Source organism: Diadema antillarum, unplaced genomic scaffold (genome assembly GCF_040938485.1).
Source record: "Diadema antillarum isolate AM-2024a unplaced genomic scaffold, OU_Dant_1.0 seq00000102_RagTag, whole genome shotgun sequence".
NCBI classification, from domain to species: Eukaryota; Metazoa; Echinodermata; class Echinoidea; order Diadematoida; family Diadematidae; genus Diadema; species Diadema antillarum.
Genome location: NW_027271189.1, coordinates 843,907 through 907,005, shown reverse-complemented (window position 1 = coordinate 907,005; position 63,099 = coordinate 843,907). Strand labels below are relative to the sequence as shown.

General features: G+C 38.8%; 1 protein-coding gene across 1 annotated transcript; it reads right to left on the bottom strand.

The window, feature by feature from the left end:
* Positions 1-26,066: 26,066 nt before the first annotated feature.
* LOC139726861 (U2 snRNP-associated SURP motif-containing protein-like) lies at positions 26,067-54,323 on the bottom strand. The gene is made up of 22 exons (XM_071637855.1): positions 54,284-54,323; positions 49,792-49,887; positions 49,297-49,411; positions 48,452-48,585; positions 46,484-46,563; positions 45,631-45,764; positions 44,390-44,475; positions 42,507-42,672; positions 41,708-41,934; positions 40,741-40,784; positions 38,660-38,764; positions 36,081-36,147; positions 34,181-34,365; positions 33,573-33,735; positions 32,696-32,863; positions 31,596-31,727; positions 30,911-31,046; positions 30,187-30,353; positions 29,302-29,429; positions 28,284-28,410; positions 27,260-27,370; positions 26,067-26,864 (listed from the first exon to the last, which is right to left on the bottom strand). The coding sequence occupies exons 1-22, from the start codon at positions 54,311-54,313 to the stop codon at positions 26,319-26,321; spliced, it is 3,147 nt and encodes a 1,048-aa protein (XP_071493956.1). The 5' UTR covers positions 54,314-54,323; the 3' UTR covers positions 26,067-26,318.
* Between the last annotated feature and the right edge of the window lie 8,776 nt (positions 54,324-63,099).

The window sequence follows — 63,099 nt, the reverse complement described above, 5'->3', positions numbered from 1 at the left end:
GAATAATTAACATTCCAGTATTCTTGGTTTTGACATAGACTGTCTCTAATGTATCGCATGTTGAATGGCCCAAACTTCTACACTGTTTGCTACTGAAACAACCATGCTGTTTGGTAAAATGTGTAACTTTGCATAACCACAGTACCCTCCAAATTTGATTAAAATTGAAGCCCTCAGTACAGATATTCCAGTTTTTGTAGCGTTACAGACAGACGACAGACGAGCGGATAAAGGAGGGACAGACACTGCACACAATCCCTTAGTCCCGCCCCTCACCTCCAATGGGCTCGACAAAAACCTACAATAGGCAATCACGTACAACTCAAATGAAGTCATTCAGTGCTCTGTTCCATCTCTCATGAACCCAAGGTAAAACTGCACTATTAGTCTATTGAAGATACTGGTATCCTCACAATAGACCACACAAGCCCGATTCGTGTCCAAAAAAAAAAAACTGCAATAACTTACCCCCCTAAAGTGAATAATTGTATAACCTTTAGTCACTACCAACAATACGCAGGTATGGTGGGATATACTAAGTACTATAGTGCAATGCCAGTTATCATAAACACCAATGGCAGACATATTCCCTCACAGGAATACTACATATTGTACAGTGTTACATCACATTATATTGCCTGTATTTTAAAGCTACCATGTAGACCTTACTGCAGTTTGGCACTAGGATGATGACTGATGAAATAACATCCAACTGCTGCACACAGATCGAAATCTGTACCCCTAATATGATGTCACTGTGTGCTTTATTCAGTCTTTTAACACATGTACCCCAGTCCAAAACTGCACTTGTGTCCTTCATACATTAGCCTCTTGAAGATGAGTCCCAAGTATACACAATCTGGGGTCTAAGGAAAAAGCATTTCACATCAAAATCAGATCATCATCTAAAAAAAAAAATACTGCTATCTCCACAGCAGACTACCAAATCCCAACTCTTTCCAAAAAACAACATTTGTACCTGAAGTGTTAAAGATAATTGGCATTGCACAGTAATTTAGCCCGCTAAAGTGAATTACCCAAACACTATACCAGGAAAATGACCACTTTGCTCCGTCCACAAAAAGAAAAACCAAATCCTCCACAGATCCAAATGATGATTAGGAATTCTGAAACAAAAAACAAAAATGTTATTATGCAATAAAATATATATCTTTTCTAATATAACATGCAAACATAAGTAATCTTTGAATATCATAACAATCATAAATAATTAACATTCCAGCATATTTGGTTTTGACAGACTGTCTCTAATGTATCGCATGATGAATGGCCCAAACTTCTACAATGTTTGCTACTGAAACACATGAAGTAACAGTATTGCAACTCATGCCTTTCTGACTTGACAATATTCGCATGAAACAATGAAAAATTACCTGAAAATTTGTGCAGTTTTGATAGGATACCTAACAAAAATACTAGTCCAAAACTCTTTAAATAATGTCAAACATTTTGAAGGATATTAGGACAGAAACAGAAAAGAATAAAACCTTGTTTCATAATTATTAATAATATTTAAATACTGTAAAACATGATATATTGGCGGCACGAATTTTTCGCGAATTGGAACCGACAGCCTTTTTCGTGGCATGAAATTTTCGCGAAGTGCCACTGGCGTTCAATGCATGTAGTGTAAACAAGGACTTTCGCGTGCATTTTAATTTCGCGATTCTTGGCGCTCGCGAAATTAAAGTGCACGCAAAAATTTGTTTTACAGTAAGAAAATTCGGGCAAATGATATCTATTTTCGGGCAAGTGTTTTGCAAGTATCAAAATTACCTAGCCTAATCAGGCAATTGCCCCCCCCCCCCCCCCAAAAAAAAAAAAAAAAAAAAAACCAAGAAATTGTGTACCACCCTGAAACTGCCCTAATTATCCATTAAAGGGGAAGTTCAAGACTGGAACGGAGTTTGCAAATTTCCTAAAGAATCTTAGGTACGGTAATTATCCCAATTCCAATAAAGATACATTTCTGACAATTAAGAACTCGTACCTAAGTACAATGTAGTCTCTTCCCCTGTATGCCCCCTAAAAAAAAGGAAAAATGAAAGGGAGAAATGTTGTTTTTCGTATTTTATTACCACTTTTAAATCATTCTGATTATCTGCGCCACGTCATCCTCTAACCCTAAGGAGTCCATGAAAGAGTCTATGACTGAGCTCATCATATTAGGTTGATCACGTCACGCTCACTCTGTTCTAGGTTTCTGCTTACGTGCCTACCTCTGTCAAGCAGAGCTACCAAGTCTCACGCATGCTGCGCGAGACTCTAGAATTTAGGGGCCATCTCACAATCTCATGCATGACACCCATTTTTCTCACGCATAGGGCGAAGTCTGCAACTTGGACCTATAATAATGAGCATAGCTCAAAAGATTTAAGTGATAGTTGCAATTGAGGGTATATTTCCCTTTTGTCTGTCAAAATAAGAAAAAAAATAATCACTGAAGTGTGCACCTGACCGCACCATTAAGAGCAAAAAATTGAAAAAGCTCCCTACCGTGGGAGGCCACAGGAAGGAAAAACCCTCCCACACCCTCACTCGCGCGCACATTCGCACGCCGAGATACCAAGTTATGAAAATCTCACTCATAAAAATTGTTTGAACTTGGCATCCCTTGTCAAGTGGCAGTGTACAAGATAAATTTCCCTCCACCATAATGGAGTGTGTGCAGTGCATCTATGTACAGAGCATCTATTCACAGGGATGCCAAGTTCAATTTTTAGCTCTTAGACCGTTCTAGTCTTAATGGCACGATCAGGTGCATAATAAAGCGACCATCTTTTCTTTTACTTATTTTGAAAGACAAAAGGAAAATATAGGCCTAGACCTTATGTCTACCTTCAATTGTAACTATCACTTTAATCCTTTGAACCATGCTCCTTATTATGGGCCCTAATTCCAGACTTTGCCCCATACGTGAGAAAAATGGGTGCCATGCGTGAGATCGTGAGACGACCCCTAAATGCTTGAGTCTCACTCACAATGCGTGAGACTTGGTAGCTCTGTATTCATATCATGCACAGAAATCACTGCTATTACACCACATAAATACGCCCTCTATCGATCTGTTAGCTAAGAAATGGCGTCCGTATTTCGCCCATGGACCTACTGACGTACGTTCTACTATTGACCGAAAGATCGGTCTGTATCTGTCCGTCGGGGAATGTTCCGCGGAGACTGCGTCTGGCTTCACGGATCCCCTCCGTATACAGACCGAAGTCAATGATTGCGGCTCCTGTGTGGAGCAGTCGCGCACAGATCAAACGTTACGATAAACCAAATTTCAGACAGCTTTTTTACATTCAAACAAGTATGACATGACATGACACATTATGCAGCAATATTTGGGATAAATTTCTCACATTGTGCAATCGAAATACTCACATAACCTCGGTTATAATGCAGAAATTTTATCGATATCGCAACATCGCCGTTCGCGAGCAGTAAGTCGCCATTTTGAATCTGTAACAATTGCTAAGCCAATCACATGCGAGGTACGTGTTTTAGTAAAACAAACACGTAGAAACTACCTCGCATGTGATTGGCTAATAGATTCATAGTGTATGTTTCTGCAGTTTGAATGTGACGACGCGACAGGCTGTGTTTTACGTTGAAAATTCTCCTAAAATGTTGGATTATTCATTAATCTGGTGAGTGTAACCTATTCATAAAAAAATAAATTCACCATACAAGCTTAAATTTGCCGACCTAGGGCCGTGAATTAGACGCAATCGAGAAGGGTGAGGTACCTCACCCAATTTTCCATAGAGACAGTGGTTAAGAACATCCACACAGCAATGGGTACTGCAACCTTCCGTCTGTCTACGGGGGACAGCGTTAATGGCAAAATATAAAAGAGTCCTCCGGACAGACGGATCTTTCTGTCTAGTTCTACTACTACCCCTAAATCACTATCTCTTTGGAATTGAATGGAACTTAGGCTTCTTACAAATCTCACCTTGCCCATAGATTCAGGTAACATGGTCTAACATTAAATTCTACGTAACTACGTTAGAAACCTTGCTTGCGACCAACAGCCTCATACGCACTACAACGTACATTCAGGGAGGTATCTCCCTTGATTTTACTTTAATAGCTGCGGGGGCCTGCATGTGGTGCATACGGTGGGGCCAGATACCAAGAATCGAGTAAGGGGGACAGTCTGTGTTTAGACATGCCTGTGCACCTACCTGGTATGGTACTCGAGCTGAAAACTCAGTGTCAAACAAAGGTCGTGTCTTAGGCTAGGAAGAAATTAGACGTAGAGTAGTCGTAGAAAGTTTACAGTTACCATCACACCATAGCTTTACGTACGTCGTGATTGCATACAAAGTACTGTAGCACATCGTACCACTGTAAACACGCGTACTGTATACACGTACACGGTATAGGGATCGGAGAACATGTGTGTACGTGTATAGAGCGCACGCAGTTTGGTAGGTACATAGGCGGAAGCACAGAACATCAGTCTTACAAGGAGTTCTGTGGGCTGAAGACGTTGTCACGCACAAACGCTCAAACTATGGCAAGCCGAGTGTATTTCCTAACCATTAACTACAGTTCAAATTTACGATCAGCTCGATATCCGAAAGTTCGTTATTCCGAGGGCTCTTTATTTTTCTTTCTTTCTTCCACTTTCTGTGCAATAAATCAACAACAACAATGGCTATCAACCACACATTCTCCACATGTTTAGTTCATGTCACGAACATAATTCCATGAAATAACAACTACTTGATCAGACACCATCTTGGGTAGGTAAATTATGGTCAAAGGTCAAAAATGTCTAATCGTGTATCTTGATAAATGCACGTCCTATCTTTCCCACATTTTGCACACGTAAGGAACATGTTGCAAGAATCATTTCATAAAATAACTTTTTGCTCAGATGCCATCTTGGCTGTGTAAAGTGGAATCAAAGGTCAAATGTAAATATTTTCCACACACACATGGACCTCGATAGATGTATCATCTCATAAAATAACGACGATTTGGTCTGACGCCATTTTGGTTGTGCAAATGAGGTATTATCTCTATGGGAGTACATTTTTTCTGGAAATTTTAGTACATGTCAAGCACATATATTTCTCATAAAGTAAGTGATTCATCAGACAATGTCTTTTCTCGGTAAATTAGGGTCAGTAGTCACAACATTTATTTCCGAATAAATCGGATCACCTAATTTGTCAGTGTTGACAAATTCTAAGTCTAGTGTTAAACTTCCCGTTGTCACAAAAAAAGTTCTTTCTCCTCAAAAGTTGTGTAGAGGTTAGCTCAGAAAGTCCTCATCCTATCAATGTCAAAATTATACCATATATGTATCATGTCCCAAAGACGACAGATCTAATAAAATCATAGTGATCAGTCGAAAGTGACGTCACTATGACGTCATTATATGAAAACACATTCTCATTCATATCTCATTAATGGAATGGAATTTTTCTATGAAATTTACCTCACATATAGTTCGAATCAAGTTGATTCTACTCATGTTCTCAAAATTCATCTGTACTCTTCGAACGTGCGCGTACGCGCGCGTTCAAATATTTGTATGCTCCAATCGAGCTCAAAATTTTTTTGCACACGTTTTAGACCATTTGGAGCATTTTTTGAAAAATTGAAAAAATCTGACGGACGCGTACGCGTGCGCGCATATACGCACGCACAGCTAATATGCAATAGAAATTTCCCGTTTTTTCACTCAGATCGGATATCTGAAATGTCAAGGAATATTTCTACCTAGTTTCAAATCAATCCAACTCAATATGACGTCATGCGGGCCCGTCAAAGTTGAAATTCCGCGCGCGCGTCAATGGGGATACACAGTGCAACTATGCCAAAAAACCGCCAATTTTAAATCGGATTGTACTCGTCAGAATGGACGGTGACCCGCCATTTTCTTTACATATTCTGAAAGGTGATGAGTTGTACATGTCATTTCATGGGCTGGCTATGCTGATAAAATGATTAAAAGATTTCAAATTTCTTAATAAAGTAAAAAAAGTAAATTTTCAAAATGACGTCATCAAATTTCAAGTTTACTCGAGCGTATCTCACTAATCCTTTGCCAATTTTCACCCAAATTTCAATATGTTGTAGCTTATGAAATACTCTTTCATAAATGTAATAAAACAATTTTGATTTGATGACGACATTACCTCGAAAAAATGGATTGAAGGTAACCTTGTCAAATTTGACCAGTTTACGTGTAATCTCTATGGGAGTGCAATTTTTATGGAAATGAAAATTGACATGACTATCTTTATCGAGCACTAGCTCACCTATGCTTCGGTGAATTTCTCTAAGATTTTAATATGTTGTAGCTGAGATGTAGGGCTATCGTAAGTGTGCCCTTCGTTTCTTCATACGTTGTCGGGATCACGTGAAAAAAACTTTGTTGAAATTGAAGTTTATCTTCGATGTATTGAAATATTTCTTTCTTTTTGCAACTTTCTTTGCAATAACTCAAGAAAAACAGCCCCTATCACCTTCATATTTTGCACATGTTTAGTTCATGTCACGAAAATTATTTCATAAAATAACAACTACTTCATCAGACGCCATCTTGGGTATGTAAATTAGGGTCAAAGGTCATAGATGTTTCATCCTGTATCTTGGTGAATACATGTCCTATCTTTCCCATATTTTGCACACGTAGAGACCATGTTACAGGGATCATTTCACAAAATAACCACTTTTTGCTCAGATGCCATCTTGTCTGTGCAAAGTGGGGTCAAAGGTCACATGTACTTCTTTTTCTATCTTCGCTATGACGTGTTATCTCTATGGGAGGGAATTTTTTTAGATGTGAAAATTGACAGGACTCTCTTTATCGAGCACTATCTTACTTATGCTTCGGTGAATTTCTCTCAGATTTTAATATGTTGTAGCTGAGACTTTGCAGTATCAGGACTCGAATCATTGATTAAAAAAAAAAGATCGGATCACCTTAATTTGTCAGTGATGACAAATTACAATCTCTAGTTCTTCTTCTTCTTCTTCTTCTTCTTCTTTATTTCTCCGCAAAAGTTGTGTAGAGATAAGCTCAGAAAGTGCATTGCCTATGAATGTCAAACTTATACCATATGTGTATCATGTCCCAAAGACGACATGTCAAGTAAAATCGTAGTGATCAGTCGACCGTGACGTCACTATGACGTCATTATATGAAAACACATTTTCAATCATATCTCATTAATGGAGTGGAATTTCTCAATGAAATTTACGTCACATAAATTTCAATTCAAGGGAATTCTACCCATATTTTCAGAATTCCTCGCATCGTAAAGACGTGCGCGTACGCGCGCGTTGAAATATTTGTATGCTCCAATCAAGCTCAAATTTTTTTGGAGCATTTTTTGAAAAATTGAAAAAATTGGACGGACGCGTACGCGCGCGCACATATACGCACGTACAGCTCATATGCAACAGAAATTTCCCGATTTTTTACATTTATCGGATGTCTGAAAAGTCAAGGAATATTTCTAGCAAGTTTCAAGTCAATCCGACTCAATATGACGTCATACGGGACTGTCAAAGTTGAAATTCCGCGCGCGCGTCAATGGCGATATACAGTACAACAATGCCCCAAAACCGCCAATTTTAAATCCGATTTTACTCGTCAGGATGGACGGTGACCCCCCATTTTCTTTACATATTCTGAAAGCTGATGAGTTGTACATGTCAGTTTATGGGTTGGCGATACTGAAAAAGTCATTCAAAGATATCAAATTTCTTAATAAAGTTAAAAAAGTAAATTTTCAAAATGACGTCATCAAATTTCAAGTTCATTCAAGCATATCTCACTTTTTCTTTAATTGATTTACGTCCAAATTTCAATATGTTGTAGCTTATTAAATGGTCTTTCAGATATATAATAACAACAATTTGATTGGATGACGGCATCACCTCGTAAAAATGGATTTAAAGTAATCTTGTCAAATTTGACCAGTTTACGTGTTATCTCTATGGGAGTGCAGTTTTTCTGGAAATGAAAACTGACATGACTATCTTTATCGAGCACTAGCTCACTTATGCTTCGGTGAATTTCTCCCATATTTTAGTATGTTGTAGCTGAGACTTTGGGCTATCGTTAATGTGCCCTTCGTTTTTTCATACGGAGTCGGCATCATGCCCAAAAACTTGGTTGAAATTAAAGCTTATCTTCCATGTATTTTCATATTCCTTTCTTTCTGCAACTTTCTTTGCAATAACTCAAGAAAAACAAGCTCTATCAGCCCAATATTTTGCACATGTTTAGTTTATGTCACGTACATTATTTCATAAAATAACAACTACTTGATCGGGCTCCTTCTTGGGTATGTAAATTAGGGTCAAAGGTCAAAAATGCCATCTTGCCATCTTGTCTGTGCAAAGTAGGGTCAAAGGTCATATGTACTTCTTTCTTTATCTTTATTATGACGTGTTATCTCTATGGGAGGGAATTTTTCTAGATGTGAAAATTGACATGATTGTCTTTATCGACGACTAGCTCAATTACCCTTCGGTGAATTTCTTCCAGATGTTAGTATGTTGTAGCCAATGTAATACTCTTTAAGTTTTGTTAATCAAAGTTTTAATCGGATGATGTCTTCACCACGTGAAAATGGATATAATGTAACCTTGTCAAATTTAACCAGTTTACGTGTTATCTCTATGGGAGGGAATTTTTCTGGAAATGAAAATTGACATGACTTTCTTTATCGAGCACTACCTCACTTACTCTTCTGTAAATTTCTCCCAGATTTTAATATGATGTAGCTGAGACTTTGGGCTATCATCAGTGATTCTTCATTTTTTCATACGATGCCGAGATCACGTAAAAACTTGGTTGACATCAAACTTATATTCGATGTATTGAGATATTTCTTTCTCTCTGCAACTTTCTTTGCAATAACTCAAGAAAAACAGCCCCTATCATCCCCATATTTGGCACATGTTTAGTTTATGTCACGTACATTATTTCATAAAATAACAACTACTTAATCAGACACCATCTTGGGTATGTAAATTAGGGTCAAAGGTCATAAATGTTTTAACCTGTATCTTGGTGAATACATGTCCTATCTTTCCCATATTTTACACACGCAAAGGCCATGTTACAAGAATCATTTCACAAAATAACCACTTTTTGGTCAGATGCCATCTTGGCTGTGCAAAGTTGGGTCAATGGTCAAATATACTTCATTCTGTATCTTCTTTATAGTGTATACCGAATTTGGTAACAGAGATAGCAGACCTAACTCTCTTTTCTAAATGAGAATCCAAATATCACACGTCCAATGTCTCTAAACACAGATGAAACCTATATGGTCATGCCTATTGCGATCAGGACTCGAATCATTGATTAAAAAAAATCGGATCACCTAACTTGTCAGTCTTGACAAATTCCAAGTCTAGTTTCTTTTTAGGTGATACGCTATCAGCGTATCACCTATTGTGATTGTCAAAATCTCTCTTTATTAGGTGATACGCTATCAGCGTATCACCTATTGTGATTGTCAAAATCTCTCTTTATTTCTTTTTATTCTTCTTTCTTTCTGGACAATTTTGTGTCATCAATATCTCAAGAATGACATTACGGAATAACATGACATTTTCAGGGAACATGTCTCATGACAATATCTAGCCACAATAAGGTTTTCATGACAGTAACATATCTATGACGTCGTCTAGGCGCCATTTTGTGATTTTTGGACCATGTTACATGATCGATCATAACTTCATAACTAAAGGTCATTTCTGTATCATTTTTTGTGGACATAAAGTTCAGGTCACGTTCTATCTTACTTCTTTTGATGCTAATTACCTAGGACATCATTAAGTGCGCGTAAGCGCGCGTCAAAATTTTAAAAGGCTCAAAACAACTTTCCAATGGGAAATCTCGAAGTTTCAGACAATTTTATGCGTTTCAAACAATTTTGCGCGTGCGCGTCCGTCCGCGCATTTTCGCGCGCACAGCGCGTCAGCAACATGAAAATACACTTTTTTTGACAGATTTGGATTCCTGATACTTTGAGCAACAATATCCATTGATTTCTAATCGATTCCTACAAATAACAAAGCAATGCACTTGCGTCAAAGTTCAAATTTCGCCTGCGCGTCTATGTGCAAATATAGTGAAAAAACATGTCTTTGTTTATTTCGCCATAGCTCTTTAAAACGTCAGGTGACCCTATGTTTTTATTGCATATTACAAAAGCATATAAATTGGACATGACGTTTCAAGTATCATTATTTCCATAATTACATTATGACGTCATCATATCGTCATCTGAAATCAAAAAAGTGGAATTAATTTTTTTGAGGTACTGTTTCTGACATTCATTTGCTCGTATCTCTGTTGTTTAAGCTCAATATTATCCCAAATTCAGATATGTTGTACTTTGAACATTTGCCTTTCAAGTCCATGTCATGGTTTTGAAATTTGATGACGTCATCATGCTTTAAATTGTGTTTAAAGGTAAAGACGCAAAATCGGACAAGTTTACGTGTTATGTCTATGGGAGGTGATTTTTTTAGAAACCATGCATTGACTTGACAACGTTTAAGCACCTTTATCTCAGCTGATTTTGCTTCATTTCCTCTGAAACTTATTTATGTTGTAGCTGTGACAATAAGCTGCAGTAATCATGCATTTTATTCTTTGAAATCTCCTCATGAGGTTGACAATTTTGCAATTTAAAACTGAAAATGAGAATGGAATGCGGACCAAACGATTCCTGATTCATCTTTCACGTACATAAGCTTACGTTCCTCTAATTTTCTCGTCGAGACGTATGGTCGAGTGGTTAGAGGCGTCGTCTTAGAAACGTGAGGTTGCACACGTACGGGTTCGATCCTCACAAGAGCACGAAAGAAAATAATATATTTTTTTTACTTTTTTTCTTCAATAGAGTACTACACCTTCGTCCATGTAGAAATCACGTTTGCATGTAAACACACCTATACGCACACACTCACACAGTATACCTTTGTTTTGCGTTGGAGACTGCATTACTTCGACTGCTGCAAAATTATAGTTTTGCAGGTTGGGCTTTTCAAACTGATATAGTATACTGTCACAACATGAAATTTGTTCATATTAATTCAGTAACACAATGTAGTCGTGGTTACTTTGTGCTGATTTATACATGTAACAAGCTATACATTGTAAAAAAGGTATTCAGTCTTCTGTATTGATGATTATTTGTCAATTAGTGGTTTTTGTGGAGTTTCAGATAGTGATAAAAAGTATGGATGATAAGTGCAGCGATAATTCCTATAGTTAGTTCAAAGCTGTGTTACAGATGTTTGATACATACATTTAGCATTGTGTGTGTGTATATACGTGTGTATACAGGTTGGCCATATGACACATGCTAGACAATTACTCTTAATTGATTAGCAAACGTGATCAGCTATGGAACTGAATATGGTACTAATGTATGATGTTAATGATTCTGATTAAACTGTGACGAGTTTAAAGGGATAGCGTAACTGTGTGTAAAAATAAGGCAATTATAAGGATATTTTAGGGCAATTTGATAACCATGCCTATAATAATTTCATACAGGTACTAATGCCTGCCTCATATTCAAATGATAGATCGTCATGTCAATAGCAAACTGACAACGTACGATGAATGTGTTATATATTGAACAACTGTCTTTCAAGTCCATAACGTTCCCCATATTTTCCCGTCGAGACGTGTCGCCGAGTGGTTAAAGGCGACGTCTCAGAGACGTGAGGTTGCGGGTTCGAACCCCACAAGATCACGAAACAAAATAATTAGCTACTTTACTGTTTTTTTTTCTTCAATTTTGTATTACATATTCGTCCATGTAGAAATCACGTTCGTATATAAACGCACCTATACACACACACAGACACACACACACGCCATATCCCTCTTTTTTGTGTGTTGGAGACCACATTGCTTCGACTGCAGCAACATTTTGCAGGTTGACTTTGTCAAACCGATCATAGTATGTAATGACGACGACTGAGGTGTTGTACTTTGAACAATTTTCTTTCAAGACCATGTCATTGTTTTGTAATTTGATGACGTCATTACACTGAAAATTGTGATTAAAGGCAAGGTATCAAAACCAGCCGATTATAGGTTTTATGTCTGCGGGACGTATTTTTCCCAAGTTGCCAGAAATGGCATAGCGACCTCAGTCGTTACAAGGCCGCTTTTCCGTCTAGCAATGCAATAGATGTTCACACGGCCACGTTAGTTGAGTGGGCATTGACTTTCCCCCCGTTATATCTATACATTGTTGTTGTTTTTTTGTCTTACCATTTCCGTGGATGACCCGTGGTCGAGTGGTTACAGATACGGTTTCGCATGCACGCTCAATATAACTTCAAGGTGCCTATATCACATTCTTTTCTTTGTCGATCACAGATGACTGTCATCTCATGACCACAAGCGTATCACCTAACTCGTCCTCAATGTGACGAGTTTTCATGTCTCGTTTCTTTTTATTCTTCTTTCTTTCTGGACAATTTTGTGTCATCAATATCTCAAGAATGACATTACGGAATAACATGACATTTTCAGGGAACATGTCTCATGACAATATCTAGCCACAATAAGGTTTTCATGACAGTAACATATCTATGACGTCGTCTAGGCGCCATTTTGTGATTTTTGGACCATGTTACATGATCGATCATAACTTCATAACTAAAGGTCATTTCTGTATCATTTTTTGTGGACATAAAGTTCAGGTCACGTTCTATCTTACTTCTTTTGATGCTAATTACCTAGGACATCATTAAGTGCGCGTAAGCGCGCGTCAAAATTTTAAAAGGCTCAAAACAACTTTCCAATGGGAAATCTCGAAGTTTCAGACAATTTTATGCGTTTCAAACAATTTTGCGCGTGCGCGTCCGTCCGCGCATTTTCGCGCGCACAGCGCGTCAGCAACATGAAAATACACTTTTTTTGACAGATTTGGATTCCTGATACTTTGAGCAACAATATCCATTGATTTCTAATCGATTCCTACAAATAACAAAGCAATGCACTTGCGTCAAAGTTCAAATTTCGCCTGCGCGTCTATGTGCAAATATAGTGAAAAAACATGTCTTTGTTTATTTCGCCATAGCTCTTTAAAACGTCAGGTGACCCTATGTTTTTATTGCATATTACAAAAGCATATAAATTGGACATGACGTTTCAAGTATCATTATTTCCATAATTACATTATGACGTCATCATATCGTCATCTGAAATCAAAAAAGTGGAATTAATTTTTTTGAGGTACTGTTTCTGACATTCATTTGCTCGTATCTCTGTTGTTTAAGCTCAATATTATCCCAAATTCAGATATGTTGTACTTTGAACATTTGCCTTTCAAGTCCATGTCATGGTTTTGAAATTTGATGACGTCATCATGCTTTAAATTGTGTTTAAAGGTAAAGACGCAAAATCGGACAAGTTTACGTGTTATGTCTATGGGAGGTGATTTTTTTAGAAACCATGCATTGACTTGACAACGTTTAAGCACCTTTATCTCAGCTGATTTTGCTTCATTTCCTCTGAAACTTATTTATGTTGTAGCTGTGACAATAAGCTGCAGTAATCATGCATTTTATTCTTTGAAATCTCCTCATGAGGTTGACAATTTTGCAATTTAAAACTGAAAATGAGAATGGAATGCGGACCAAACGATTCCTGATTCATCTTTCACGTACATAAGCTTACGTTCCTCTAATTTTCTCGTCGAGACGTATGGTCGAGTGGTTAGAGGCGTCGTCTTAGAAACGTGAGGTTGCACACGTACGGGTTCGATCCTCACAAGAGCACGAAAGAAAATAATATATTTTTTTTTACTTTTTTTCTTCAATAGAGTACTACACCTTCGTCCATGTAGAAATCACGTTTGCATGTAAACACACCTATACGCACACACTCACACAGTATACCTTTGTTTTGCGTTGGAGACTGCATTACTTCGACTGCTGCAAAATTATAGTTTTGCAGGTTGGGCTTTTCAAACTGATATAGTATACTGTCACAACATGAAATTTGTTCATATTAATTCAGTAACACAATGTAGTCGTGGTTACTTTGTGCTGATTTATACATGTAACAAGCTATACATTGTAAAAAAGGTATTCAGTCTTCTGTATTGATGATTATTTGTCAATTAGTGGTTTTTGTGGAGTTTCAGATAGTGATAAAAAGTATGGATGATAAGTGCAGCGATAATTCCTATAGTTAGTTCAAAGCTGTGTTACAGATGTTTGATACATACATTTAGCATTGTGTGTGTGTATATACGTGTGTATACAGGTTGGCCATATGACACATGCTAGACAATTACTCTTAATTGATTAGCAAACGTGATCAGCTATGGAACTGAATATGGTACTAATGTATGATGTTAATGATTCTGATTAAACTGTGACGAGTTTAAAGGGATAGCGTAACTGTGTGTAAAAATAAGGCAATTATAAGGATATTTTAGGGCAATTTGATAACCATGCCTATAATAATTTCATACAGGTACTAATGCCTGCCTCATATTCAAATGATAGATCGTCATGTCAATAGCAAACTGACAACGTACGATGAATGTGTTATATATTGAACAACTGTCTTTCAAGTCCATAACGTTCCCCATATTTTCCCGTCGAGACGTGTCGCCGAGTGGTTAAAGGCGACGTCTCAGAGACGTGAGGTTGCGGGTTCGAACCCCACAAGATCACGAAACAAAATAATTAGCTACTTTACTGTTTTTTTTTCTTCAATTTTGTATTACATATTCGTCCATGTAGAAATCACGTTCGTATATAAACGCACCTATACACACACACAGACACACACACACGCCATATCCCTCTTTTTTGTGTGTTGGAGACCACATTGCTTCGACTGCAGCAACATTTTGCAGGTTGACTTTGTCAAACCGATCATAGTATGTAATGACGACGACTGAGGTGTTGTACTTTGAACAATTTTCTTTCAAGACCATGTCATTGTTTTGTAATTTGATGACGTCATTACACTGAAAATTGTGATTAAAGGCAAGGTATCAAAACCAGCCGATTATAGGTTTTATGTCTGCGGGACGTATTTTTCCCAAGTTGCCAGAAATGGCATAGCGACCTCAGTCGTTACAAGGCCGCTTTTCCGTCTAGCAATGCAATAGATGTTCACACGGCCACGTTAGTTGAGTGGGCATTGACTTTCCCCCCGTTATATCTATACATTGTTGTTGTTTTTTTGTCTTACCATTTCCGTGGATGACCCGTGGTCGAGTGGTTACAGATACGGTTTCGCATGCACGCTCAATATAACTTCAAGGTGCCTATATCACATTCTTTTCTTTGTCGATCACAGATGACTGTCATCTCATGACCACAAGCGTATCACCTAACTCGTCCTCAATGTGACGACTTTTCATGTCTCGTTTTGCCTTACCATTTCCGGGGATGTCCCGTGGCCGAGTGGTTAGAGAAACGGTTTTGCATGGACGCTCAATATAACTTCAAGGTGCCTATATCACATTCTTTTCTTGTCGATCACAGATGACCGACACCTGATGACCCCAAGCGTATCACCTAACTCGTCAGCGTGACGAGTTTCATATCTCGTTATTCTTCTTTCTTTCTGGACAATTTTGTGTCATCAATATCTCAAGAATGACATTACGGAATAACATGACATTTTCAGGGAACATGTCTCATGACAATATCTAGCCACAATAAGGTTTTCATGACAGTAACATATCTATGACGTCGTCTAGGCGCCATTTTGTGATTTTTGGACCATGTTACATGATCGATCATAACTTCATAACTAAAGGTCATTTCTGTATCATTTTTTGTGGACATAAAGTTCAGGTCACGTTCTATCTTACTTCTTTTGATGCTAATTACCTAGGACATCATTAAGTGCGCGTAAGCGCGCGTCAAAATTTTAAAAGGCTCAAAACAACTTTCCAATGGGAAATCTCGAAGTTTCAGACAATTTTATGCGTTTCAAACAATTTTGCGCGTGCGCGTCCGTCCGCGCATTTTCGCGCGCACAGCGCGTCAGCAACATGAAAATACACTTTTTTTGATAGATTTGGATTCCTGATACTTTGAGCAACAATATCCATTGATTTCTAATCGATTCCTACAAATAACAAAGCAATGCACTTGCGTCAAAGTTCAAATTTCGCGTGCGCGTCTATGTGCAAATATAGTGAAAAAACATGTCTTTGTTTATTTCGCCATAGCTCTTTAAAACGTCAGGTGACCCTATGTTTTTATTGCATATTACAAAAGCATATAAATTGGACATGACGTTTCAAGTATCATTATTTCCATAATTACATTATGACGTCATCATATCGTCATCTGAAATCAAAAAAGTGGAATTAATTTTTTTGAGGTACTGTTTCTGACATTCATTTGCTCGTATCTCTGTTGTTTAAGCTCAATATTATCCCAAATTCAGATATGTTGTACTTTGAACATTTGCCTTTCAAGTCCATGTCATGGTTTTGAAATTTGATGACGTCATCATGCTTTAAATTGTGTTTAAAGGTAAAGACGCAAAATCGGACAAGTTTACGTGTTATGTCTATGGGAGGTGATTTTTTTAGAAACCATGCATTGACTTGACAACGTTTAAGCACCTTTATCTCAGCTGATTTTGCTTCATTTCCTCTGAAACTTATTTATGTTGTAGCTGTGACAATAAGCTGCAGTAATCATGCATTTTATTCTTTGAAATCTCCTCATGAGGTTGACAATTTTGCAATTTAAAACTGAAAATGAGAATGGAATGCGGACCAAACGATTCCTGATTCATCTTTCACGTACATAAGCTTACGTTCCTCTAATTTTCTCGTCGAGACGTATGGTCGAGTGGTTAGAGGCGTCGTCTTAGAAACGTGAGGTTGCACACGTACGGGTTCGATCCTCACAAGAGCACGAAAGAAAATAATATATTTTTTTTACTTTTTTTCTTCAATAGAGTACTACACCTTCGTCCATGTAGAAATCACGTTTGCATGTAAACACACCTATACGCACACACTCACACAGTATACCTTTGTTTTGCGTTGGAGACTGCATTACTTCGACTGCTGCAAAATTATAGTTTTGCAGGTTGGGCTTTTCAAACTGATATAGTATACTGTCACAACATGAAATTTGTTCATATTAATTCAGTAACACAATGTAGTCGTGGTTACTTTGTGCTGATTTATACATGTAACAAGCTATACATTGTAAAAAAGGTATTCAGTCTTCTGTATTGATGATTATTTGTCAATTAGTGGTTTTTGTGGAGTTTCAGATAGTGATAAAAAGTATGGATGATAAGTGCAGCGATAATTCCTATAGTTAGTTCAAAGCTGTGTTACAGATGTTTGATACATACATTTAGCATTGTGTGTGTGTATATACGTGTGTATACAGGTTGGCCATATGACACATGCTAGACAATTACTCTTAATTGATTAGCAAACGTGATCAGCTATGGAACTGAATATGGTACTAATGTATGATGTTAATGATTCTGATTAAACTGTGACGAGTTTAAAGGGATAGCGTAACTGTGTGTAAAAATAAGGCAATTATAAGGATATTTTAGGGCAATTTGATAACCATGCCTATAATAATTTCATACAGGTACTAATGCCTGCCTCATATTCAAATGATAGATCGTCATGTCAATAGCAAACTGACAACGTACGATGAATGTGTTATATATTGAACAACTGTCTTTCAAGTCCATAACGTTCCCCATATTTTCCCGTCGAGACGTGTCGCCGAGTGGTTAAAGGCGACGTCTCAGAGACGTGAGGTTGCGGGTTCGAACCCCACAAGATCACGAAACAAAATAATTAGCTACTTTACTGTTTTTTTTTCTTCAATTTTGTATTACATATTCGTCCATGTAGAAATCACGTTCGTATATAAACGCACCTATACACACACACAGACACACACACACGCCATATCCCTCTTTTTTGTGTGTTGGAGACCACATTGCTTCGACTGCAGCAACATTTTGCAGGTTGACTTTGTCAAACCGATCATAGTATGTAATGACGACGACTGAGGTGTTGTACTTTGAACAATTTTCTTTCAAGACCATGTCATTGTTTTGTAATTTGATGACGTCATTACACTGAAAATTGTGATTAAAGGCAAGGTATCAAAACCAGCCGATTATAGGTTTTATGTCTGCGGGACGTATTTTTCCCAAGTTGCCAGAAATGGCATAGCGACCTCAGTCGTTACAAGGCCGCTTTTCCGTCTAGCAATGCAATAGATGTTCACACGGCCACGTTAGTTGAGTGGGCATTGACTTTCCCCCCGTTATATCTATACATTGTTGTTGTTTTTTTGTCTTACCATTTCCGTGGATGACCCGTGGTCGAGTGGTTACAGATACGGTTTCGCATGCACGCTCAATATAACTTCAAGGTGCCTATATCACATTCTTTTCTTTGTCGATCACAGATGACTGTCATCTCATGACCACAAGCGTATCACCTAACTCGTCCTCAATGTGACGAGTTTTCATGTCTCGTTTTTTAGGTGATCCGAGAATCCTCTCGGATCACCTTCTGTATCTGTACTGATTCTTTGTTCTTCTTCTTCTTCTTCTTCTTCTTCTTTATTTCTCCGCAAAAGTTGTGTAGAGACTAGCTCAGAAAGTGCATTGCCTATGAATGTCAAACTTATACCATATGTGTATCATGTCCCAAAGACGACATGTCAAGTAAAATCGTAGTGATCAGTCGACCGTGACGTCACTATGACGTCATTATATGAAAACACATTTTCAATCATATCTCATTAATGGAGTGGAATTTCTCAATGAAATTTACGTCACATAAATTTCAATTCAAGGGAATTCTACCCATATTTTCAGAATTCCTCGCATCGTAAAGACGTGCGCGTACGCGCGCGTTGAAATATTTGTATGCTCCAATCAAGCTCAAATTTTTTTTGCATACGTTTCAGACCATTTGGAGCATTTTTTGAAAAATTGAAAAAATTGGACGGACGCGTACGCGCGCGCACATATACGCACGTACAGCTCATATGCAACAGAAATTTCCCGATTTTTTACATTTATCGGATGTCTGAAAAGTCAAGGAATATTTCTAGCAAGTTTCAAGTCAATCCGACTCAATATGACGTCATACGGGACTGTCAAAGTTGAAATTCCGCGCGCGCGTCAATGGCGATATACAGTACAACAATGCCCCAAAACCGCCAATTTTAAATCCGATTTTACTCGTCAGGATGGACGGTGACCCCCAATTTTCTTTACATATTCTGAAAGCTGATGAGTTGTACATGTCAGTTTATGGGTTGGCGATACTGAAAAAGTGATTCAAAGATATCAAATTTCTTAATAAAGTAAAAAAAGTAAATTTTCAAAATGACGTCATCAATTTTCAAGTTTACTTGGGCGTATCTCACTTATCCTTTGCCAATTTTCACCCAGATTTCAGTATGTTGTAGCTTATTAAATGTTCTTTCATTAATGTAATTACAACATTTTGATTGGATGGCGGCATCACCTCGTAAAAATGGATTAAATGTAATCTTGTCAAATTTGACCAGTTTACGTGTTATCTCTATGGGAGAGCAGTTTTTCTGGCAATGAAAATTGACATGACTATCTTTTTCGAGCATTAGCTCACTTATGCTTCGGTGAATTTTTCCCAGATTTTAGTATGTTGTAGCTGAGACTTTGGGCTATCGTTAGTGTGCCCTCCATTTTTTCATACGAGGCCGGCATCACGTCGAAAAACTTGGTTGAAAATGGCACGTGGCTTCGATGCAGCGTCATTTTGCTTAATACACAGGGCCTATGGAGCATGAAATAGGTCATTGCATAGCGCATCCGACTCGTAATCCTAAGGTCCCTGGTTCGAGCCTCACCCTTGCCAATATTTTTTTTTTCAAACTCTTTTTTTCTTCTTTTTCTTTATTTAGTCTTAATCTCCCTTCCTATTTTTATCTTTTTCTGATTTTTTAATGCTTCTCCTTCAAATTTCTATAAAATAACATAATTTTTTCTTTATTTTTCTTTCTTTCTACTACATTCTGTGCAATAGATGAAGAACAACAATGGTTATCAATCCCATATTTTGCACATGTTTAGTTCATGTCACCTACATTATTTCATAAAATAACAACTTCTTGATCAGACACCATCTTGGGTATGTAAATTAGGGTCAAAGGTCATAAATGTTTCATCCTGTATCTTGGTGAATACATGTCCTATCTTTCCAATATTTTGCACACACAAAGATCACGTTACCAGGATCATTTCACAAAATAACCATTTCTTTCTCAGATGCCATCTTGGCTGTGCAAAGTGGGGTCAATGGTCAAATATACTTTATTCTGTATCTTCGTTATAGTGTATACGGAATATGGTACCAAAGATGGCAAACCCGACTCCCTTTTTTTTAAATGAGAATCCAAACATCACACGGCCAATGTCCATAACCACAGATGAACCTTTACGGTCATGCCTATTGGGATCAGGACTCAAATCATTGACTTTCGAAGAGATCGGATCACCTAATTTGTCAGTGTTGACAAATTCCGAGTCTAGTTTGTTTTGTTTTTGTTCTGTTTTATTTTATTTGTTCTAACTGGTAGGACATTCTATACAAACAATCGGTGCCTATTTGTGTTGGACTCGCTCGATTATACAGTCTCGAATCAACATCTCTGAACATTGCTTCTGACTTTGTCTGATGCACGGTACTTGTGTCTGTCTGAGATTTCCTTGCCTTCGGCTATCTTAAGTGAGAGGTGTTACGATTAATTAAGTGTACTCTCGGCGAACAAGGAATACACCTGTATTACCAAACACTGAAACGGCTCCTTTCTGAAATTGGCAGGGGCGGATCCAGGAATTCTGTAAAGGGGGAGGGGGGGGGGGCAAAAAAAGGCCACTTTCGGGTTTCATCGACTGACAAAACCCCCAAAACAACAACAACAACAACAACAACAACTACGGCTCCCCCGTGAATTTTCGTTTCGACTTCCGGGTTCTATCGGCATTTTCATTTTGTTTAAAATTTCTTTATTAAAAAAAAAAATCAAAGCGGGGGCGGGGGGGGGGGGGGGCGGATCCGGCACTTTATGAAGGGTAACTTCTATGGCAAGGGTAACTTCTATGGCAAGGGTATATTGGGAGGATCTACTCCGTAATGACGACTGGTGATCATCAATCCACATAAAATGGGGACAGGATATCATACACTAGTATTGGTAGACAGTAATTGTAGTATAGGCCTACATTCCGGGGGCCACGCATGTTCATAAAAATTTCTTAAAGGACAAGTTCACCTTCATAAACACAAGAATTGAGAAAATGCAACAATATTAGTAGAACACATCAGTGAAAGTTTGAGGAAAATTGGACAATCGATGCAAAAGTTATGAATTTTTTAAATTTTTGTGTTGAAACCGCTGGATGAGGAGACTACTACAGCTTGTGAGTCATATGCGTACAACAGTATAAAGAAAATATAAAAGAAAATTCAACATATTTTCACTTTTTTCGCATAATAAAAGAGCAATTGACTTGCCTCTTTCTAAAGGCAGGGGGAATAATATTACCCATAACATTTATCGGTAACGAGTCAGGGGAATGTGTACTTTTTTCAAAAGATGGAATTTTGTGAAATTCTCTTTATATTTTCCTTATATTGTTGTACGCATGTGACATCTAAGTTATTCATACACTGCAGTAGTCTTCTCTTCCAGCGGGTACTGCACAAAAACTTCAAAAATTCATAAGTTTTGAACGGATTGTCTGATTTTCCTCAAATTTTCAATGATGTGTTCTACTAATATTGCTACATTCTCTCAATCCTTATGTTTATGAAGGTGAACTTGTCCTTTAAGCAGCTCTTGCTGCAATGACAAGCTTTAGTGTGGTGGTAATGACCAGAATCCAGCTTCCTGATTGGCTGCTGCTAAAGAGAAGTTGCTATTCTTGCAAGAGTTGCTATATCCTGATATCTTGTATGAAATGGGACATTACGGGTCTTCAATGACATTAATTTGTTAAAGGCTGGCGATTTGTAAGTGACAAATAAAGCCAAAGATCGCGAGAGCCATTTCAACGACATAGTACACATTGGATTTTTATTTTCTCTGTCTCTTCATCTGAATCGAATAGTGATAAGGGTTTGTTTCAACATACCTACCGAAGAAGTACACTCTCCAAAGTCGGCCCCCACTCCATCACAGTCGGGCTCTATGTTTCTGCCCTTCTGTGCCCCGTTTTATCAATGAGATAAAATCAGTTTTAAATTTCCTTACCACACTGTCTACACAGGCTGCCATAGAGTTACAGTTGAACTCAACTATATAATCCATTTCAACTCTTCATAAAACAGGGCCCTGATGAGGTATCTATTGTACCTGTATACATTTATATCTACTCTTTCGTGACGGGCGACGGGCGCCTGATGTGCCTGCTTTGAGGATTTTTATCTGACACAAGGCCCCGCTGGGCCAGCTATAACTTTCACGCAAAAGTCAGGGTTTATTGCCATCTCTGATAGATAACCTTTGGGCATGAAGTATGCAGAATCTTTCAACATAAACAAAAGCTTGCCTGTAACATTTTCTTGGGCAGAATGCTGGGCGCATTGCATCAATACATGTACACCAATTTACGAACGTTATGCAAGCTTTACGCCTACCGGTACCTACTTTATACACCACGTACAGGAAAGCAAAGCAACATTTCATTCATGCGAACTGGATTTCTTAATATTCGCAGGGACCAAATATTGTGGCGTTCATAGTTATAATACAAGAAATATAAATGATTTCCATTTGCCACAAATTAGAACATCTGTGTATAAGAGATTTGTATTTTTCTCAGGACCCCACATTTGGAATCAATTGCCAGAAACCAATCAGAAAAGTCAAAGTTTAAAATGTTTTAAAGGGAGATATAAACAATATTTGTTGAATAATGTGCAATAATTTTCACAGGAAACTACATCATCTATAGAACAATGTTTGTGTGTGTAATGAGATATTCTGTACATTTTAATTCCATAGTTACATGTATATTGTGTGATTACTGCGTGTAAGTGTGTGTGTGTATGTATATTGTGTTAAATGTATAGTTATGATTATCTCAGGGTCTCAGCTTTTATATAAGGCCTCGGCCTTTCTGCTGATGCCTTACACGTACTTGCATAGTTCTCCTTTTTTGTACATGAAGTGTCATGCTCTTTGTATTAGCTTACTTTGTATGATGTATCTTTGTATGTTTTATGCCAAGTGGTAAATAAAAGAACTTGAACTTGAACTTGAATTGTTTGTTTTGTTGTTTTGTTTCTTTGTTTTGTCTTTTTATGGGGGTGTATGCATATTCACGTGTGTGAGAAGGGGGACTGTTAGTTGTTGGTTGGGTTAAGGGTCAATTCCCCCTCCCCTTGCTCGTTGGAAAGATCGTTGGTGTAGAATTCTCAGAATTCACGGGTTTTTGTATTGTTTCTGTTTGTTTTTTTCTCGATGGGTAAACAAAAAAATAAGAGTGTACAAGTGTTGGGATGTATTTAAACGGAACAAGTGAATAAAATAGAGCTCATTACCCGGTCCTGAATGAGGCATCTGATATGAATGATTGGCAATTTGGTGCACATGTTTTGTCAGGGGACAAGATGCCACAAACAAACTGTGTCTGTGGCAAGCCCACAGGTTACCATGGGAACCTGGCTTGCATGGTGACAGAATATGCAAAATAGATGTCACACTACATGTACAGTGTACTCCCACCATAATGAAGTCCTTGGGACCTGCAGTTTTCTTTTGTTCTATCAAAATTTTGTTATAATCAAACAAACAAACAAAAAAAAAAAACATACAGCAGATAATATTGCCTCTTGAATTTTTACTTCGTAAGTGGTAACTGGAATCTTTTTATAACCATGTTTGTTTAAATGTGAGTGCACTGTACAATGTCATAGTTGTTTCCCCCCCCCCCCCCCCCAAAAAAAAAAAAAAATGGTTTTCTTGATGCTAGGGATGTTCCTTGTTGAAGGGGAGCTTTCTGAGAGAAAATAAGTGCAATTCACTATGGACTGGCGGGTGAAAATAGCACCTTAAAATGTGACATAAATCTAGGAATTCTGATGTTGCTCCACTCATTTTTGGCTCTGTTGAGGATGCACAAGTTACAAAATGTTCACATTTTGGGACTCATTTTGTAATTTGCTGAAAAAGTGCAATAGAAAGACACACACACACACACACACACACACACACACACACACACACACACACACACACAAACCCACCTAATATGTCATAATAACATATCAGATCCACATTGTTTCGTTTGTATGTTTAAACGGAATGTTTTCTGAATTCCAGTCTTCTAAAGAAAAATGTGAACATGTCTTACTTCATTGCTGTACAGCATGCCTTTTAGTAGGTATGATAGAAAAAATTAATCCTGTTGAGAGTTTGTACGTTTATACAAAATATATAATTACGGTGTACAATCAATAGTCTTTACATCTGGGCCCCAAAACACTTTGAGAGTAAACAGTCTGTAGGTAACACCCACCAAAAAAAAAATTGCACAAGACACATTCAACATCATTCAGTAATCACTCAAAACAATGAGCATAACAAAACATCCTCACCAACTTTCTCTTTTGAAAATATTTACATTATCGATGTAGAATTTTAATGCCATAATCATTACAATGAATGCAACTCGTTCTTGAAGATACCTCAAGAACTTCCACAGATCTTTCTTCTTTCTCACTGAAAAAAAAAAGGAGTAAAAGAAACAAAAAGACCAACAATGTACTTCTCATGTCACAGTTTGGTTATCAAAACCCTGAAATAACAGATACAGAACAGATATAGATTGGGATTGAAAAAAAAAAATACAAAGAGCACGAGGGGCGTGGTACAAAGAAGACGGGCATACTGCGAACACACTGAAGGGTCCAGGCAGTGACAGGTAGGAAGAATTTCAGACGGCAGATTGAACCACGCAATGCTGAAGATAAAGCAGCACTAGTGTCCCTGCTGAATACTGTAAAACACGATATTTTCGCGGCATGAAATTTTCACGAATTGGAGCCGACGGCCTTTTTTTGCAGAATGAAATTTTTCGCCAGTTGCCTCTCACATTCAATGCATATTATACTGTTGAAAAGAACTTTCACATGCATTTTAATTTCGCGAATCTGGGCTCTCGCGAAATTTGCAAACATTCCTCGTTTTACAGTAACATTTCCCGCATGGAGTGGCTAGCTTTCGGCATACTGCCCTCTATTGCCACTTTACAACACGAGGCAGCAACAATGACGGACTGTGTCCCATTTTCCAATTCATGGAGTCAAAGTATTTTGAATGTGGGAACAAGTAACAAAAACATATGGATGCTTTCCTTTTTTGTTAATGTAATAGTACATACAAGGTGTACTCAGAGAGCACATTTTTTTATCTTGGGACCCCCTTCTGTGATGGCCTGCCCCTATACAGGCTCACAGCAAAATACAGTTAAATGCATGTCTCTCTAGTTAGTATCCACTGATGCTAGGAAGAGAACAGTCATGCAGATAAACTATATCAAAGGACAACAAACGTTTTCACAAACCGGACCTGAACCCAGAGCCACAGGTGAAGAGCCCTGTCTTGATACCCGACATACGAGAGCAGGAAATGGATGGTTTAAGAACAGAAAAGCCTGGAAAAAAAAAGTATTTCTTTAATTTCTTAAATGGGGGGGGGGGGCACATTGCCCCTGAAGGGCATGCACTTTGACGGAAAAAACAACAAACAAACACATACTCCATGTCAAAATGAATTAAATTTTCAATCATTAGAGAAATTGCAATATGTAGTATTTATCAATGTCTTGGTGTGGTATTCTCCAGGGTAATATTCTTCTCCAAGATCTGAGAAATTATGTGTAATTTGGCCAGTTGAAAAGAACTTAAGACAGAAGTAAAATATGGTGAACTGTAGAAACAAAAAATCCCAACCCAACAATAAACACTTGGGCAAAGCCTATCCTGGAAAGGGTTATAGTCATAAGTACTTCCAATTTATGTCATTCTCACTCTTGTTCTGAAGTTGTAAAACATTACTTTCTTCATTCAAAGACAACATATAAACAACAGAATTCCACTTGTAGAAAAAGATGCTTAACAATGGCATTAATATACTCTGGTTAATTTGATCAATTCCATGTGAAGTTCATCAAGTCAATTCCTAATGTCTATGATGAAAAATGTATCGGAATGCACAATTCACTAAATGTCACAATGTCAGCATCAGTGCTTGCTCTTCTTTTTGTGAGAACTTGATCTCCTGTGAGGTGACCTCGATCGCGACCTCTGTGACCTTCGACTTGACCCCGATGGGGATGATCTTCTGTGAGGTGATCGGGAGCGTGATCTTGACCGGCGCGACTTCTTGGGTGACCGCGACCTATGACGGGGAGTGGAGCGTTTGGGAGAGCGAGAGCCGGAGCGGTGCGACCTGCTCGAGGGGGAGTCCAGGTATTCTTTGAGAGCCGACAGCGAGTCCGGCGACACCTTGCGGCTGCCGCTGCGCCGACTAGACGCAGACGGTGATCGCGACCGATTGCGCTTGCCGGAGCTGCTGCTCATGGGGCTACTGGACCGGCTGCGCGTCCGCCGCCGTTTACGCTCCCTGTCACGCCGCGAAGGTGTCTCTATCTCCTCCTCCTCCGTGCTATCTTCTTCTTTGGCAAACCTTTCCCGCTCTCTTTCCCTCGCTCGCTCAAACTCTTTTAGACGGTCTCTCTCCCTGTCCTTTGACTTGGACTTCTGTCTCTCTCCTTCTCTGTCCTTTTCCTGTATTACATGAAACAAAACAAACAGAAGGAAACAAATATAAAATCTGTTACATGATCACTTGAGGAATTTAGGATCAAGCTGCTCTTCCACATGTAAACATTACAGTCGCGGAAAGCATTGTGCTTGATTTGTGAACAAGCAATCAGAGACAAAATTCACACACACGCACAAAAAGGGCCTGATAAAATAAAGAACGAAGTACATAGCAAAGAAAAAACAAAACAAAATGAAACACAATTATCATCAGAGACTCCATTCATATAAATCATACTAGACAAACTGAACATTAGGCATGTTTTGCTTTTTCCTCTGCCAGAATTTTCATGAAGCCTGCATTGATGCTAGTTAGTTTGAAAAAAAAAAACACTTCCATCTTGTAATAGAAGACTGACCTTTTGGAGAAGTTTCTGCCTGTATTTCTCCACTTGAGCCTGAAGTGTCATGTCTCGCTTGCGACTCCTCCTACCAGCCTCAAGGTCATCCTGGAACTTCATCACTTTCACCTGTAGAGAGGGGGGAAAGGTAATAAGTGGAAGTCAGTCACATGGTCTGACAGATTGGATTTGAAAGGAATCTCTAGACAATGACAACAGCAGTGACAGCAGCAGCAGCAGCCTCAAGAAACATGCTCCTAAATCGAACAACCTTGCTGAGATTTTGATTGTCATGGAGTTCCTCCTTTTGATTCAAAAGGTAATAACTGGAAGTCAGCCACATAATCCAACAGATTGAACACTTCTCTTTTTTTCCGTGCCCGGTTAGAGAAACGATATGAGATTTTCAAACTTTCAAAAAGAAATGAATCGACAGAAAAGGTAACTTTAGGAGTATTGCCATGACTGAGCCTACTTTCCTCTGCATCACAAAAAATAACAATGGGTCCCGCAGAATTTAAAATGTGCTTCACTTGAAATATAGTCTGTTCAAAAAGTGGTGAGGGAGGAGGATATATGGAAACTGCTGAGTTAGGGATGGTACATTATTGGTAGAGATGAAAACTTAGCTTTGAACTTTTTGCAAGATACCAAGAAAACACTTATGAAATAGTACAGAGCATACCATTTTAAGAGGAATTCAAAGTTTATTTGATGAAAATTGGGTTTGGAATGACTGAAACATCCAAAAACAAAGTAAAACAAAGCGATTATAATCAAGGTGGGTCCCACACTTCATTAGAATTGTTCTGTTTTGGATATCTCAGCCATTTCAAAACCAATTTTCATCAAATAAACGTTAAATTCCTCATGGAATTACATGCTCTTTCATATTTCATAAGAGGTTTCTCATTATGCCACCAAAAAATGTTAGTAACCTGAAATTAGGTCTCAACCAAAACTTTACGATCCCTTTAAAGAGGTGGTCAGAGAGAGAGAGTTCGAGCCTAATGCATTATATTGCCTCGGAGTGCAAAGTTACCTCAATCTCCCTGAGTTTTGCTCTTCTCTCTTCCGTCATCTCCGAAGATTTGAAGAAATCAGCTGCACTTGATCCCTGGAGTGTGTCTTCATCTTCATCATTGTCCTCCCTCTCTTCATTCTCATCGCTATGGCAACAAAGGAATAATAATAATAATGATAATAATAATAACAACAACAAAAACAATAGCAGCAGCAATACAATTTCACCAGCACTTATATAGCACACAACACACAGTATATGTCCCTATGCATTCAAGATGAGGATAAACTATACAAAAATATGCGATATTGCAATTACAATGGTAATGAATTTCATGTTTATTTACACTGTAAAAAAAAAAATATATATATATATTTTCAAGGCAGACTGGAATTTATCAATATTGGCAAATTGTCCACTCTGGGGAGAACATCTTTTAAAGGTTGAGGCATTATAAGCAAGTATTTGTTCTCCATAATATTTCAATGTAGTAACAATGACATTAAACACTATCACTCAAAGCAAAGAAATTAGACACTGCACATCTCTTTGTATTTAAGGAAATTTTCACTACACATCTCTAGACATAGGATAAATCAAAATTACTACTTTATTTCTTAGCATTTCTTAATCCACTCTTCTTGGGAATTTTTTTTTTTTTCAAAAGCATCTTGGTGGTGCACTGAAATATTCATAGAATAACACAAAATATTGCATAATCTGCTTCTGTAGATTCCTACTAACACTTAAAATATTAACTGTCAATATGTAGTAATGTTCTTGTAACAGCAAAAGCAGAGGTATTGTATGAATGATTTAACAACATTTTCTCATCCTGCTGTATTATCCTGAATCATAAAGCAGGGCTCCACACTAACTTTTATTTTTGGTGGCCCAAAGGCAAACATCCGACCCTTTTTAGTGGCCCGATCAGGCCACCAAATTCATCATTTCTGAAATTTTGGTGGCCCCGGGCCACGGGGCCACCATTAAGTGTCGAGCCCTGCATAAAGGCACGGTTTCCATGGCGACTCACTCCTCGTTCTGTTCCTCAACCTCCTTCTCTGACTCCTCATCCTTATCGAGTGTCTCCCACTTTGATGTGGTCATGGCCTGAGCCTCTAGCAGGGAAGAATCCACCGTTTCCCACTTTGATGGAGCAACCTGCTTGGAGGAAACAAAAGTGATACTCTTTCATCGGTCTGATATAAAACCAAAATTAGACCGAGACTTACTGAGGTTTGTACAGTGGACTCCTGCTACAATGAAGTCTTCGGGACTGGCAGTTTTCTTGCGTTAAATTGAAAACTTGTTATAACCGAACAAATAAACAATAAAAATACATAGAGTGGATAATGTTGCAGACTGAATTTTCACTTTGTTGTAACCGGAATTTCGTTATGACCATGTTTATTATAACAGGAGTGCACTGTACTTCTTAAGATCTGTTACACCACAAATTTGGCATGATGAGTTTGATGCGTGACGTCAAGTAAGATGTCCTAGACTCACATGGACAGAATGAAGTGAACAAAACACATATTTCTAATGATGAGATGGTATCACATTAAGTGAAACATGCAAAATATTTGCACTACAATATATTCCATTATTTTTCAAAGCTCTTGCTCTTGTGCAATTTTAAGTCCTAAGTCCTTCAAAAAAAAAAAAAAAAAGATGCTATGGCAATAACAAAGTGTAAGTATAACAAGCTGAGAGTCTATATAAATTGGACAACTAAATGGTATTTGTGCTATAATTTTGATCATCCCCACATGGACACCATCTAAACATACCATCATCATTCCATACAACAGGTGTGGATGTAGAGGGGGATACACAGTAGAGGAAAAGAGGACAAATGTTAGTTCTACGTGGGCGAATGCTAAGCCAGGTTTGTCTGGAATCTGAGCTGGCTGACCTTGAAGCCTTTGCCGTCCTCGCGGCCAGTCTTTAGTCCAGCACTGCCGGACAGCGATGACTGGTCATCATCGTCCTCCAGGGGGGCTCCATCGATGGGGGCTCCATCGATGGGGTCTCCATCCATTGGCATACCGTCCAGATCTTCTCCTGCATCGTCACCTGGAACTGCACGGCAAGGACAAAATGTTGTGAACTTCAGAGGTTTTCCATAAAATCTTCAGGCTGAATCTTGTCTTAAACTCACTGAAATTACCATTTTAAGATGTTGTTTGTTTGTTTGTTTTTAATAACGGTATCAATTCTTTCCAGATGATTCTGCAGTTGTGGAACATGAACAACTCTGACAGAGTTCCTTCTGGAGCTTACAAAGGAGTTGCCCTAACTTGCAAAATGCTACATTGACATTGAGACATTCTAGCATATCAAATGTGTCAACTGAGCTACAAATTAGTTTCAACTTCTGAAATCCTCATCGACATATATATGTATAGAACAATCCGTCTCCTTTACAATCGACTCCATATCATCACATTTGTTTCACAACACAAAGATTCTCTGTGAGTGCATTCAACTGTCCATTTATCATCATTCTGAGCTTATGAGAGATTAGTAATCATGTTACCTTCTTACATGCTCTCAAGAGTGAGATAACAATGTTGTCAAGAGCAAAACTGTTAATAAGAGACCCTGCCCCACCTCACATGCAAAGCATCATCACTTACGAGGGGCTCCATCAATATCCTGGAGTTCCTCAAGAGGAACCCCATCGATGTCCACTCGGGCCTCTCGCTCCTTCTTGGCCTCCGATTTCTCTTCAGCATCTTCAAATGGGATGCCATCCAGATCCTCCTCCTCCACCTGTTGTCATGGAGACAAGGGATGTTGTGGAAAGGTGAAACTTACACTATATCTCACACGACAGAAGTTCAGGAGCCACTTTACCCTCGACAGCTTGAACACACACTCTGCACACCACAGTGTCGGTGCCTCCTACACAGCTAGGCTTACGAGTGTGCAATGCAATGGTATTCCAGTCATTCAAAGCTTTAATTTTGGCCACTTGTGGACACTTTTATTAACATCCTGTCTACGCACAGGGACAAATCAAGGAAATCATGATGGAGTGATGAAATAGGCAAAGATTTGCTCTTGAATTTAGCAATTACTGATGACAAATTGTGAATAAAGCACATTCTGAGTTATATTTGATGTTCTATGGGATATCTTGATGTACAAAGTCTTGGAATCGCAGAAGCAGCAGAAAAACCTAAACCAGATAAAGATGAGCAAATACACGCTTCACAAAGCCTTGCCTATGGGTCCCACGTTTTCTTACGACAAACCACACGCTTACATAGAATTGTGAACACAGAGTCTACATTCTGAATTCAGGGCTTGATTTCTCACCGTTTCCTTTGGCTCTTCTCTAACTGTGTCATGATCGATGAAGCCCAGAAAGATGTTTTGGAGACGCACGAGGAACTCGTTTGGATAGACGGCCCAGTCCTCCCAGCTGCGAAAGCAGGCCATGACTCTTTGCTGCAAGAATACAAGTGAACACCATGAACAGGATGAGGATTTTTGTTTTTCTTGAACACAACTGTCATTCTAAATATCATAATTCGCATAGGTTAATTAATATCATAATTTGCAAAAGTTATTTCAAAGAAGTACAGTTCAGGTTCTTAGTTTTTTTTTCATCACTGTGTTGAATGAGCTTTATATTCCTCAGTTTGAACACGTTACATACAGTTGATTACTTCCTGGTTTCACATTAAATTCAAGTGAAGCACAAGGTACCCCCTTTAAAATGTACACATATATTACAGGGTACTTGCGCATGGCAGAAATAGCAAAGGAGAGAGATGGAAATTTGAACTTTACTTTTTCCAGCAACAATTTGTAGAGGAACAAATGTTGCACACTGTTGCAAATGAGAATGGAGAACAAGGGCAATGACTTGCTGATGCGTGCAGTCCCAACTTTCAAACAGCTTTCACTGAGCCAAATGTACCACCCTCACAAGGCTCAACATCTCTTTACCTTCTGTGCAGTACTTACACAGTAGAGAAAATATCCCTACTGTCGAGTACATCCTGGTCAAAAGCTTATACCTCATCTAAAGAGAGCTTTAAAGAGTGCTCTAGGAGCGCTCTTGAACCCTCCTGAACTCTGTATGAACAGGCAAGCGGGTCCTCAAGAGCTCTAATGTTATGCTCCTCTCAAAGCTAGGCTCATGAGCGCTCTAAACTCTGCATGAACGATCACCAAAGTTTAGAGCCCTCTGGAAGTGGAATGTAGTGCTCTCTGTGCATATAGTTTGTATGTTAGAAGTTCCAGTGCAACATGACAGTTACGCCCCTCTCTGCCACTTTGCGTGTGGTCTCAGGAAGCGATTCTCTGTATGAACAGACAAGAGGGGCACAAGTTGAAGCACTTCATGAGCGCTCCTGGGTTCAACTTTATGTATGTATAAATGGAGTATTAGTAGAGTCCTCTGGCCTCACCTTGAATTGTTCTGCCTTGAGCCTCTGTTGGATGTTCTTGTGAGCCTCCCGTACATCCTGCATGACCATTGGCAGGTGGGACTCAAAGAACTTGCGATAGAAGGAGGCGTTGGCGACTTTGGCACTCGAGTTGAACAGGATGTCGGACACCAGGAACAGCCTACCGATCTGGTATGGAGACAGACACACGACCACATTTGTCTCATGTATGAGAGTGAGCTACAGCAATCTATGCAGGACAACTTACATTCATGATGGTGTATAAATTTCCACCCACCAGTCACACTACAGATCGTCTAGATAGGTTCAGATTATTGACTTCTTGTGAACAAATCATGCCTTCCACATAATTGGCTCAGACTTTGTTGCTCTCTGTGTTTTTATTTCAAATGATGGAATTAAATTTCTCTCATTCCCTGGTAGGCAAAAAAGAAATCAGACTATTGATTCTACCTCATTTCCACACGTATCTTCGTAATTTCCCCGAGAAGCTCATCCTCTTTGTCTATTATCAACAACATACACAACTACTACACGACTACCAAATCCTACTTAGCATAAACTGATCAAGAAGACATTCTCAAGAAACATACATACCCAATATATCCTAATGGATAGTGTCTGCAAAATAGTGCACCAATTTGCTGCACTAGTCATTTAAGCTGTGTGCAAAGTAGCAAGCATCTGAAGCAATGGCAAGCAATGGCAACCAATGTAATACTGAGCATGTGTGCTCCGGTGTGAGATCTGCTCCCTTTTCATTTATTGGTCAGGAATACACAAGAATCTTGGTGCACAGCTTAGATTTAACGCACCCACCTGTAAGACTTAAGCTGAAAGTAAAGCAAAACATTCATCGAAGAAGAACAAAGGGTACCTTCTTTGGGAGAGGCGTCTCGAGAATTGACAGCGATTCTGCAATGCACTCGACGATCTCCTCGGCTGAATCGGCGTGATCCAGACAGTAGACCATGGTCTCGCCGATCTTGAACCTGTCCATGGTGATCGCACGCAGCAAGTCCTCCAGTTTGTCCCTTTGGCTAGGGTGAAGGTGAAGATGGCAGAATATTGCATGACTGACATTACATACCACTGCTTACAAATGAGAGTTGAGTTCCGTAATAAAGACCGAGTCTAATGCTTTCCACGGTGGTAATCTGCATGACATTTCATAACACCCTTGACTGAACACACATCATCCCAAGTACTTTCCTGTTGGTGAAAAAAAAAACAACCCACAAAACCCTGCTCCTCCCCCCAATCTGAATGGGCAAAAAAAAGCGCATGTGCCACCATCAAAAAAAAAAAATAAATAAATAAAAAATCGTACAATTACTTTAATTCATACATTTCTTTACATCCTTTTTGACATCTTTTCCCACTTCTGACAACTGTGAACGTCTCTGCAATGAACTTCCCCAACAACTGAACACAGTTTGTCTTAACCTGGCCCCCAAAGGCTTTAATGATCCAACATGCACTTACTGATTGGTGAGATTCTTTTTCTTGGGTGGCTCTGCCGGAACGACCACCTGTGGTTTGCTGTCCACTTTGGGCGCCAGCTCGTCAGGCATACCTTGCTGGTATGGGTTGATTGGGGGTGGTCGCCATATTGAGCCCTCCTTGAACATGTGAAATTCATCGGTCGACCATTTACCTATCGAGTCACCCTGTAGATAGATTTGAGAAACATTGACTTCAGCTCTGATGCAACATGCTTGGCACAAAGACTCCGAATTGATGTACAGGCACAAGATTCTGGTATTAATGCAGAATCTCGCCACGGAGATTCTGATATAAACTCCAGAGGTCTTGGAAACTCACGATAAGGGTATGGTAAATTATGGATTTATGTCACAAAGACTACTGTGAATTCTAGCAAAGTTCCAGTGATATCACACCCAGGAGAGCTATTAAACATTCAGCTATAAAAATTAGGGAGATTTCAAGAGCATATTACAGAGATGCTTACATGCAATAATAATAGTCTGAAAAGCGCATGGAAATTCTTAACATGTCTGAAATTAAAGACTAGCTATCATTAATACTGTTATTATGTCACTTGCATCTCAATAGCCAAAATAATTCCCAAGCCTGGTACACCATATCTCTCTCTCTCTCATCAGAACTTCATCATCAAACAAATCTTTGTGAGTGGCCCTTTTCCATTCACGTCTTCACGTCACGGGGGGGGGGGGGGGAAATCTGCCCCCCGACATTTCGCGCTATAATTCTGTAACGCAAGAAGGCGTCGTCGCGAGGCTTCTTGACTTTGTTTGTTCAAGACTCGCGCAACTTTTGAGACCAAATTTGCGACGTCCGCGCATACTTTTGCGAAGCCACTTCCATTTTTGTAACGGAATGTCGCCCCAAAACGGGCACAATTTTGTGATTTTGTGTACATTTCCTATGGAAAACAGTGCTCTGTCATGAAAGTCATAAAAATCTGATTATTTTTACAATTAATCACTTTCATTGACTAGTTTTGTGCTGATTATGGTAGAAAAGTGGTCAGTGACAATTTCCAATGAAAAAACAAAGAAAAAACAAAAGTTGAAAAACAAAGAAATACATAAGAAATTCTGAAAACAATAAAATAGATAAGAATTGAAATGAATTTTGGAAGTTTTTGTGACGTACAATTGTTGAATATGCTAAAACAGATTTACAGATCAAAAATTACACTCTCAATGCTTTTAATTAGGCTAAAATATGATCTTGAGCCTAATTTGCATAATTAAAATTAGAAATTGATTGTTTCAAAAAATCTGATGACACAATCTTGTAGATTATGACGCAGGTCTCACGCATGTAAAATTTCAGCGCGATCGCACCACCGATGGCCGAGATCTCGGGGGGTGGGCGGAATCCATCCCCCCACCCCCAGTCTGAGCATAGCCAAAAAAGCCCGGCCCCTTTAGGGTTAAGTTAAACAAGCAGGGTGAAGATTGACAACCAGGGAGCACACACTAGATGCTCAAAATGTCACAGCTCTAAAGGCAAATTCTTTAAAACCAGAAATATTTGCATGCATTTTAATTTCGCATATTTCGCGAGCCATGATACATGACATTAAAATGCATGAAATAGTTCTTGTCTCCACTAAATGAAGTGAATGCCAGTGGCAATCCGCGAAAATTGAATGCCACGACAAAGGCCATTGGCTCCAATTTGCGAAAATATTGTGCTTTACAGTAAACCCATTCTGTAACAAACTGCCAGTGCGCACCCCATGTGGAATCATACAGGGCATAGATATGCCACAGACAAGATGACGGCACATGCGCAAGCTAAAGTCCACAATGACATTGCATAGAAGCAAACACATTGAACAAGATTCAAATACAATTTACAGATAGGTAAAATTGCGTGACCATAATCGTACCTGAAGTATTGAAAAGAGCTTCCACCTGTAGTACACATGGGCAGGTGTCTGGTTGTCAAACAGAAATCTGGAAATACAAATGACAGCAATAAAATAAATAAATAAATGATCTATATAGTACCACACATGATGTATACTGGGCATCAGAATGTCTTCTTTCATTGGGAGAGAAAATTCTGGTCATGGATTTAAAATGGTGTGAAAATCAAGTCTTTTGAAATGCCAAAGGTTTTTTTTTTCCCCTCATATGCTCAGAGTTTTATTCATTCCTAAAAGGATGGTATAGTATTGGTGGATGGGAGGATTCAGCTTTTAACTTTTTTGTAAGATACTTAGAAACCAATCTATGAAATGTTAGAAGGTATGCAATTCTAAGAGGAATTCTAAGTTTATCTGATGAAAATCACTTCTGATATGGCTGATATCCAAAAACAAAGTAAAACAAAGTGATCCTAATAATGGGTGGGTCCCACCTTCTATCAGGATCACTTTGTTTTGCATATCTCAGCCATTTCAAAATTAATTTTTATCAAATAAACTTTGAATACTTTTGACAATTATATGCCGTTTTATAGTTCATGAGGTTTCTCATTATTTAAACTAGAAATGTCGCTATGGCGACTGGTATGCCTCCGCCATAATGCATGATTCTCCTAATAGGTCTATAGTACATGTGGACAATGTGTGATTACATTTTCACAAAACTGGCAAAATATTAAAATGACAAGTTTGTCACAAATGTGTTGAATGTTCACCTTCCTTGACCTAGGTTTAATTGGATGAATAGGAGAGCATGTATTTGGGAATTTAAGGACTTTAACTTGACTTTGACCCATTCATAAGTTAATGCATTGAGTAATTTTCAAGGTAGGGAGAAAAAGTGCAATTTCTGTATTGAATAGTAAATTGTTACCATTTTCATCTGGCCTTTGACCCTAAGATTCATACAATAATCACTGTCAGGCAGAACATGCATAAATATGTAGTAAGTTTCAAGATAACTTGAGCCACTTCCGAGATATGGAGGAAAAATCTAGTTCAGCCCTCTCACTTGATCTTTGACCTTTTGACCTTTGAGGCAAAAAAAGAAAAGGAAAAAAAAAAGGAACTTTCAGGAGAATCTCTATTAGGTTATACATGCATACACCAAGTGTAAAAAAAAAATAATCCTGCTGGCATTGCATAGATATGAGGGAAATAGTAAAATTTGGAAGTGTTGCCCTTGACCTTTGACCCCATGAACCCTAAATTCTCTAGATAATCACTGCCAGTCAGTACATGTATATATACTATATTCCATGAAGATACCTTGAACAATTAGGAGAAAAGAGTGAATTTTTCATATTCTTACTTGACCTTTTGACCTCAAACTTTCACCAGAGAATCCTAATTCGGTAGTACATGTATACACTAAGTTTCAAGAAAATATCTTCATGCATTGCATAGATATGGTGGAAATAGTGAAATTTTACATATTTGACCTTGACCTTTTGACCTTTGACCTTGAGCATGTGCACCCAAAAGTTGATAGGCACAACTTCACTCCCTAATACACATACATGCCAAGTTTCATTAGGATACCTCAAAAGGTTAAGTTACGCTGTCCACAAAATTCATTACGGATGGACGGACAACCCGAAAACATAATGCCTCCGGCACCACTTCGTGGCGGAGGCATTAAAAACAACAACAAACTAACAAATCATCATCAAAAACGTTGGAAACCTGAAGCCCATCTTAACCAAAACTGTACAATCCCTTTACAGCAGCATTTGCTCCCATAAATATAATGCACCACGTACTGACATTTACATATACTGGTTAAATGTAGGAAATGCCAGAACGGCTAGCAATGACATTTTCTCATGAAACATATATATATCTTTAAAATCTTGGCTGCCTTCAATCCAATTCTTAACCAATTTCTGTATGTGATTGCCGTCACAGTTCACAAGGTAAAGCTCTAAGACTTCCAGCTTCAACGTCAAAGGCGGCAATCTCAATGTTGACTGCACAAATGGACAAGACTGGACACTATACTAAAAGATTTTCTGACCATTCTCTGATCATACTTGAACAGAGATGATCTACTGCAGGGGCAGATCCAGGAATTCTGTGAGGGGGGGGGGGGGGATATTTTTGGTCGCACTTCCGGGTTTCATTTCATTTTCTCCTTTTTATTTCTTTTTGTTTGAACAAAAAACAAAAGAGGGGCGCGCACCTGGAGTGCCCCCCTCTGGATCCACCACTGTACTGTACATTTCAGGGAATTTTGACTTTGCGCCAATTTAACAGAGTCAAATGACATATTTGCAAAATTAACTCAAAAAATCATTCCTCCTGTAACACACATGTGTCTCTGAATCATCACCAGGGTTAGAAAACATCAATACTTCTTCCAAATTTGCAAAATATCATAACTATGAAATATACAGTGCAATACATTATCATTGATACAGACATTTAAAATGGGACTCCCTGGGCTTTCTACTCAGTGTATATAGGCAACAAACAAACACACAGAACATTAATAGCGATCTCAACTGGCATTCTAGACAGATGGGAAGGAGTTGCCCCACCTGAACATCGGATTACTGATCTCCCGGTTCATGATCATGGCCTCAAACATGGGTCCCTCGTTGACGACGAACTCGATCATGCGATGGATGACCTGGAGCAGGGGTCTATGCAGGCAGGGGGAAGATAAAAGACGGAAAACACACCCTTGCTTGTTTGGCACACGGCCATAGCACCTCATCTCACTTCACACATAAGTGAGATAGAGAGAGATAGAGAAATTGAGAGACCTGAGAGTATGACTCTCTCCATGTAAGCAGTGCGACATGGTCGTTGCAGTAATGATACGGTTTCAGCATTACTGTTTTGGACGCATTCAAACATGCTCCTATGACAGTTTCCAATGAGTGATGTGACGAAAAAATAAACATGGACGATTTCTCCTCTTAATGAACAAATGGACGAATGAAGCAGTGTCTGGAAAATGTTGTAAAGAAGAGCAAAGTAAACAGGAAAACCCTCTTTGTGGATAAACAAACTCAGCCCCTACAGTCAAACACAAAATGACAAATCAAAAGCTATTTTCTCTGTTTTGTCATCTAATCATGTACTCCCGACAATGTTATTCTGTCAATTCTAAAATTTCAGTAATTGAAAAAGAAATTTACAAAACAAGTGTGATTTTTATCTCAGATATGTCTAAAACATTTCACCAATCAAACCTCAATTCACAGAAACTGTAAATCACCTAACTTGAGTACAATTCTTCTCACTGAAATCTTAAATGCATACATAATGTAATATAAATTTATGAAAATGCCATAATTAGACTGATCATCCATCTCAGGCAAGTTCATCGGAACTATGCTTGTAACTTATCAGTTCTACCATTCCCAACATTACAGAATGTGGCATCCGCTACAACAGGAGATCAGAACAACACACACACTGAACACATAAGATCGGAGCTCTCTTGTTCCTCTACCTAACAAGTCCCATTCATTACAAATGTACATATGTACTATGTGTCAAGTGTAAAACATTCTCCCTTATTCAGATTGTACCTTGAATAAAATTCTCTCTGATATAACTGGACAAATGGAAAAAAAAAAAACTTGGCAAGTAAGCCTGACAGATATTCTCTCCCCTTACACCACAAAATCTGAAACTTATAACTTTATTCATGACAAAATTATCTTGTAGGCTTTTTTATTAAACAACCGCATTTACGATGATAATACAAATATGGTCGACTCACACCAAATGCTATAAAAATCACATTTACTTTTTTAGAAGAGTACAAGACCACAATTATTGCATCAATTGTCCAGTAGCACTTGACCAGTATCTAAGGAATGCTCCATAAGACTGGAGATAGCAAACTGTACCCAACAAAAAGCACTTTATGTAATCTGTATTACAAAGCAGCCTGCTTGAAAGGGCAAATGTATTACACAAGCACATAACTTGAAAAAAAAAAAAATCTAGAAGCTGTTACATTGTCGTTTTCTTTCACCAAACCTGTATACCAAATACCCCCTCACCCCTCCCCCCCCCAAAAAAACCAAACAAACAAACAAACAATAATCAAAAAGCTATTGGTCCCATGGGGAAAGGCAATCTTGAGTAAATATAATATGCAAAAAGTAAAAAAAAAAAAAAGTTATACGTACCTTGTTGAGAGAAGCGCATTCACTTTTCTGTTGAATCTCTTCCTTAACAAGAACTTCTACATTACCTCAACTGACTTGTGAATGTCCCGGTGTGAATTTGACATCCTATGTTCACGAACCTCATGTTATGCAGCATGTGCTAACGCAACTTACAATCTAAATATGCTCTTTCTCTCCATGTATGAGCCTTTGAACAGCAACATAACATGAAAATTCACCGACAAAGTCAAACAGGTGACTGCATGAAGTTCATAAGTCAGTTGAGGTTTCGGACTATCCTAAAATACCTTACACCACTTAGCATTTAGGAGTGTTGGAAGTAATAATTTTGTGTAGTCTTTTTTAAAGGAGAAACAAGAAAATAGAATGGGAGCAATCACAATATGACGCCTCTCTTCACTAAAAATTACTGCAGAGAATAAAACATAGCGATTTTCAAATCCAGTTGACGCTCAAGACGTTTCCAGTACCTTTCGGTCGGGATAACCACTTTTACAACTGCTTCTTTTAAGGTCTGGTAGGAAGTAGAGACGATGGAGAAAGGAAGGAACGAACCGAGAGTCGAAACAAGAACAGGAAAAGCGTCAGTAAAATGCACCAAACATCATAATTCACGGATAAAAAAAATTGTGACAGAGAATCATTTTTGTTTGTTTGTTTGTGGTATCAACAGAATAATGAAAACTGTTCATGGCATGATTTGTCAAATGAAATCTCATCTTCAAAATATTTGGTTTCTTCCTTTTTTCTTCTATTTTAAAAGAAATTTATGGTTTCTCTCCAGATCGCGAAATCAGAATTAATACCTTATATGCTGGGTCCAAAAATATTAGAGACATGAATATTTGCAGCAAACAAACTAAGCTCATAATAGGGCCATTGTAAAGAAAACTTATACATTTCTAGGGCATAGTTACTCATTAATAAAGTAGGATTTTCAATTTGGTAGGTAATAATGAAAAAAAAAAGAATACAAACTTCTAACAGATCACTAATACATTATAGCAGACTTGCAATATCACTATGATCACATGATACAAAGGTAAATATCAATGTTTTTGTTTTCCACAGGCTGGCTAGGTAATCTGTTCTCTCCTTCTCAACATACACTGTTGCAGGAAATCATGACGTATTTGCGTCCTGACAGTCATTGTCATAAGTGCTTTCACCAGCAAAAGTTTCCAGACAATGTTTGTCCAAACAGAAAGTAGCAAATTAGAAGCTCAGCGCCCAACGATTTTCTGTGTTCTTGTTATCATGGCCTATCAAATGCTAAACACTCCGGAAAGGCGGAAACTTGAGGCAAAGACATCCCAAACAATGGTGCAAAATACTTTTCAAATAAATAGATGAATAATTAACAAAATAAGACATGAAAATAAAGAGTGACAAGCAGCAATGGGCGCAAAACTGCTTGCTATCAGAGCTATGTATCACCTCGTTGAGTTCTTCATCCTCCTCCTCCGTCAGGGGAATTCCGGGAGGAGGCAACTTGGGGATGTCCCTCTTGGAGCTCTGCTTGAGTTGGGCATTGAAAGGGAGGCCAGATGGAGGCGGGGGCATGGTCAGTTCCATCATGGCCTTGGGGATGTAGACTGGGTGGGGCGGGATAACAACTGCCTTGCCCCACCCCAGTTTCATCTCATACCCCATGATCTCTTTGCCTGCAGATAATGACAAAAAGTTTCGGTAGGAGTTGTCAAGTCTCTGATGATCACTGATGGTGACTGTGTCAGGTGACCTAGAAACAAGTTACTAGCAAGGCAGGTAAACTGAGCCCAAACCAAAATTACAGTTTATGAATAGATATTGATAAGGTACATGTACAGGTACATAGGATCAATACAAATTTGAAGGATTAAATACGGTATTCTGCAAATTTTCAAGATAGGTCTGTTGAGTTCAAGGGAATAGGTGATTAGTTTGCGGTGGTGATCCAAATTATGGTGTGGATCCAGGGTTTTGTTTTCTACAAAAGATGTAAGGACGTTATCACGGTGTTTGTGGCCCTACGGCATTGGTGGAAGTTATATGCTCTCAAAGTGCTGCCAGTAGTTTATGAATTGTACGTTCAGTTGGGTAGAGTTCGCAGACATACGTGCGTCTACAGCACAACTACCACCTCACAGGGCAAACCACAAGGACTGGGGTTCCCTCACTCCCACGCCACCCTCCCCCCCCAAAAAAAAAAAAAAGAAAAAAAAAGAAGAGAAAGTAGCAAAGGAAAGCCGGTTACCATTTAGAGCCCTCATGGCTCGCTCGGCATCTCTGCGATTCATGAACGCCACAAAACCACAGTTCCTGTTCCTCTGTCTCTCCACTTCCGTCCTCGGCCACATGATCTTCACGCTGGCCAGCGGCCCGTACTGGACAAACTCCTGACATAGCATCTCTTCATTCATCTAGAACACGGTCCACAAGAAAATATGAGAGAACATGGCAGAGAATATTAATAATATTTAAAATGTCCTGCTAACAGTCCGTATGGACTGCCCCACTGCAACTGAAGTACTAGCAAATAAATGAATATGCAATTTCAAGTTTGTCCTTCTAAATTGTATAGCACTGTGGAAGAGGGAGGTCCCACCTGTATCAGGAAATGTATTTTTAGAAGACAAAGCTACACATGGTGGGCTTATTTCTATCATTTTCATGTGAGATTCTTTGTTTGTTGTATTGTTCTTTTTTTTTTGGAGGGGGAGGGGGAGAGAAGGAATCACAAACTTCTATGCATGCATACCATCAGATCTGGTTCAAGGACGGGTACTTCTCAGTAGTGCATCACGCCACAAATAAAGTGATTTATAACCATAAACCAATACCATTAAAACTATTCAGGAACTCCCTCATGCTTGTACTGTATCTACTGACTTTGCACTTGACTCTTACTGTATTTGTTTGGCAAGCTGCCTTTAGCTTGTTCTAAAAGTAACATACCCATCGTGCTTTCTACGGCAGGATACTGAAATTCCCTCAAGTCACCCAGGACAAGACACAAGTCTGGGCTACAATGTTAAAGGACAAGTTCACCTTCATAAACATAAGGATTGAGAGAATGCAACAATGTTAGTAGAACACATCAGTGAAAGTTTGAGGAAAATTGGACAATCGATGCAAAAGTTATGAATTCTTAAAATTTTTGTGTTGGAACCGCTGGATGAGGAGACTACTACAGCTTGTGAGTCATATGCGTACAACGGTATAAAGAAAATATAAAGAAAATTCAACATATTTTCACTTTTTTCACATAACAAAAGAGCACTTGACTTTGCTCTTTCTAAAGGCAGGGGGAATAATATTACCCATAACATTTGTCGGTAACGAGTCGGGGGAATGTGAACTTTTTTCATAAGATGACATTTTGTGAAATTCTCTTTATATTTTCTTTATATTGTTGTACGCATGTGACATCTTCGTTATTCACACACTGCAGTAGTCTTCTCATCCAGCGGTTACTGCACAAAAACTTCAAAAATTCATAACTTTTGAACGGATTGTCCGATTTTCCTCAAACTTTCAATGATGTGTTCTACTAATATTGCTACATTCTCTCAATCCTTATGTTTATGAAGGTGAACTTGTCCTTTAAAGGTGATTTCACATGCATCACAAGATTGTGATTGACAGAGGCCATAAAATCTATCATCTGAACACACAGTCCACAGTGGTCTACAGCCTAGACAAGGCTCTTTTCCTTTTTGTGTGTGTGTCTGTAACCTTTTATGTCACCCTCTTGTGTTCAATATCCGCATAAGCCCACTTAAAAGAGGACAAGGCAACTTTGGCACCGCTCCTGGCTTTAATGAGGTTCGTTGTCCCTGTCCACTGACCTGTCTGTCATGTGATGCGCATGGTGCCCAAATATGGCTTGCACGAAAATGTGCTCTTCATGCTTTTATGTGCAGCGCTCATGCTTAGTACTGTTAACAGGTACTTCAGAGAGCCAATGTGAAATGTTCCCTTTGAACTTATAACTGCCCATGCATATTATTTGCATCTCTGTTATTGAGCTACAGAGGGCGTTAATGCTAATTGGGGGATGGAAAATACTGCCCGGGCAGCAAGTTATCCACAGCCATGGTGCCAGCTCTGTGACTGGCAGGCCTGGACACGACTCACCTTTGGGTTGATGCTCCCCAAGAAGATGTTAGTGGTGTTTGGATCGCCGTAGTCATGTGACCCATAGCTGTACTCCTCTATCCCAGCTAAACGCAGAGAAGCAAAATGAAGTGGAAGAAGAAAATAAAAGTAGTTTCTTCATCTCACTCTAGCATTTCTATCATCACAGGTCAGGGCTGCCAACATTTACCCATCACATTCCTAAAAGGTTTCAAAGAGGAATCAGGAGATACTTGTGTAAGAGATTTACTTCAATGAGTACAATAATCTATTAGTCAGGAAGATTCCTAGATCCTCCTATGGTGCGTTCGAGCGCTCTCCTAAAGCAAACTGAAATGTACCGAACCCCCTCCAGAGGAGCACTCGAATGCCCCTAAAGTATACCATACGAAACCCAACAGAGCCAAAAGTAGACTACTTCCTGATATGATCCAGACGGGTACCAAAGGTCCGCATGTGACGAATGCGTGTAACATGCACATACATCATAATGCAAAGAGTTCTTTCTCTTTGTTCAGGACACTTGTGAGCAGTTTAAGCGTGCCAGGGGAAAGACCCTCTTGCTACCAAATGTATGACTCCCTCTAAAGAATAACTAAGATTTCTCAACAGAGCGTTCAAATGCTCCAAATCTGGCACAGTACAGGTCGGTACCACTTAGTTCGGTTCACTTTGGTTCGGTTTAGAGCGCTTGCACGCACTCTTATACAAATGCAAATAGATATTGAAGTTTTCACAATGTGTCCTGCAGAATCGTCATGTTGGCCCCACAAATGCAGATTTTACTACTGTTCATTAAATGCACAGCATAGCAAGTGACCATGATTTCAATGCTTAAGTACTTTTTTTTTCATAAAAATAGCTCATTCTCTTCACACCATCTTGCTGCCATGACACTAGTTTGCCTTCAAAGCAATCAAACAAACACACAAACAAACACACAAACAAACACACAAGCAAACTTTTGATCATATAAATTCTTATCAATTGGTTAAAAAAATATATATAGATACACTCTCTTTCCAACAGAGTGTAAGTAATTTGCGTGATCTTTTAGACTAACAAGATCAACAGAACAAACTCTGAGCATCAACCCTCTTTGAAAACAAAAACAAAAAGTTATTTCTAGTTGGCTCCAGAATTTACACTGGAAAGGAATTGTCAGCACCTGCAGTATTCTGGGAGAATCTAGAACAAAACCCTAGTTTGATATGGTTCTTTAGTATCTTTTATAGCAATACCTGGCAGCCGTATGTCTGAAGATGATGAGGATGCTGAGGTGGATGTTGGAGTGGGTAAGATGGGTTCATCAAAGCTGTCACTGCCCCCTTTGGCTTTCCTCAATTTGTGTCTCTCCTCTCTCTCTTGCTGCAAACTTGGTGTAACAGAAAAATACTTGGTGATAAGATAGCTTGAGCATTACAACAAATAATCAAATAAAGTTTAATTACGAATGACTAATAAGACAACCTGAAAACAAATTAGCACCTCAAGAACAGACTTCCTTTGTCACAAACTTGCACGGAGTGTCCTTGACCTTTCCTTTTGGTTCTTGATAGAAATAATGCTCAGATGGGTATGGCAATTCCTACCACTGGGTTTTGCCATATAATAAAATACCCTAAGCAGATAAAACAAGGATGAAACAAATCAATGTCTCTCTCTCTTACACAAGTATGAAATATGCACCTATGAATGTCTATTCAATGGAATGGTCTCAATGCTCCTATGGCATAAACAAGCAAACAAAAATAATCATGGCATCAGCCAGTACCCGCTTTGGTATAAAATTAGTTCAGAGAATGAAAAACAAACAAACAGACAACTAACCTACAGTAAAACCTGTCTTTAGCGGCCACCCAAGGGAGATAAAAAAGGTGGCCATTACAGACAGGGTCTTGAACATGGGTATTTCTCTCTTGGGGATTTTCATTAGAGGTCGCCTACAGCAGGTGGCCACTACAGTAGGTTTGACTGAAACAACATGCAACTGTACTGAAATAATCAAAGAGTTTACATCCTACATTATGAATACTAATGTCTGAAACATGCTCTACAATGAATGACTGGAAAATAGTTGAATGAACTACTTACACTCGCAATTCTTCCTTGAACAGCTCAAGATTGCTCTTCTTCTGTCTCTCCTTCTCTTTCTCTTTCTTCAATTTCGCTTTCTATGGTGATTAAAACAAACACGATGGCGATCATCAAATTGAGCAATATTTCAAATAAACTCTTGTGGTTATCACCTGTGATTCTTATGTAAGTTAATGCTATCTGTGTAACCCTACACTTTGTTCACAGGTGCCACAAGTCAAATGTACCTGAATACAATGGGTGATTTCAAGTTCAGTTCTTATAAAACCGAACTTGATATCACGTCGGTGTTGGGAGTTGACCTCAAAATTATGACATATTTCCCGTAGTTGAATGTCGTCTGCTGAACCGAGCTCTGCCGTTTGTCTTAGCAATTTACATGTTTTTTCCCCATTGACTAACACTAGCCCCTACGGGTTATCATTTTCATCGTTTTCGTCATTTCAAGTTTGGTGCTGGTGTTGCATTCACTTCCATAATAGATGCACGTTTTACATGTAAAACCTATGCTATTATAATGGTCGCCCATGTAACGTACACAAACACTCTAGACATGGCTACATAAATCTGAGCCTGGGAGCAAAATTAAGATCGTATTTTGGAGAAGGGATGGCTGCATCTTTTAATATTTGACTGTAATCACAGTAATAATTTTTTTTTCGTCGCGCAGTTCCCGCGGACTGCGCGGTGGTGCTATGTTAGCACCTCGGTGTTGGATCGATAATTTTGATCGGTATCGCCTTGTTAATCTGACCACCGGTGCTGGAGCTCGATTTAACCCTAAAAAGACTGGGCTATTTGGTAGCTCGAAAGACTGGGGGGGGGGGGGGGGGGGGGGGCCTAAAGAGCCCCCCCTTAAGATCTCCGCCATGGATCGCGCGATCACCGCGGAAATTTGCACAATGGTAGTGTGCGATGTAATCTACAAGATCGTATATTTAAATTTTCCAAAATAGTCTTCTTTTATTCTATTTTGATTAATTATGCTAATTTATGCAAGAAATCAGACTTTTTTATCTAAATCAGTAATAAAGCTCCAAAAGTGCTCATTTTTGGTCTAGATATTCTTTGTAGCATTCTTAGCAAATGTACTTGAAAAAAAAATTCGGTATCAAAATTAATTTCTTATTTATTCTATTGTTTTATGAATTTCTTATGTATTTCTTTGTTTTTTCGACCTTTTGTTTTTGTTTTTTAGCAAAATTTGTGGCAGACCCTTTTTTGAAGCATAATACTACTAAAACAAATTGATTTTAGCCATTGAGAGTAAAAATAAGCATATTTATATGAACCATGTGATAAAACTCAATTTGTATTGACTTTGTACACAAAATCACATTTTTGAGCCATTTTTGGTCTCACGTGCATGTACAAAAAGTTATGTAACTTCAGAACCGTACCCCCGGGCGTCACAAATTTGGTGTCAAAATGTGCGGGAAACTCAAAAGAAAAAAGTCATAGAGCATCGCGGCGAGAGCATTGCGTGTTGCAGAGTAATCGCGCGAAATGTCGAGGGGGGGGGGCCTTTTAGGCCCCTCCCCCAGTCTTTCTAGGGTTAAGGCACTTATTTGGGAGTTAGCTTTAGCACTTGCACTAGCACTGAACTTGAAATCACCCAATGCCAAGATATGTTGGATGACCTTCATTGAACAAATTGCACAGTGGTAAACCCCCCCCCCCAAAAAAAAAAGAGTAATGGTTGGAATTTTTCAGCCTCTGAATAAATTCAAGCTGGAAATTATACTATTGTTTTCCCCCTCCATCATGAAGAAGTTTAAAGTTTCATTAAATACGGAAACGTTTAAATTACCAAACATTACAACATACCAGCTCATGAAATGAATCTAATTTCCGAGATTGCAAGAAGAATTATACACAAACTTTAATCCAAACTTGCTTGAAAACTAACCTCAATATGTGTAGTAGTGAGAGCATGTGGTAATTTAAAGATTTTGTTCCCCTTACCATGGAGAGCGTCTGGCTCTCTGCCCTTGAACTCTTGGCATCGTCTAAGTTCTTCTGGTTGCGGGCGTAGACCGATTCTGCAATCTTTGACGTTGGCTTGTACAGTCTGCCTGTCTTGGCATCGGTGGTTTCAACTGTCAAGGGAATGTACCATAGCAGAGCAATGGTGAGCTTGTCACAAATCTCATATTTGTGAAGTTGTCTTCTGTTCCCTAACAGAATCTCTGACACGTCTTTCTTCTACTTTTCCTCTCTTTTTTAAAAAAATTTTCTCTCATACTTTCAACCTTTTTTTTTCTCCCACACTGAACACCTAGTCCTTTCGACATTAAAATATCAGGAGCACGACTAAGTAGTTGATGTCAGTCCTGTTTTGTATAAAGCATATCACTTCCAGACATTTCAGAATCATGACTGACCTACAGAAATCTGAAATGAAGTCATACCATGCCAATACTGTACACATGAAATTACATCTTGTCAACTTTTATGCTAAGAGGACTTGGTTACTTAGATTTTTTTTTGGTAACATTTCCATCAATTGACATTGGGTGGCTCCTGCACAGAAAATCTACAGCAGTAGAAATGTTTTCAGTCATTTAAGAAATCTTATCGATTTCTAGAGAGGTGATGAGAAACTTAACTTACATGATATGAATGCATTCATGATAGGCATGTGAGAGAGTTCTTGTTAAAGAATTTGATGCATCATCATTTTCTTACCATATAGTGATATCATCTGTTGAAGAATTGGTTGCAACACCTTGGCATTGAGAGTAAACACACAATCTACAGACGCATCAATTTGTGAGTACAGTACTTACTCATGAACTATCAGCACTCACCTTTAGTTTCTGGATTTATCGTGTTGCCCCTGACGAAAGTTTTGGAAGTTGATGGTGTCCCTTCGAATGAGGCGACAAACTCCTCGAATATCTTTGCTGTCTCTTTCTCTTGTTCCTGTTGAAACAAAAAGGCAGGTTGCTCACTATATAAGACTCTACTACTGTAACTACAACATGTATGACATGCATAATGCCTTGTACTTTGTACATCCACATGCAGGACTTTTTAAAATTCTCAATTAAAGTAATGATTCAGACACCTTTAATTCAAGATGTTCTTACAATATTATATTCACCATGGATTTGAAAAGAGAAAAAAAAATATTAAAGATGAAATTAATTAGTCTGACCACAGAAAAAAAAAAAAGACTGCCACAACAGCTTTATTTATGAAGAGGAGTTATTTAGTTATTCATAGACAAAATACATGCTGTGGCATATCAAGTTCAATTTTTATAAATAAAAATAACAGAAATCAAACTATTAACGGCATACCTTTTTTCTGATTTCTTCTTCCACTCTCTTGGACTTCTTCTTCGTCAAGTTCATCTGGCCTATGCTGAAGGCCTGTAACTTGGTCTTGGAAATATTCTATGCAATGTGAGGAAAAGAAAAGCAATTGTGAGCATGGAGAATAAGAATGATTAAAACATTTCAAAAACAAGGCTTGCTGAATGGTCCAAGAAAAGTGTAGGGTCTAATGGGACTAGAGCAAAACCACCAGTTTTTGGACACTTAAGCTTTTCTGCAATATTTGTTCAACCATGGACCTACTACACATATGGACCATGAACGGAGGTCTTTCTTTGATCCAATGTTCACCACCGCCACCTGATTTTGTGCATCTTAATGAGTACATTCAGACGTTTGGACAATGACGATTGTGTAATCTTGCATCATCACTGTCAAAAGAACCCGGTTTCCCTCATTTCAGTCATATTTGGCTGAGGTGCCTTTTCAGACTCAACTGCCTTTGAATAAACACCAATGATGGGGAGCACCAAACCTGAAACAAGGACAAATTTTGCGTCACAAAATTGGTAATTACTGAAGCGGCCACTTGCGGCCATGCATGTAACATCTCTGAATGGTAAGACAAGCATGTCGTCTACTGTCACTGCCCATGTTTACTCTGAAACAATGTGCAACAAATGGGGAAAAATAGATTACAAATCACAGTCAATCTGCTTAATTAGTTGTTTTTTCTTGTAAAGTACTTGCATTTCGCAAATGAAATTGCTTTAGCGATGATTTTGCAATATACACTACAACTGCACATGCATTTTTCTTGATTTAAGAGAGTTATTAGCTTCTGTGCATGTAGTTTTTAGATTTCTCAAAGCGCCGTCTTTTTATCCAGGCTGGCTGTCGGTGGACAACACTGGATCAAAGCAGGAAAGCAAGTTCAAAATGTTTTTTGTGACGCTTTTGACAGAAACAGGTGCACGAATTAATTAACGTGCGATGAATGTCCATGTGTGGTAGGTCCATGGTTCAACTGAATGATACGAACAAAATTAGTTATGATAACAACAATGTATTATATATCAAACTTCTCTTATCTCAATGTTGATTTTGTTAAATACATCATAAAATTTCACAAAATCCCAAAATATTACTAAACCACGATAAGCCCCCAGAATTCGGACACACGCTATGCGCGTTCATTGTCAATATGCATACAAGATCGCTGAAAAATGCGCCACATGCCATACCTTGTTGGTGCAAGTGAAAGGTTGCAAAGGGGATGTTGCTGCGCCCATTTGTGTCCGAATTTTGGCGATTCGGCCCGTTGACTGTACATTTGTTCACTGCATCGGCAGTACAGAGATTTAGTTTTTTTGTATTTTTGAGGATACCATCACACTCTGAGCTTGCTTTAATTAAGAAAAATATCTCAAAAATTGTTCAATTTCTCAATCTTCAGCACTTTTTCGCCCCAAATCTTAACAAGGGACCTTATTCACGCAAGCTTTGGAAAAGCTGAGCCGATTCTGCATTTTGACAGCAAAATTTGGGATTTTAGATGGATTTCTTGAGGTGACTCAGGCACTTTCCTATTGTGAATGACTTGTGCCAGTAAATTTATGCACTTGTCAATGTAATGACGCACCCCACTACCCCCGGACATGGGTGCGTCATGGTCATTTTTTGACTGACCACACGGGGTTTTTGACGGACACCACAGTCACTTTTTTGACGGACATAACGCTGCAAGTGACGAACACCACAGTCACTTTTTTGACGGACAACACGTTGAAAGTGACGCACACCTCGGTCACTTTTGTGACGGACATCCTCGGTACATGTGACGCACCCCCGTAAATACTGAAACGATTTTTGCATACGTTTTATTCAAGCAATTTCATTTTCTTTTGGTTCGTACACATAATTTGTAAAAGTTTCGGCAAGTTTCCCTTACCATGTAAGCACCGTATTGTCATTCACTGTACATCACGCTGCTGCTACGATAATAGTATTCCGTATAGTAGTATGTATTCTGTGCATGCAATCCATACATGACAATCACATGTGTGCAGAATTTGCGCTGTGTGTGCGCGGCCATTGCTAGTGCGGTGGATGCATACTGCTGCATGCAGCGCAGGTAGGTACACACCACGCCACGGCATTCATATTCCCGCTCGAGTACTGCGTAACTACAGCCTACTAGTCGCTGTACGTAGAGATTCGCACATCTAACGTCGCGCGCGCGTCTGGCCAGCTGGTCGGGCTATCCCGCGAGCAGAAAATGGCATGCAGCAGGCAGTTCTTCTGCTGCCGTTTCGACAGGAAAGATTGAACTAAGTTGTTACATCGCTGAACAGTCCCTGGTTTGAGATTGAGTATGCATGATTTCATGGGTTTGTTGGAGGGAAAATGTAAGGAGAAAGGATGGCTTTTAAATTCTTTGCTTGCCAGATTCTGGCAAGCATTTTTTCCTCTTATTCCAAAACGCTTCCCGACTTTGATTTTCACTTGCCGCGGGAAAGCGCTCACTGTAATTTCACTCGCGGTACGTGTATCCGGGACGCGTACGCGGGGACCGGTAGCGTGCAAAAATGCGTGCAGTTTTCCACAGCCAAGTAACGTACCATGACGCACCCCTCGGTTCAAAATAATGCGTGTTATTTTCCATAGCCAAGTGACGTACCATGACGCACCCCTCGGTCAAAATTTTGACCGACAATGATGGGATTTTGACGCACCCCTCGGTCAAAAATTTGACGGACAAAGCTGGTAAAATGACGAACACCTGGGTCACAAATTTGACGGACCAAACGAGGAAATGACGCACCCATGTCCGGGGGTAGTGGGGTGAGTCATTACATTGACAAGTGCATTACGTGAAATGATGTGATTACTGGTAACAAATTAATAGTGATATGCCTGTGTTGTGACAGTTATCAGTAGAAATTTTGCTGGCTTGTGACAAGTGTCCTGGGCTGGGTACCGTTTCATGAAAGTTGTCAGCGCTGACAAGTTGTCAGTCTTTGACAAATTTCAGCAAAATCCTTGGTTTTGAGTGGCTGAGATGCTCTGGTCACTGACACTAGTGACAGTTTGTGGTGATTCGACTGATTGTTAGAGTCTGACAACTTGTCAGCGCTGATTAACGTTAGATTGATGAAACCCCCCCATCAGGCCCCAGATTCCTGAATCCAGACAAAAACTGGGGGTAGGCTAAATACTACAGTAATTACTCTAGACAGAAAGATCCGTCTGTCCGGAGGACTCTTTTATATTTTGCCATTAACGCTGTCCTCCGTAGACAGATGGAAGGTATTAGTACCCATTGCTGTGTGGATGTTCTTAACCACCGCCTCTATGGAAAATTGGGTGAGGTACCTCTCACCCTTCTCGATTGCGTCTAATTCACGGCCCTAGGTCAGCAAATTTAAGCTGCTATAGTGAAATCAGCTTTTTAAGAATACACTACACTCACCAGATTAATGAATAATCCAACATTTTGGTAGAATTTCCAATGTAAAAGTAAAACACACATCAACCAGCCTGTCGCGTCGTCACGTTCAAAATGCAGAAATATACAGTATGATTAATGAATCTATTAGCTAATCACATGCGAGGTAAGTGTAGTTTCTAAGTGTTTTTTTTTCCAAAACACGTACCTCGCATGTGATTGGCTTACAGATTCAAAATGGTGACTTACAGCTAACAGCGAACGGCAATGTTGCGATATGGATAAAATTTCTGCGTTATAACAGAGTTAGTATTTCGATTGCACAATGTGAAAAATTTACCCAAAATATTGCTGCATAATGTGTCATGTCATGTCAAACTTGTTTGAATGTCATCTAAAAAAAGCTGTCTGAAATTTGATTTATCGTAACGTTTGATCTGTGCGCAACTGCTCCACACAGGAGCCGGAATCATTGACTTCGATCAATAATTACTCGTCTTGTAATGTCTCTGCTTGACTCTGTTTAACGTTACATCACATGACTGTTCAATTTTACAATTGAGCAATCTCTTTTGGTCTTTAAATTCAAATTGCTAGAGTTTTTACAGGTGTAAAAGTTAGACGTCTAACGTTAGGAGTAATGGCTATAGATTAGACGGGCAAATCGCCTCTTCTAACGTTAGCTTCAGTGAAGCTAGAAAACTAGACTGTGCCATGTCACGTCGCTGTTATGTCGCGATGCGTTGGCGATTGCATGGGATGCATGGCTTGGCTGCTGTAGAATGTAGTGGTTAGTGTACATGTACGATACTCGATAGTGCATGCAGCATGCAGCATGCTGCGTCCGCGTCCGTGCATTGCAGGTGCAGCTACTAACACTGCACTGCCACTGTACGTAGACAGACTGTGCGCAAAAATAAAATGTCGGATCTATGATCTTCCCCACTTCAATGCTACCAGCATCGATATATGGCGACAAGAAAATAATGCTAGGCATGCCACCAACTTACAAACATAGTATGCTCAGACCATAACATAACAATTAAGCACAAACAAAATATATCACACCTTCGTTGTCCCAGGCGCAATCCCCGCCATGTTGCTCGACGATGATATCAAATCTCTATGCGAGCGCGCCGCCGCCGCTGACGAATGTACCGTACCGTGCAGTGTGGTCCCACTATCTACATAGTTCGAGTACGTACATACACGGGATATAATCGCGCACTCACAACGCATGTCAGAAACGCACAACATAACACTTCGCGTAAACGTAACGGACACGGGATGGAGGGAGGGGATAGAGCAGGGAAAGGGAGGTCAGTAGGGGAGGGGTAGGATTGGACGGGATGCGGGTTTTCATATCAGATGGTCTACCTCTGTATCTGTATGGTTTAGTCAGCAAAATGTCCAAGAAGACACATCCACGCTAATTCTCCAAGTGTCTCGTAACATTGGTATACTCCATAAGCTAAAGTATTGTGTCCCTAAGAATATCGTATTTATGATATATAACTCGCTGATATTGTCGTACATTTCATATTGTAACATTGTATGGACAATCATTTATGAGGCCATTATCCTCGCCAAGCGTTTGCTCATGATGATGGTCTCCTGTATTTCTGTTATATCTAGAGTTGCATGCTGGAAATTTGTCTTTTGACGGGCAGGTTCACGGAATCTTATGTTTGCATAATCATTTCGCATGAAATATAGCCTGCTCGTTTTCATTTTAGCATTGTGATACGATAATGTTGTATATTTAATTAATCATTAATTTATCTGTTTCAACTGTCAGTCTCAAATAATAACTGGTTGCGCACTGTATAAGGCTACAGGCCTACACTGTATGTACGTGAAGCCTTTCCCTCTCAACCTTTTTTTTCCACGTAAGATTTTTGTTCCAATATGTCACTCAAAGTGTCACGAATGCATGAGATCGTTGAATTTCAATAAAATTATGGAATTGCAAAATCTCTAGTGCTTGGGAGGGGGACATCCCTTCCATAACCCTCCTCTATGCCCTTTTCCTTATACTCAGTGCACTTTTCAGATTGACGAAAATTATAATTTTGAATATACAAGACTTATCACTTAAATTCAAAAAACGCAAAAGTTCCCTCATGTACAAGGGGAACATCTCTCTTAATTCAACCCTTTCCTCGCTAATAAGTTCCCCCGTACTATATCAAGTTATTAGTACATTTTTAAAAAACAATTTTCCAACATATATTCCATGCGTAAGGCCTCACGCCTGCTCCCTGCTCGCCCACACCCCCCCCCCCATACTAGCAGACTTATAGGCTACGCTTTGAACATTCGAGCATTTTCCCAAATAAGCCACAAACTGTGTGTACCAGATCGTTTAACTGGAATCATCAAAATACAAAATCTCCATCCTGTAGGAGGTGGAATCGGGCTTATCCCCTCCCAGATCCTCCTGCTTTGTCTCCTTCAACAGACTTGCTATACTTCTCTGATCAACTGAATTTCAGTTTTAAAAATGGAGAAAAAAAAAAACCAACCCTCCCTCGAATATAGGAGGGGTTCTTGTCATCCTCCCGTTGCTTGGTCCCATTTATAGACTTAGTATACACCTTTTGGAATGCCAATTTCCGAATTTTCCATAAAAAGTGTGCTTCAGATCGTTTTATTTCAATCCTAAAAACGCAAAAGCTCCGTCGAGCTGAAGGGGGTATGCCCCTCCCACACCCTCCCCCTCTACCCCATTAAACCGTGCACATAGTGATGATGCACATGTGGAATGAGAGCTGAGATTCCGTGATCCAACAATTCCCTAACAAACAACCCTATTTAGTCCCCTTATTTTTTTTCTCTGAAAAAAAAAATTGTAGGATTTCACCAAAAGTTTAAACTAGATCACTGAATTTCAGGTCTGAAATGTACAATCACCCTCGTTTCATGCTTTTTCTGTTTGATTGCTTAACAGACAATGTTCATGATATTCCTTTTTAGGAATTAATACAAGAAATTTATTGAAGTTATCACATTTTTATCAGCATAATTATTCAATAAGTGTAAGCATCTATATCAAAATACGACTACAATACTTACACCAATGAGACTGTTTCAAGTCGATAAAGCACGCATATACAGGGGTCATCCCACGAGACTGACACCCATGAGTCATACGATCCACGAAACCAACATTAAAAAAAAAATGGGTCAGACAGCACACGAGTTATACGGCTCACAAGTCATTATTATTATCATTATCATTACCATCATCATCTTCAATATCATTTTAGTCGCCCACAGAAAATGTCTCTAATAGGACCCAATTACAAGCTCGAACTATATAGTGAAAACAAAATGACACTTTAATGCGTCAAACTCGACCCTTGCCCAGATCTAGGCAAATAATCGCCCACAAACAATGACAAGCTGGTCAATGAGACATAAGACCAACGAGCTCGACACAGACCCTTCTATAGAAGGCTCTGGCTCGACAGAATGAACAGCGCCAGCTAGAAACAACAATAAGTACGTATTGTTTTGTACAGGGTGTGGTAACAAAATATCGGCATGAGGAAAAAAAAGAAAAAAAAAAACAATGGGAGGGGAAGCTTCGCCACGCTAATAAGAGCGAGATTGTTACCAATTAACAATATTATTTTCCAATAACATCGTGTTCTTCATGGATTCCCCCATCGATGTCAATTAACATTATGAAAGGCTTCAAGTTTTAGATGTTCGCTATAGTGACGAGGCTTGCCACGTTTCCAGCCAGAAAATAAATGGGTCGGAGTTCAGATTTTTGTTTCCTTTTCTCTATCACTTCACTATGCATATCTATACGAATGACCGTATCCGACTGTTAAAAATCATTTGGAAATCATACTACAATAGTATTAGAGAAACAATTTGTAAACATCTCCTGCGTGATGTATGAACTGCTGTCGACGAAAGCTTGTGATATTCAGCGATGCATTGTCGAATTGTGATTCGTTTCTAATTCTAATTCTCCTCAACACGGTAATAATTTGTAATGCCAAGGACGAAACAACTGTTTACGTGAATGCATCTTCTGTTCCTGAATCATAAATTACTTGATAGCCCCTTATGTTATTGGTATTGCTATGAATTCATGCTAACCGATGGCTACCGCTCGTACTACAACCCCTCCAGATCATGTAAAGCATGACTGGTGATGACGACATGAACAACTTGTGTAACACTTCCTTGCAAACTTCATCTCACTATTGGACGTTTTTCCACTAGGTTGATCTGAATGTACATATCATTTGATTTTTTAATCAGCATCTATGTATGTTCTGCGGGGAAGGAAGGGGCGTTTTTCAATCCTCCCATAAGATTCGCAAAGATGGTATGATCGAGGAGGTACAAAGCGACCATTAGATTTTTTTTTTTCAAGGGGTGGGGGTCATCCCACAACCACGAGTCATACAGCCCACGAGAGTCCTACACGAGTTCGACACTATGCAAATAAAGCCCATGAGACCGACACATAGGTAGAAACAGCCCACAAGTTCGATAGTAGGACCAACACGGGGTTTCAATACGTCGGTCTCGTGGGCCTTGTTTGCTTAGTGTCGAACTCATGGGCTGTATGACTCGTGGGCTGATGTACAACTCGTAGGCTGTATGACTCGTGGGTGTCGGTCTCGTGACGTGCGCAGGTTTTTTTTTTTTTTTGGGGGGGGGATGGGTTAAATGAGCCGGTCAAAATATGAACTATAAAAGATTAGGATAATAAATCAGGTAAAATGGAAACAGTAAATGTTGGTTCCAATTTCACAAAATATGGATAACTGGTACGCATATACTGACTGGTATTATGAGTTGTTGCTGATGTTTTGTTTTTTCAACACAGACTGAATCATCTTCGATGGAACAGAGCAATTAATGCAAGTCGCAACGGTAAGACGCCTTGATCACATTTTGAAGAGTCCTTATATAGTATATAGAAACCAGCCCATCCTTTAAAAAGGCCAAGACTTCGCATGATATAATAATTATGTTAATCATGTTCATGAAACATTTAATCATTCAACATTCATGGAAAGTTCATTGTATTTCAAATTTCATTCAACTCTAGTCTAAAAAATTTTGATCGTATATTGTTTGTTTACCATAGAAAATTGATATCAAAAAATCATCACTTGGACTGCTTATACTAGGTGTTTCAAAAAACATTTCCCATTTTTGATCATTAATAGTTCAAAAACTGTTCATCCGATAAAACTGTCATTGATATGAGTAATAGCTGAATAATGTACAATTTGGTTGAAGGTAATTTGCTCGTGAAAGCATAAATCAGTTTCACTAAATCTAAGATTGATTTTGAAGTAAGGTTTCAGATTTTGGTCAAATTTTAACCCTCTGTACAAAAATTGAACTTTGCACAGGAACCAATGATGTGTGTGTGAGCGTGCGCTGACAATGGCCCTGAACAATGGACATGCCTGAATCACCTGTTGACTAGGCGTCAGTCTCGCGCTCCCTGGCACATGAATGCTTAATCAATAATTCATGTGGATTGCCCTGGGCACTGCTAGTCTGAATTCATGCACGGTAAAGTGCTTGCAAACACCACATTTCGTTCCAGCTGGCAATCGTTTTCAAATTTTGCTTCACATATCACTAAATTTGGGATATAAATAAGAATAAATTATCTAAAGTTCCTCATTTTAATACAACTATCTACTGATTAAATAGTTTGACAAATTTTTCGCTTTTTCGATAAAAAGAGATCATTTTTGGCAAAGAGTTCAGCAGCATTTATCATTGGGGCGATTGGTTTCACAGTAGATTAATTTAAGGCATCATATACACAAGTGTATACTCTTTGCTTCCTGTCACCATGTTTACAATAGAACAGAAGGTATTCATTGTAATTTCGTTTTTCAGAAGTAGGGAGAGCACTGTCACGACTCAACGACAGTATCGGCAGGCGTTTGACTCTACACAGATACTGCCAGAGGCTTAATAAAGACTAGTTGTGATAGTGGAATTTTCATGAATAAATAATGAAGCATTCAAACCCTTTCTATTGTTCAGGACCATTGTCAGGGTGTTAACCAGACACTCCCATACACACCCATTGACCCCTGTGCAAAGTGAAATTTTGTACAGAGGGTTGAAAATAGAGCAAAATCTGGAACCTAACTGTGAAATTAATCATGGATTTCATGAAACTGATTTATGCTTTCATATTTAAGCCACCTTCAATCAAATTGTACACTATTCAGCTATCACTCATATCAATGACAATGCTATCTGATATATAGTTTTTTAATTATTAAGAATCAAAAGTGGGAAATGTTTTTTGAAACACCTAGTATAATGGCGTGTAGATAACAATAACATCCTTCAGCGAATTTGCACTATAATTAACCGTAACTCGAGTCTAAGCCAGTTGACACTGGAAGTTTGTTGAAAGATGCAAGGGTAAAAATTAAACCATCCTGGCGTTAGTCTATACATCTATATATATATTATATATCGCTAATATGTCATTACACTTCTACGTGTAAATGAGACTGAAGTTTTATATTAATCCTGATGATTTCAGTGTTATAAGTAATAGGGAGCAGTCACCCGCCAGACGTATATATTATGTACGCCAGACCCGATGTTGATTATGTAAAAAAAAAAGAGAGAAAAAAAGACGGCTTAACCACAGTTCCTTTGTAGTAATTGAGGCCGCTCGTAATCGAAAAATGGTGGGATTTTATTTTTTTTTTGTATTATGCTACAATAACTCTATCTGATCCAGGTATGTCCATCAAAATAAATTGGTTGTTTTAATGTTTGTTTGTTTGACTGCTTTTTTGATTACTTTTGTCCACGGATGAACATTGTTGTTTTGATGGCATGATAACCTCGAACACACTCAACCCGAAAAAAAACCCCACATAAACCATTCCAAAGAATGGGGAAAAGGAATGTTCTTACGTAAGTTTGTCCCATCGCATTTGCTGATGGAAGTCTCACAATATATTTCCAGACAACCTTAGTTTTTTTTTTCTTAGCAGACGAAGCAGACAAAGAAGACAAAGCAGAGATAAAGTAATCTGAGAAACAAAAGACGATAAATCAAAGGATTAGAGGGTTCGTCAAATCGGAGTGTCTGGTCCAAAAGGTTATAAAAGTGGTCATATTCCTGATGAAACTGAGCTCTCTCAAAATGTAAATACTCCTTACTGACGAATCGTCTTCAGCGTTTTCTTTAAAGGTGAAAAAATAAGCATAATCGCAAGAAACTCAAATCAATATCGTTATTATGAATATCTGATTGAATTGCAAATGTTGAAGAATTGAGAATTGAGTGGTTCACAATATACTTATACAAACATGCTTTTTACTGGACCTCTCAATTCCCCTTTTCCCCTCTAAACATAACTTTGTATTTTCCCGGTATATGCATGTGCTAATATTATATTTATTTGTTAGCTATACAGTGCGTAATAAAAAAAAAACGCAAAAAGATTTAATTTCGAATTTGTGAAGATTGTGTTAACTTTACACCAAAGAGAGTAGCAACATCTTAAATCCACATATCTCCTCTTTCCAATGATATCTTATTTATTCTTACACGGTCATGGATGGCTCAGTAATCATTCTGTTTGGACAATGGGTCAAATTGGACTTGGGACCAAGTTTCAGTTAGTAAGACCAGCATAAATCCTTTCAATTCATTTTTTTTTGGAATGTTCAGACAGGTGAGACATACCATAATACGATATTGCGAAATGTGGCCAAGTACCAGGCTACAGGGACCAGCCTCCGGATCTGACTTGTTGTGACTTTTTTCTTTGGGGTTATCTCAAGAGCAGTGTTCATTACCCCTCCACCTGACATTGCAACTCCGAGACATAGAATCACTTATGAGTTTGAAGCTGTACGCCACCAAGCCCCAATGATTCGCAGGGCTGTGCGTGAGATGGAGAAAAGAGCTAATCTCTGTGTGGAAAGGAATGGTGGCCATGTTGAGGGGCTTGGGATGTTAAATGTTAAAAAGATATATCCGAAAGAAGACAATGGTAAGTTGCGATTATTAATTTCATTATTCCATTTGTTAAGTTAATTTCTAATAAGGTGCATTGATTCTTGCAGTGTCTAAACTTGGTCCCAAGTCCAATTTGACCCATTGTCCAAAAAGAATGATTACTCAGCCATCCATGACCGTGTATATGTAAAAATCATTGGAAAGAGGAGATATGTGGTTTTAAGGTGTTGCTACTCACTTTGGTGTAAAGTTAACACAATCCTCACAAATTTGAAATCAAATTTTGTTGCGTTTTTTTTTTAATACGCACTTTATATGATTTATTTTTCCCAGAGTCAAATGTATACCTTTGCAATTCCTGATAATTGTTTTATGTTATGTTTTGTTGGAAAAAATGAAAAATAAATTGAATTTAATTCAATATCCCTGTACATCTGTTCGACTATTCTCAGGAACTACAGTAACCTTTACCTACATGTTTCTTTATAGTAATATATTTATAAAGACGTGACTGATTTTCACAACGCTTAGTTTAGTCCGTCTCTGAATAGTGATGGTGATGATGATGATGATAATAATGATGATAATCATAATAATGATAATAATGATAATAATAATAATAATGCTGCTAATAATAATGATAATAATAATAATAACAACAATGATAATGTTATTTTAGATCCTGCATGCTCTCATACGAGTCATCTTTAACTTATTACATTATCCATTTATTTACTAATTTTACTCACACTCACAAAATGCCTTCTTGTCTTCTTATTTTTTTTCCAACATTATACCGTGTTTACAAATAGTAAGATCTAGAATGTATTATTCTTTCTTTTCTTTTTTTTTTTTTTGGGGGGGGGGGGGTTATGAATGAAAGCTAAGTGTAATCTTTTATGATAATCTGCTCGGAATGACGGTCAATGACGAAGCCAGAAATTAAACATTCAGGCGGAGAAACGCCTATGTTTATCTATAGTATGAATTCACATCCCAGGTTTCATCGGGATGTGAGATGGTACAGCAAGCAAGGTAGGAAGGGTAGGACGGATTTGGCGGTGGAGGCGGTCATAAGGAGAAGGAGGAGGAGTATCTCTTTGCCAAGGCTGTAAAGCAGGGAGTACAAGGGGCGTGGACTCGATGGGAAGGGGCGGAGCAGAGGAAGGTGTCATGGAGTGACCTTAGGTCAATGTCCTCTGGAGTTGTGCGCTTTATTGTCCGTTCCACCTTTAATTGATGTTTTGCCTTCTCCAATAAATCTAAAGAGGTGGGGCGTTTTGGAGGACAACATTTAGATGTACAACGCATAGGGTTTTTGCAAGAAGGCGAAGCAACGAGGAATGATTTGGAGGCGCGGATGGATAAAAAGGGGAATCGTACAGTGCCAGAGGAATTAGTGGTGACTGCCCGGGCATGGTGTTGGTGGTATGCACAGGGTGGCAATGGTGGAGCTGGCTGTGCCATGAGAAACGAGGATGGATGAGGCAAGGGAAAGAAAGTTTGACTAAAAAGTTGAGTTGAGAGAGGATTGTGAGGACAGGGGGTGGAGAGCAGAGGTGCACACTGTAAAGGTCGGGTGCAGGGAATTCACTGGAAAATCAGTGAGGTGGTTGGTCAGATCGATGGAAGTACATGTAAGTGGTAGGGAGGGGGAAAGGTGGGTTAAGAGGATTTTGAGGGGCAGTGGTGACTGGGTCTCTCTGTTTGTTGGGAAAGCATCTGGGTAATGGTTGAAACGAACGAAAAAAACTGGAAGTGTCAAAATTTTGTTTACAAATTATGAAATTATGGTGAGTTGTTAGGGAATGACATGCTCACTTTTCCATTTGCATATTCATATTGACAGTTCAAGAACTGTTTCCCCCCAAAATAACGAAACTTCAAAATG

What these genes read in the sequence shown, in the direction of transcription:
- LOC139726861 (XM_071637855.1), bottom strand. Translation starts at nt 54,313, where the DNA reads ATGGCGGGGATTGCGCCTGGGACAACGAAG. An exon ending in TGGGGAGCATCAACCCAAAG is followed by an intron (nt 42,673 to 44,389) that starts GTGAGTCGTGTC and finishes ACCGTGTTCTAG; the next exon opens with ATGAATGAAGAGATGCTATG. An exon ending in GAGAAGAGCCAAAGGAAACG is followed by an intron (nt 31,047 to 31,595) that starts GTGAGAAATCAA and finishes CCATGACAACAG; the next exon opens with GTGGAGGAGGAGGATCTGGA.